Source organism: Salmo trutta, chromosome 27 (genome assembly GCF_901001165.1).
Source record: "Salmo trutta chromosome 27, fSalTru1.1, whole genome shotgun sequence".
In the NCBI taxonomy this organism is placed as follows: Eukaryota; Metazoa; Chordata; class Actinopteri; order Salmoniformes; family Salmonidae; genus Salmo; species Salmo trutta.
The window spans coordinates 3304000-3376088 of NC_042983.1; the positions used below are offsets into that span (position 1 = coordinate 3304000).

Consider the following 72089-nt stretch of genomic DNA (forward strand, 5'->3'; position numbering starts at 1 on the left):
TATGTCAGGTTGAAATAAATGGTCACATTGAATAAGCATGCCCTTAATCCAAGAAGTCCCCTTGAAATGAATGCAGTCAAATCCCATGACACAGTAGATGACAAAAAAAGTATTCTGTTGTCCCATTCCATAGTAGAACCTTTGCTTTTCCTCTGTCAATGAAATAAAGGCATGACATGTACACTAGAGGGCAACAACAACTGACTATTATTTCCTGGCAGATTGGCGGGTAAAATGTAGCCTACTTCCAAATTCTAGCCACAGACAATTATGTTTCCAAGAAAAATAAACCCTTCTAGATTGGAATGCTAAAGCAAAACCATCTCTCTCTATATTTCCCAGGCTAGAGCTTAGAACTTGATGTTCAACCCTTAACATTCAGCAGTTCGATGTGTGCAAGCCATGATGTGTCAAATGGTAGAGCAGTCCTCATTTTAACAGAGTTTAACAGAGTTTCCTCCCCTTGGCTGTGGCTGTAAATCCACAGCCCAAATTGAAAAGAACAGGCCCCCTCCGACACGGAAAATAGTTATAGTTTTACTTTAATTTATCTTTATTTGTGTTATAAACCCAGCCATGTTTCTCACAATGTAAGTTTGCTGGCCAAGATTGAGCAGCAGAACAATCCAAATACAATTAATTTTAAACAGCAGGAGAAGGAAAGAGAGAGAAAGGAGAAGATGGGGGTTGGGTATTCTTGGCATGCCTCTGTGAGAGTACTGTATATGTGTGGATGCATACCATATGTTTTCTCCCTGCATGTGTGTGTAGGCCTCCTTCTATGTTGGAGAGTATGTCAGAACGAGAGGTTACAACCATCCATCTGCTGACAATGAGAGGGACTAATGATGGTGTAGAGCTGTAGTGAGATAGGTCACATGGTGAACACTGATTCCTGTGAAAAGACAGGAAAATAAATGCAGTAAAAATAGGAAGGAACTCAGTCATACCCAACATAAATAGCCACATTCATGAACACAAAGGCAAACGAACCTCCATGCATCTCATATCTTGATCCCCGTTCCACAAACTTAAACTCCAGTGTCAAGCCTATACAAATTCACACCCCATGCTGCTATATACACTGCTCAACAAAATAAAGGGAACACTTAAACAACACAATGTAACTCCAAGTCAATCACACTTCTGTGAAATCAAACTGTCCACTTAGGAAGCAACACTGATTGACAATAAATTTCACATGCTGTTGTGCAAATGGAATAGACAACAGGTGGAAATTATAGGCAATTAGCAAGACACCCCCAATAAAGGAGTGGTTCTGCAGGTGGACCACAGACCACTTCTCGCTTCCTGGCTGATGTTTTGGTCACTTTTGAATGCTGGCGGTGCTTTCACTCTAGTGGTAGCATGAGAAGGAGTCTACAACCCACACAAGTGGCTCAGGTAGTGCAGCTCATCCAGAATGGCACATCAATGCGAGCTGTGGCAAGAAGGTTTGCTGTGTCTGTCAGCGTAGTGTCCAGAGCATGGAGGTGCTACCAGGAGACAGGCCAGTACATCAGGAGATGTGGAGGAGGCCGTAGGAGGGCAACAACCCAACAGCAGGACCGCTACCTCCACCTTTGTGCAAGGAGGAGCAGGAGGAGCACTGCCAGAGCCCTGCAAAATGACCTCCAGCAGGCCACAAATGTGCATGTGTCTGCTCAAACGGTCAGAAACAGACTCCATGAGGGTGGTATGAGGGCCCGACGTCCACAGGTGGGGGTTGTGCTTACAGCCCAACACCGTGCAGGACGTTTGGCATTTGCCAGAGAACACCAAGATTGGCAAATTCGCCACTGGCGCCCTGTGCTCTTCACAGATGAAAGCAGGTTCACACTGAGCACATGTGACAGACGTGACAGAGTCTGGAGACGCCGTGGAGAACGTTCTGCTGCCTGCAACATCCTCCAGCATGACCGGTTTGGCGGTGGGTCAGTCATGGTGTGGGGTGGCATTTCTTTGGGGGGCCGCACAGCCCTCCATGTGCTCGCCAGAGGTAGCCTGACTGCCATTAGGTACCGAGATGAGATCCTCAGACCCCTTGTGAGACCATATGCTGGTGCGGTTGGCCCTGGGTTCCTCCTAATGCAAGACAATGCTAGACCTCATGTCTCAAGGCATTGATGCTATGGACTGGCCCGCCCGTTCCCCAGACCTGAATCCAATTGAGCACATCTGGGACATCATGTCTCGCTCCATCCACCAACGCCACGTTGCACCACAGACTGTCCAGGAGTTGGCGGATGCTTTAGTCCAGGTTTGGAAGGAGATCCCTCAGGAGACCATCCGCCACCTCATCAGGAGCATGCCCAGGCGTTGTAGGGAGGTCATACAGGCACGTGGAGGCCACACACACTACTGAGCCTCCTTTTGACTTGTTTTAAGGACATTACATCAAAGTTGGATCAGCCTGTAGTGTGGTTTTCCACTTTAATTTTGAGTGTGACTCCAAATCCAGACCTCCATGGGTTGATAAATTGGATTTCCATTGATTATTTTTGTGTGATTTTGTTGTCAGCACATTCAACTATGTAAAGAAAAAAGTATTTAATAATAAGATTATTTCATTCATTCAGATCTAGGATGTGTTATTTTAGTGAACCCTTTATTTTTTGAGCAGTATATTTTAAAAAAATCACTGTCGGTATTGTCAAATCATCTTAGTCTATTCTTCCATCATCCATTGTACCTATCGGACATTAGACTAGGACAGCGTTTCCCAAACTCGGTCCTCGGGACCCCAAGGGTTGCACATTTTGGTTTTTGACTTAACACTACACAGCTGATTCAAATTATCAAAGCTTGATGATTACTTGATTATTTGAATCAGCTGTGTAGTGCTAGGGCAAAAAACTAAACGTCCACCCCTTGGGGTCCTGAGGACCGAGTTTGAGAAACCCTGGAGTAGGAGTTTCTACAGACCATGTCACCAGGTAGGAAAAACTCGGGGCCCTAGTGAAAACCAACTCCTTGTAGGATCTGTATGACATCAGGTCTACATACAGTATAGCAACAGGCCTATTTCCACACAGAATTGTTTTATTTTTTTATTTCACCTTTATTTAAGTAAGCCAGCTGAGAACAAGTTCTCATTTACAAATGCGACCTGGCCAAGATAAAGCAAAGCAGTGTGACACAGACAACAACACAGAGTTACACATGGAATAAACAAACGTACAGTCAGTAACACAATAGAAAAGTCTATATACAGTGTTTGCAAATGAAGTAAGATTAGGGAGGTAAGGCAATAAATAGGCCGTAGTGGCGAAATAATTACAATTTAGCAAATAAACACAGGAGTGATAGATGTGCAGAAGATGAAAGTGCAAGTAGAGATACGGGGTGCAAAAGAGCAAAAAATATATATTAATAAAATAAATAACAATATGGGGATGAGGTAGTTGGATGGGCTATTTACAGATGGGCTATGTACAGGTGCAATGATCTGTACGCTGCTCTGATAGCTGATGCTTAAAGTTAATGAGGTAGATATGAGTCTCCAGCTTTAGTGATTTTTGCAATTCGTTCCAGTCATTGGCAGCAGAGAACTGGAAGGAAAGGCGACCAATAGAGGAATTGGTTTTGGGGGTGACCAGTGAAATATACCTGCTGCAGCGTGTGCTACGGGTGGGTGCTACTATGGTGACCAGTGAGCTGAGATAAGGCGGGGCTTTACTTAGCAAAGACTTATAGATGGCCTGGAGCCAGTGGGTTTGGCGACGAATATGAAGCGAGGGCCAGCCAACGAGAGCATACAGGTCGCAGTGGTGGGTAGTATATGGGGCTTTGGTGACGAAATGGATGGCACTGTGATAGACTGCATCCAATTTGCTGAGTAGAGTGTTGGAGGCTATTTTGTAAATGACATTGCCGAAGTCAAGGATCGGTAGGAAAGTCAGTTTTACGAGGGTATGTTTGGCAGCATGAGTGAAGGATGCTTTGTTGTGAAATAGGAAGCTGATTCTAGAATTAATTTTGAATTTAGATGCTTAATATGAGTCTGGAAGTAGAGTTTACAGTCTAACCAGACACCTAGGTATTTGTAGTTGTCCACATATTCTAAGTCAGAACCGTCCAGAGTAGTGATGCTAGGTGGGGGGCAGGTGCAGGCAGCGATCGGTTGAAGAGCATGCATTTAGTTTTACTTGCATTTAAGAGCAGTTGGAGGCTACGGAAGGAGAGTTGTATGGCATTGAAGCTCGTCTGGAGGTTAGTTAACACAGTGTCAAAAGAGGTGCCAGAAGTATACAGAATGGTGTCGTCTGCATAGAGGTGGATCAGAGAATCACCAGCCGCAAGAGCGACATCATTGATGTCTACAGAAAATAGTCGGCCCGAGATTTGAGCCCTGTGGCACCCCATAGAGACACCCAGAGGTCCGGACAACAGGCCCTCTGATTTCACACACTGAACTCTATCTGAGAAGTAGTTGGTGAACCAGGCGAGGCAGTCATTTGAGAAACCAAGGTTGTTGAGTCTGCCGATAAGAATGTGGTGATTGACAGAGTCGAAAGCCTTGGCCAGGTCAATGAATACAGCTGCACAGTATTGTCTTTTGTCGATGGCGGTTATGATATCTTTTAGGACCTTGAGCGTGGCTAAGGTGCACCCATGACCAGCTCGGAAACCAGATTGCATAGCAAAGAAGGTACGGTGGGATTCGAAATGGTCGGTGATCTGTTTGTTAACTTGGCTTTCAAAGACTTTAGAAAGGCAGGATAGAATAAATATAGGTCTGTAACAGTTTGGCTCTAGAGTGTCTCCCCCTTTGAAGAGGGGGATGACTGCGGCAGCTTTCCAATCTTTGGGGATCTCAGACGGTACGAAAGAGAGGTTGAACAGGCTAGTAATAGGGGTTGCAACAATTGCGGCGGATAATTTTAGAAAGAAAGGGTTCAGATTGTCTAGTCCAGCTAATTTGTAGGGTTCCAGATTTTGAAGCTCTTTCAGAACATCAGCTATCTGGATTTGGCTGAAGGAGAAATGGGGGAGGCTTGGGCAAGTTGATGTGGGGGGTGCAGAGCTGTTGACCGGGTAGGGGTAGCCAGGTGGAAAGCATGGCCAGACGTAGAAAATTCTCGATTATCATAGATTTATCGGTGGTGACAGTATTTCCTAGCCTCAGTGCAGTGAGCAGCTGGAAGGAGGTGCTCTTATTCTCCATGGACTTTACAGTGTCCCAGAACTTTTTGGAGTTTGTGCTACAGGATGCAAATTTCTGTTAGCCTTTGCTTTTCTAACTGCCTGTGTATATTGTTTCCTAACTTCCCTGAAAAGTTGCATATCGCGGGGGCTGTTCAATGCTAATGCAGTACGCCACAGGATGTTTTTGTGCTGGTCAAGGGCAGTCAGGTCTGGAGTGAACCAAGGGCTATATCTGTTCCTGGTTCAATTTTTTTTTGAAATGTGCATGCTTATTTAAGATGGTGAGGAAAGCACTTTTAAAGAATAACCAGGCATCCTCTACTGACGGAATGAGGTCAATATCTTTCCAGGATAGCCGGGCCAGGTCGGTTAGAAATACCTGCTCGCTCAAGTGTTTTAGGGAGCGTTTGACTGTGATGAGGGGTGTCGTTTGACCACGGACCCATCACGGACGCAGGCAATGAGGCAGTGATCGCTGAGATCCTGGTTGAAGACAGCAGAGGTGTATTTAGAGGGCAGGTTTCCACACAGAATCTGGAGCAAGATCAAACAATCATCTAAAAAAGCTCTTCCCTCCTTCCTATCCTTTCCATCGTGAGTGTACTAGACTCCCAGCATGCCGTCCCGAACATGCATAATGAGGGGAACCAATCGGAAGCCCCTCTCTCTTCCCCAACTGATCTGCAGGCCCCTGTCTGTGTGTGTGTGTGTCTATCCGTCCTGTCTCCTGTCTCCTGTCTCTTAGTTTCCTCACACTCAGCAGTCGTCAGGGCTTGTTATAGAGACATACACTTCCTCTATCCTCTCTCTCCACTAATGTGGTGCTGCGGCGGGAAGCTTCACTAACAGTAACAGGGGTCTGGCTGTGTGTTTGATCCTGTCTGGGCCCTCAGGGCTGCAGAGGGGAATTAAGGCCTTCCTCCCTGACTTTCTCTGTCTGCTGGAAACACTGCTGCCTGTAAAATAGGGTTGGTAACTGTCGGCATGGTAACAGGGTTGCACACTAGAGTTGCAATAATTTGGGGGCCCAGAGTTATTCCTGGTCAAGTAACATGGTCAGGGAAAACTTCTGGCCCTACAGCCTATACCCTCTGCTGACACATAAGACATGTACATCTAATACATGATGATAAGTTGCTGCTGGAATACGTCCATTTTGAGCATTTGGCAATGTGGCACAAACCAGAGGATGGACATCCTGCAATAATGATAATATCCCAGCTTTAAATCTTTGTTTTCAATTCAGCCATGTGCTAGACTGCATACAACCCCATAGAATCTAGTCACTAATCTCCACACCTAAATAAAAGCTTTATGACCCTCAACGGAGAAAACAGTTATTTTTTCTATTGTGGTGGTGTGAGGTGGGGGGGGGCTCAATGTTTACATATTTAGATTTGAGGATAACTAGCGAGTTAGGGAGGCGGCGTGAGTTGACATCATGCCGGATGTGGGAGTTTTGCAATGATCGATGTCCAGCCGCTGACCACATCAGAGAGGCTACGGGGCAAACAGACTACCACTGCTGCTCCCCTCTCTAATCTCAGCCTGCTAATGGAAAACACATGGCCACAGTGTGTGTGTGTGGCTAGGAGGGGGTAATGGCTTCAGTGTGAGCCTGGGACACACACACACACACACACACAAAGCAGTGACGCGCACTCCCTGTGTTCCATTTAGCGTTAGAGAGTCAGACGGCCATTATCAACCCCTGGAGTCTCAGGCAGAAAGCTGGGTGGGCAGAACGGAAAGCCGTATCATCTCAGCAAATTAAGCCAGGATAAAGAGGGTGTGAATAACCATGACTTGGCTGGAAAAAAGGAGAGAGCAAGACAGCGATAAGGCAAGCTAGTTAGGCAAGGGGGAAAGCCAGAGAGGGAAAAATCCATGGTGGCAACATACGTTTTAGTAATTCTTGGCACTGAAAATAGTCAAAAGAATGCCTGCATCTCATACAATGTACTCAATGTGTGCAACCGCTTGAAGCTTGAGTGTATTTATCAGTATGCTTTTGATTACATTGACTGTAGGACCATTGGTTCAGTGCATAAAAATATACGCTCTGTTGCTCTGAATCATTTCCCTCTCCAGTTTTTGGATAGAAGAGAGCTGAATCTTATGACCATTTTCCATCCCAATCTCTGGAGCATAGTGAGGTTCTCTACTCCAGGTTGGAGAGGAAGTTAAAAAGCTCTGGGTCTGACTTTGGAATATGTGAAAACTGAAACCTGGAGACACACTGCCTCCTCTCTATAGATAGTGGATGGGGGTGTGGAAAGAAAGAGGGAAAGAAAGAGGGCGAGAGAGAATGAGGGAGACAGTGAGAGACAGAGAGAAAAGGAAGAGAGAAAGAGAGAGGGGAAGGGGAAGGAGAGAGAGAACGTTTGACTGACCTGTTTTCTATTAGAACCAGAGCTCCTTAATACATTCTCAGCAGAATTATGCTGACAAAGGGGGAAAAAATAGTTTAGGCTATTTAAAGTCCCAGACAACTGTTTGCATACCCCTCTCTTTCCACCAAAAAACAATCTGGATTGAGACGGATTGTAGATGGATTCATTATCTCCCAAATTATTCCCATTCATCAGTAATGCCATGTTTACGACAAGACAAGATGATAACTAATGAATCATACAACTATAATTACTAGCTAAGTGTCTGCATTACAGAAGAAGTGTGGTTGAATGCTAATAAGGTCATTGTCCACAAGGAAATATAATTAGCATAATACAAAAATACCCGTAGAAATCTGTCAGTTTAAGCTAGAGATTTCTGGGGGGGTTTTGCACTGGATGCATCTCAATTTACCGCATCCTCTTATGTAACCGCATCTGTGGTGAAAGGTGACAGAGCTAGAGCAATGTTTGTCAGACCATGAGACATCCTGGAAATCTGTAGCCTCCAGACGGTTTGGCCTACAAACTCCTGGAAAAAGACTCACAAATACGATGGTGTTCACCGTTTTGCTCTACGACCCCCACAAGTGTCTTAGGACTCGTCTGAAGTCGGTACAGCTGATCTGCCAACTTCTGTCTGTAGTGTCTGAAACAGTTTGGGCTACACATTAATACACACAAATGACCCCTCTGTGTTTTTGTCTAGGAGGCCCACAGGCCTCACAAGACGCATCTGAAGGTCCACCGGTACAAGTTGAAAAAATGTATGGAAGCAGATATGGAGACTGTTTAGTAACAAAACTAAGGGGTTAAATAACAAATGTTTCCTGATCTTTCTTATATCTCTCAGATATAGGATAGACACTTCAGAACAAACTTCCTTTAGATGTAGTGAATCCCATGTAGTGAATCTGTTATTCTATGCAGTTGTGTCACGGATCCCTCCGGAACTTTCATTACGCACACCTGTCCCCTATTCCCACTGATTAGTACTTGACTAAGTTTGCCCTTTGGAACAATAATCGACAGCCCAAAGGAAACCAATGTCCATTGGTGCCTGTGAGTACCTGTGCTGTGTGTTTTGGGCTTTCGTGCCCTTGTGGATTGTGCAGATGATTACGGGTCTCGTCCCGTGCGTTAATCATTGTGCGCGTGTGTATTTATTCGAGGTACTCTTCGCTCTTTTGTTTGGGTTTCAACCCTGTGTTTTGTGTATGTGTTTGGTTGGTCTTCGTCCCCGTGCCTTTACACGGCACGGCGTAATTTGGGCTGAATAAAAACCCTATTACGCATTCCTGCGCCTGTCTCCTGAATCATTCATACCAACGTGACAATTTTTATGGTCTAATAGCAGTAAGGCTAAATAAAACGTGTCATCAAATAATATATCTCTCTTTTTTTAAACTTCAATGGGTCTTAAAAGTCAACATCAAATATCAAAGTGATCCTTGTTATGACCTTCTTAAAACAATTCCATATAGCTTAGTAGTACCCCATCCCCCCGCCCTCCCCCTCCCCCGGCTTAGACAGGGCTTCGACTCTTATAGGTTAATACTGTGCTGAGATAATTGTTTCATTGCAAATCACAACTTTGTTAGCCTACGCTATAAAGGCCTTGTTGTTTTAGTAGAGCAGATCTTTTGATTTAGTTATAATTTGCAGAAAAATGTATTATTCTGATGTTTCAATATCTGCTGACGCTTCAAACCCACATGTTAAGCATAATTACATTACATACTTATTTTAAATATGCTAGACCCCTTATTCGTTTATTACTTACCCATAATCCCTTTTTGTCTTTCTATGACAGATATATCATAATACTGACCCGAACTTTACTAAAGATAAGTGTTGCCGAATGTCTATTTGAGATGTCATGCAATGTGGTTGTCTTCAACCAACATAGTATGTCAGAATATCCCATTTGAGTGTGGTGCCATTGTGAGGGAGTTTTGAGTTTTGGGCTATATTATACTATTATAATGACAGTTTTAAATCACAGAGCGAGTAGATGTCACTGGAATGGAAATATATAAACACACATGGGATCCCAGCGTTATTTCCTTATGGTGAAACACTGACCTCAGCATGCTGTGGTTAGTGTGTGTGCGTGTGCGTGCGTGCGTGCGTGCGTGTGTGTGTGTGTGGTTTAGGGCGAGGGGAAACGCCAGCGCTCCATTTCCAGTAAAAGTCATTTCATAGTTACTGAAGCTCCACATGCTGAGCATTACATTAAATTACATTCAATGTGACAAAGCACTAAAATTAAACAATGTCTCTTGCTGTAAGACAATATGTTACAATATGTTGACATGAACATCAGACAGTAGATAAGATGCTTTGAATGATATGTGTATAGTTTTAAGTCAGGAATTACTATGAAAACGTATGTTGACTTGAGTGAACCTGTACTTCCCTCTCAATGCTGAAATACTCTGCTTAGTCCAATATATAATTTTACAAGTAGTGCATGTCATCCAGTGAGTCTCGCTCTAATATCCCTAACGTATGGGAGAATATAAAAACATTTTCTCCATGCATTCTAGCCACAGAAACATTTATATTTTATATATATTTTTTATCCCATTTCCTTTTCTGCTTTGCATTGCAGAAAATATTTGTATTTTTTCCCTCACTCATAGATTTCTTTCTTTCAATTTTTTTTTTTGCAGCTAGGGCTGAAATGGATGCCAGATGTGGATGCAGTCTGTTCCTGTTACCGTGGTAACACAGGGTTCTGAAAAGACCTTCTAGGTTCTAGGGCTGTTAGCTTGGCTGACTCACTGTTGCTGTTTCTATAGACCTGGCACACTACACCGCCGTCATATGTGCCAAGGTCCAAGTTCTGTTTAGACTGTCAGTCAACTTGTCATTGCACTTCCCACCCACTCTATTCCCCCCTAACAGTTTGACTGTCAAACCTGGAAGTTATCCTGTATGGTTTGTTTGTTTTTCTAATACTGTAGTTTACAAGTTGCATGAGAAGCTTTGAGCATCTAAATAACGAGTAAACACATATTTTCATATTTCTCTAACCAATGTTTCACTTTGGATGGAATCATAACCATCAAAAACCACAACATTTGTATACAGTACAGGAATACTTCAGAGCTCAGGCCAAAGGCATTGTTTAAATTCAACTAAAGTTGATATTTGAATTGGCCAAATCACAAGAAAAGAGATATACACTATCTGCAAACTTTCTCTTTGAAAATACTAGTACAAAAACGTTGTGTTTGAAAGTTAGATTGCGCCTGTAATTCGCAAAAGACTCTGATTACACGCAGATATGCCTTCTCATTCATTCCGGTCTTATAGGGCATGTCGAGGGAGAGCAACTGTGTGACAGATATTGCGATGCTGGGCTGAGAACCTCCACCATCTGTAAGTTCCACGACAGTAAGTTCTACTCTGACAATAAGTTTGATAACATTCAATAAGTTATATTACATTCTAACATTCAGTAAGTTCTATACAATTCTACTCTGCCAGTTCTACAGCCAAACACTGAATACAGTAGTCGAGAGTTCTTTGGAATGTGGTGAATTAGTATTAGGACCTGCCCTAGCCTTTTGGGGGCCCTAGGCGAGATTTAATTGGGGGTCCTCCCACCTCACAGGCAAAACATTTTAGTGGCCCCCTCTTGATGGTGGAGACTGGGCTCTAAAGTCCGACCAATTTGGTTGCATATGCAAATAAATATTTTGCTGTGCGACCAGGAGTTGTAGGCGATGTTGCCTATGTCACTTATGCCCAGGTTAGTATCACGAACTGAATTTGGCAGTTAGTGGAGGGAGGTCTATTTTAGAAAGGTCTTTACATTAAAAACACAACGTAGAAACGTCATGTGTCAATCAAGACACATTTAACTGCTTTCTCTGGGCTGTCTGGGATATGATTGGCTCAGACCTTCTCTTTGTGGTCACAGTGTGGTCTGAAGCTGCGGTCGACCTCTGTGTCATGTCTTGACCGTGCCCTAGTTTGCAGTCTAGCTGTGCATAGGGGGCGCTTTGTTTAGTCTATGCGACACACACACACACACACTCAAAGAAATACACACACACTCAAAGAAATAAACACACACACACACACTCGCAGAAAGACACACATACACACGCATGCTCGCACACACATGCAGTTAAAAAAACATGGAAGTGGAGTACCATGTCAGCAGTGCAGGCCCAAGTCAATGACCCGGTCTTCTGGATTCAATTACCTGACCACATGATCCATCCATACACTCCTTCACAGCCTTCTGCCTTGCTCCTGGCTATATACCCTTCTATCCCCCAAAAGAGTACAAATATGCAGCGCATGATGCATTAACTTTGGGGTCCTTAGCACAGAGTTCCCACTGTTTTCCCCCATGAAAGGAGCTCTTGTCTCCCTCAGGAGGAGCCCAGCAGTGGGTCCTCTGGCTCTTCTGCCTCTTTGATGATTGAGTGTGACTGTGAAAAAGTCTCTGTATCCTCTTTGTCTCCAGGAGAGAGGCAGCCAGGAGTCACCGGAAACTGTAAAATATCAATTATTGCTAAGAGGATGGATGGTTTTAGGCTACGAATGGTGGAAGGGAGCTATATGTCTGGTTCTGAAATCAATACTCTAGGGCCACTGTGTGATGTTTGTGTGATGGTAATGATAATATTTTAGCACGCAAAAGGTTGATTAATGTGAGAGGTGAGAATGTCCATATAGCTACATGTATCGCTTTTATTTCAAAGAAGTAAATAAAAAAAAATAAAAAAAATAAACAACAGTAAACAACTGAAAATCAGATCAGACAAACAAACAAATATACCATATCGCTGATAATGTTTCTGCAGCGTTATGAGGCCCTGCTTACAAATATGTACTGTAGCCTGTGAAAGCAGGCAGAGGCCAGTCAGTCAGATATAAAAAGATGTGTTTTCTGCTTGCTTAAATTGGCACTTTATAATCACACAGCTCATATGGTTTTAGTACTTAATAACAGTGGTAACACAATAATGCACATCCTGTATAATCCTTTGAAGTTTTGATATTTCCTATGGACAAAATGATAGCAATTGGGAAAGTCGATAAGATAAAGAGAGTAGGCTATAGATTCCTGTGTAGCTATTAATGCCAGATAAGTTTCACTCTGCTTCATGCAGTTAAGTGTTAAACAAACAATAACATTGACAGAAGCCAAAGGCAACTTTACAAAGTACATACTCATACTGTGGCTGCAGAGAACCTGACACAAACAATCAAATGTAACATGAAAGCCAGTTCATTGACACAAACAAAAATAAGTAGCAAAATAATTCATATAAGCGCAGCTTACACACATATACAATTATACTGATACAAAAACACCTTCACGTGTAGAAAAAGAACACTGGTAAAGAGTAGGCTGGCTGTACCATAAAAAAATGAAAACATCAAAGGCACCAAAACAATCATAAGCATTATCAAATAGCTCTGAAAACTGTGGAATTTTCAGTAAGTCTGAATCCACAGTCTGAACCACTGCCACTTTTGTACTACCTTATATTATGCAGATTGATTAATTGTTTTTTAATGAAGTGTTGTATTTATATTCCATACTCTTTTCTACGATCCTCCTCTTGTAATGTGGTAATCCTCATATGTATAAAACCAGTAAAACTTAATACAATATGAAATGTTGATTAAACAATACATCCCTTTCGGGGTAAGTGTTACCCTTGAGTCAATAAGGCCTCTTTAACCAATTAGCTTTAATTAGCTAGCATTATTCAGCTAATTAGCCACACTGGAATTCAAGTTAAGAAAAAGTAAACCTTCTAATGTAATATGACTAGATTGTCTGTCATGTAGGTGGATGATTAATATACTGGTAAAGAATGATTGAAGTATCAAAATGTAAGTATAATATTTAATCTGTTACGTTCCCTGTGGATGTGGAATTCAAACATGACTTCAACCTTTATAAACAACATTATGATGAGAAATACCAGATAAGCCAATGCCTCTCACAGACTGTTTCTAGTGGCCAAAGACCTAGTGGCAATACATCTGTCTCTATGTGCTTCTTAGAAAACATGGCTGCAGAAACAATGCACAGAAGCATTTGGTATAAGGAACATTGCCTACCCACATTTATTAGTGCGTAAGAATCAGGCTGAAAACTATTGAGTGGGAAATAATCTAAGACTAAGACATGTACACTAGCTGTTCAATAGGCCCGACGAAAGAACATAACCTTAGCTTTTTTTAGCTGCTTTTACAGCATATCCAGGTAATATAGTGCGTGCCATCAGAATACAGGGCTATTGCTCTGATGGGAGGGGAATGACAACAAGTGCTTCCTTAAAAGTTTGCATTGATTACTCATTTCATTGTCAATAAACTGTGACTGACAAAACTGTGGAACAAACGTACTGTACTTCAGCTAAAACATTAGATTGTGGACAACATAGCAACAAAAAAAGATACAAATAACTCAATCTCCTTTATGGAGTGTTCCTTATTGAAACTGGCTAATTTAAATCAAACAGACAAATACTATATTTGTATTCTCAGTACCTTGTTTCAACTTGAGACCTCACTTTGCATAGATTACATTTCTATTGTTGTATCACATACAATGTTGAGGAAAAACATTTTAAATTACAAATATTGTCGGAAATTCCTATATAAATATAGTGGTGGGCATTGGAGAGATATAGTATGGAAGAAAATAGAAGATGATTGTTTGCCGCTGTCAGAACTCTCCCACTGCCACAGTTATGTCCGGCTTTGAAGTGGAAAACTGATACATTGCAGGTATATGAGTTCAATATAATACAAACACACTCCCACACCAATGAGAAGAACCACAGTTTAAACAAAGTTCTACTTACTCTCCACTGGTCCTGGACACACAACACACACACACAATAAATTCCTTTCATGAAAAACCACCAAGTCCTTTGCATGTCTCCTTTGGAAGAAAAGTAATTAATTCCCCATTGTCATGTGTGTGAGTAACAATAAAAAAACCCTGGTCAATAGGTCTTGGAGTAAAAAATTGTCTATTTGATTATCTGCGGTGGCATAATTGCTGTCTTTGTTGGTGTCTTAGTTTCCAGAGCAGTATCCAATGTCCCTTCCTTGCCTCTCTTTCTGGGAGGCTTTTTGATGGGGGTCTTCTTTGGCGTGACGTCCACTGCTCCACCACCACCCTCTCCCACCCTGGAGCCGTTCAAGTCCTGCTTCTCCGGGCTCTTGGGGGCGACCTCGGGGGTGGCTGGGTCCGTTGTGGGGACCCCCACACCCACCATCTTCTGGAGGCTGGTGGTGGTGGGCAGCAGAGGCTTGTTGGAGCCCTGGTGGCCTGGGGTGGCCGGAGTGGTCCGCTTGGCCTTCTGCGGAGGAGTGGGCTTCTCCCGGTCTCCTCGGTCCCGGAAGGCTGGGGTGGGCAGGCCGTTGGTCTTTACCAGGCCGGTGCCCTCATTCCGGTTGATGCTCTGCGTCTTCTCTTTGAGCTGGGCTGCCAGGAGTGTGGCAGCCTCGGAGTTCATGTGTGGGTGGATCACTTTGGGGCTCTTGGGCGGCTCCTTGGGGTTCTCCAAAGCGGCTGCCTTCTCGGCCGCCTTCTTGTCAGAGTTGGAGTTGTGGAAGTTACCGATCTTCTTGAGAGCGTTCTGCACCACTCCATTTATGTGCTCCATGTGGTTAATATCCTCCCTGGACCTTCCCAGCCGGTGGGCCTTGTGTTTGATGGGGGAACCATTGACCTCCGTCCCCTTCCCCTCCTGGTTCTTCTTCTCCTTGGAAGTCTCCTTCAGCCTCTGCCTCTCTTCGCTCTTGGCTGAGCTGTCGCTGGAGCTCCTGGTCGTCCTCTCCTTGGGCACTGTCAGCCCCTTACCCCCCTGGTTCAGCTGCTCCACCTGGGGTGTGGTACCCCCGGTGTTCCCATGGATCCACGACACCTTCGGTTTGGTGGAGGGGTCTGGCGGGCGTGGTTTGGTGGTGGTCTTCCATCCCGGGGATGGTGGCTTGCCATTACCTTTGACCTCTATTGTAACTGTGCTGCCACCCCCATCCTCTTCGTCCTTGGAGTTCTTGGAGAGGCGTGCAATGCGAGCATAGAGGGCCCCGATGGCCGACTCAGAGCCGCTGGTGGAGCCCTCGCTGTCGGAGGACTTGAGCAGGGTTGCTTCGCTCCCGTCCCCAGCCTGAGGCTTGTTGGTGGTGGTGCTGGTAGCGCTGGTGTCTTTCAGAGAGGTGTACTCCCCTGCATCGTCCTCACTGGGCACAGCTGCTGCGGATGGCTTCTCAGCTGCTGGCTTCTCCTTACTCTCATTCAGTGACTCTATGGGACAGTAAGATATATAATTGATGAGAGTCAGGTTTAGTTTGGATGGTAATGTTGATCATACGTAGGTGGTCAGAATATGAAGTTTATTTCCAAAACACTATATCCACACGTTTTACTTTTTTTTATTTAATGAGAAATTATCGCTTATGAGTACCTTCATGTGTGTGTAAAATATTACTGTTCTCAGATTTTGTATTCAAGACCAGTGGTGTAGTGGCAGGTATACGCCGTATACCCACTTATTTTTCAGTGGGCATTGCCTATACTCACTTCTTAATTCCCACTGATAGGTATCAAAGTAGTGTAGCAGAGGTATAAGCAGTATCAATTAATAGGGCTGATAGAACAGATTGGAATGTTTTGCTTCAAATGTTGATAAACTATTATTTGTTCACATTTTAGGCGCAGCATTGTACACATGGCAGTGTGTGAATGTTCCAAAATGCAATTTGCGGGAAAACACCGTTCTGAAGTACGCACTGCACATGCAAGCGGTTTCATGGCCAGAGAGTGAAATACAGAGATGGAAATATCCGTTAGAAAGAGGTGGAATTTAAAGATGCAACAACTATCATGGGTTGCTAATATGATTAGGATAATGTCTTTGGCTGCTAGATAATGAAAGAAAGTTGAAAGAAAACCATTATAAAAAGAATTGCCTCCACATTTCTATGGTGGGATTTTGTCTTTAGGCTACTTTGAATCAAGGTAAGACATGCCTCATAATATTAAGTAAAACGTCCGGGTTTCAAACAATTAAGGAACAGGAAACATATAGTGATGCTAATGATAGGCCTAACTGTCTTCTGGTAGATGGAAAGGCTTTCTTAAAAACCTTCTCTATTAAATGTTAACTAGCTACAAAGTAGCGCATGCCTATATGTCAGAATGATATCATGATGATTATTTGCATCAATCCAGTGGCCATTTCTTTTGCAAACTCCATATCATGTGCTACAGAAACACAGCTAATCAAACAATAGTGCTAGGTACCTGCATACTTGAATTACAGGGTAGCTACCATCAAAAATCACAATTTATTCGATTTTTACCAGACCTCAAAAGTGGTTTCCTGATGTGCATTGTTATGGACTTTTTAGTTGTTTTTCTGAAGAAAAACAAAGTGTGACTTTGAGAAAGAAAGCCAGAAAAAATGGGGGAGAATCTGAAACCTGTGAATTTCTGACTCTGTTTATCTGTTTCAATAGTATTAGCCTACTGAACAGTACTGCTTGGGTTGGCCTGATTGTGAAAGACCAATATGGGATTTATCATTTTAGTTCATTCAGAGTGTATGTCACTGTTTCTAATATAATGTTTCACACAGGGTGCAATTTGGAAAAATGTAGGCAAAATTATAGGAAACACACTTCTCCAGGCACCACTACACCACTGTTCAAGACGCTATATATATCCATTGTTTAGCAGGAATGGTATGTTCATATCCTGTATATTTGACTGAGATATGTGGTTGTCTCACCTAGCTATCTTTAGATGAATGCACTTACTGTAAGTCGCTCTAGACAAGAGCATCTGCGAAATGACTAAAATGTCAAAAGTAAATGTTTTACATACAGATCTCATATGACTCTACTGAATACATTTGACTGTGTAAAACCTAGCAGTACTAATTATTTCTCTGAAAGTGAGGTGGAAATACAGCATTTTGCAAAAAACATGGTTATTTGTCTCTCTGAAATGAATCCATCAAGTAATAGATTTTAAACAAATACATCTGTTATTGCCATTATTAGATAGTGAAAAAACACTTTCATAATTTCTTTAAACCTCTTGACGCATGTTAAGGACAGGGGGCGCTATTGCGAATTTTGAAAAAAAATACGTGCCCATTTTAAACGGCCTCCTACTCAAACTCAGAAGCTAGGATATGCATATAATTAGTAGATTTGGATAGAAAACACTAAAGTTTCTAAAACTGTTTGAATGGTGTCTGTGAGTATAACAGAACTCATATGGCAGTCAAAACCCTGAGACAAATCCAAACAGGAAGTGGAAATCAGATTTGTGGAATCACTTTCAAGCCTTTGGCTATGAAACACACCGTGAGTTAGGATTCATTTAGCACTTCCTAAGGCTTCCACTAGATGTCAACAGTCTTTACAAAGTGGTTTGAGTCTTCTCCTGTAAAAACTGACCGAACGAGAGGCCTGGAAAGTGTGTCATAGAGGGAGGGCCATTACTACTATGACACGCGTGCCCGTGGGTACTCTTTCGTTCCGAAATGTTTAGTAAGACAATGCAATCGTCCGCCTTGAATATTATTGAAGTTCTGATTGAAAAAGGCCCTAAAGATTTATGTTATACAACGTTTGACATGTTTGAACGAACGTAAATAAAAAAAATTGCACATTCGTGACGACAAGTCCCGCGCGCTTCGTACATTATGAGTAGCCTTCGGAACGCGCTAACAAGAAGGAGCTATTGGGACAAAAATTATTAACTTTTTCGAACAAAACTACATTTGTTGTGGACCTGGCAATTCTGGAAGTGCCTTCTGATGAAGATAATCAAAGGTAAGGGAATATTTACAATAGTATATTTGATTTTAGATGGTTCCAAGATGGCGCTAACCTGTATCGCCTAGCCTATTTTTCTGAGCATAGCACCTCGTTTATTGCAAAGTGTGATTTCCCAGTAAAGTTATTTTTAAATCTGGCAATGCGGTTGTATTCACGAGATGTTAATCTATAATTCTTTGAATGACAATATTATATTTTACCAATGTTTTCGAATAGTAATTTTGTAAATTGTAGCGCTGATTCACCGGAAGCATTTGAGGGAAAATATTTTCTGAACATCACGCGCCGATGTAAAATGCTGTTTTTATATATAAATATGAACTTTATCGAACAAAAGAATGCATGTATTGTGTAACATGATGTCCTAGGAGTGTCATCTGATGAAGATTGTCAAAGGTTAGTGCTTCATTTAGCTGTGTTTTGGTTATTTGTGATGCATGTGGTTGGTCGGAAAATGGCGGTGTGGCTATTGTGTCGATGTACTCTCCTAACATAATGTAATGTTTTGCTTTCGCTGTAAAGCCTTTTTGAAATCGGACAACGTGGTTCGATTCAGGAGAAGTGTATCTATAAAATGGTGTAAAATAGTCCTATGTTTGAGAAACAGAATTTATTAGATTTGGTTATGAATATGGCGCTCTGATTTTTCGCTGGATGTTGATCCCGGTTACGGAAAGTATTTAAACCCCCTTGACTTTTTCCACATTTTGTTAGGTTACAGTGTTATTCTAAAATGTATAAAATATTTTTTCCCCCTCATCAATCTACACACAATACCCCATGATGGCAAAGCAAAAACAGGTTGTTAGAAGGTAGGTAAACCTTCGCCCCAGTCTGAGGTCCTGAGTGCTCTGGAGCAGGTTTTCATCAAGGATCTCTCTGTACTTTGCTCCGTTCATCTTTGCCTTGATCCTGACTAGTCTCCCAGTCCCTGCCGCTGAAAACATCCCCCCAGCATGATGCTGACACCAGCATGCTTCACCATAGGGATGGTGCCAAGTTTCCTCCAGACGTGATGCTTGGCATTCAGGCCAAAGAGTTCAATCTTGGTTTCATCAGACCAGAGAATCTTGTTTCTCATGGTCTGAGAGTTTTTTACTGAGGAGTGGCTTCCGTCTGGCCACTCTACCATAAAAGCCTGATTGGTGGAGTGCTGCAGAGACGGTTGTCCTTCTGGAAGGTTGTCCCATCTCCACAGAGGAACTCTTGATGTCTTTAAGAGAGACCATCGGGTTCTTGGTCACCTCCCATACAAAAGGCCCTTCTCCCCCGATTGCTCAGTTTGTCCGGGTGGCTAACTGTAGGAAGAGTGTTGGTGGTTCCAACCTTCTTCCATTTAAGAATGATGGAGGCCATTGTGTTCTTGGGACCCCATACAGACAGGTGTGTGCCTTTCCAAATCATGTTCAATCAATTGCATTTACCACAGGTGGACTCCAATCAAGTTGTAGAAATATCTCAAGGATGAGCTCAATTTCAAGTCTCATAGCAAAGGGTCTGAAAGTATTTGCAAAAAAATCTAAAAACCTGTTTTTGCTTTGTCATTATGGTGCAATGTCTGTCGGTTTCCGATTATTTTTATTTATTTAATCCATTTTTAGAACCAGGCTGTAACGTAACACAATGTGGAAAAAGTCAAGGGGTCTGAATACTTTCCGAAGTCACTGTATAGCGGTGTTTAATTAAAATCTTCATATACAGTATTAGTGCATCATCAGGGATAAAGGATGCTTTTGTGAGGCATGTTTACATTATTTAGAATGAGTGTACATCATATTTATCTTCTTGAATAATATCAAGACATTTTGAGGCCTCCAAAAACAATAAACTCACGGGGGTGTCTAAACTAAATAATATATAAACTGATAGCCATAATGCTTTCCACCAAACTACAAGGAGAGATTCATGAATTGGATGGCTTTACCATTATATTTCCTGTTTATTGTTTCACATCAACACAAGGGACTGGACTCGATGGCACATGGTAAGGATAACTAACTATCATATCTCTCTAATTAACTTTGCAAAAGTGTGTGACTCAGTGCTCAGTCATCCTAGTACGTATTTTTCCTTTACACTTTGTGACAAACAAATCCCACTCCATGTGTGTGTATGTTCAAACATTTGTGTGTGTTCGTGTGTATGTGCATGCATCCGTACGTGCCTGGATGTGTTTATTTGTGGAGTAGCTGTGGCTAATCACAGTGTTTATTGTTCTTTCCTGATGACTCACCTTCATGGGGCACACATTGTTTAGACAGGTCCGTCGTCGTTTGTGTCCGTCCGTGTATCTCTCTCTCTGTGTGTGTGTGTAATGACTCACCTTCATGGGGTACACAGTATACGGGGCCATCATCGCTGGGTTCCTCCTCGAAGGAATCGAAGGACTCCTGGGAGGACCAGGAGGAGGGGCAGGGCTGCTCAGCTACAGAGGGGGGCTCGATGAAGCTGCAGTTGAATGTGTTCTCCGGGTCGTGGTGGGCTACTGGGGGACAGGGAGAGAAAACAAACACAGAGAAGCAGGGGTCAGAGAGAAGTAGATTGACAGGACTACCTTACAAGAACAACAGATCGAGAGAGATGTTGTGGAGTGTGTTGATGTTGTCAGGCACGGTACAGTCTGGCTTGAGTTATCTAGAATGTTTCAATAGTGTTTCATGTTGATTTACATTTTTTTGTGACAATCTGCATGCTTCTACATTCCTTGAACAAACTGCTGCAAACTGAGAAATAAGTTCGAGTTTTCCTTTAGTTATCATTCCAATAGACAGAGAATTCTCCATTTCCTAAATGTAGGTACTTTCCCTCCCTCCCTCCCTCCCTCCCTCCCTCCCTCCCTCCCTCCCTCCCTCCCTCCCTCCCTCCCTCCCTCCCTCCCTCCCTCCCTCCTCTTTAGATGTTGATGTATTCTGCTGACCCTTCAGTCTGGGGACAGCTGTGTTCGTGTGGGATGTCTGTGGTTCCTCTTCTCCTTTCCCCAACTGGCCCGAGGACTGACTGTGTGTGTGTGTGTGTGTGTGTGTGTGTGTGTGTGTGTGTGTGTGTGTGTGTGTGTGTGTGTGTGTGTGTGTATGTGACTGGGCGTTAACTGGACACTAACCACATCAGATACCTCAATTTACACCCTCCCCCCTCTACTGGAGGACACATGAGCCCATCCGTTTGTTCTCCGCTAACGCTAAGCTAAAACTAAACCCTCTCTTGGCTGGAAGTTCCCCTCCAACTCTCTATGTATTTGACATGATTTATTTGACCATTTTAAACACAATTCAGCCACACAAGTGGATTTACTGCATTTAAAATCATTGAGGATAAATCAAAAAAGTTTTACAACGTATTTCCATTGTGGTCCTTATTGTGTTATGAGTTTATAGTATGAACGTTGTGGCATGGATGTCATCTCCCAAATTGTAAAACAACTGACCTCTGCTAACACCAACACAACCAGGTGTGGTACAGCTACAGCTAAATGAGTACCAGGAGATGTGTAAATGAAAAAGCAGCATTCTTTTATTATTCTCACAGCACTTGTTAACTAAGCCTTGGGGTTTGGGGTGGGAGGGGGGGGGGTGTACTAAGCTAACATATGGAATTGTTTTAAGATGTCATACCATGGCTCATTTAGCTTTTAGATTTTAGAATTTTAGGACCCCTGTAGGTATGAGATTTTCTTGGCAATACAGACAGTCTAAAAATGTATCATTAGGAATTGGATTTTGAAGTGTCTGTCCTATATTTAGGAGATATACGAAAGCTCTGGATTTTTATATATATATTTTTACACATATATATCCCCCCAGTTAAAACAAAACAAATTGTTTTAACCAGTATGGGGTTACCTTCAGTCCTGTGAGTCCTGTAACACTTGTGGGGGTCGTAGAACAAAAGGGTCTCATCTTTCCATAGAGTGGTGATATTAGTCTGTACGGTTTGGATGCTACAGACAGAATATGGCACATCGGCGGTACCAACTTCAGACAAGTCCTATGTGGATGTCATAGAGCAAAATGGACCACACCATCTTGTTCGTGAGAGTCTCATCTTTTCCATATTAGTTTGTAAGCTAAACCTTTCAGACACTACATACTGTACATTTTCGTGAGAAGACTGGTCTCCAGGTCTGACAAACAGTGACATAGGTGGATAGCGGTTAACCTCAGAGGTTGAACAGATGGATTTTGATGGGAATCTTTTCATTTTGTTAATTAGATTGACGCAAGGGGACTTTCTATTTTGGTGGGAATTTCCACTGAAAATGGTGGGTACTATGAGGATATCCTGCATACTGCAGAGTCAAGCAGAAAGTGACTATTTTCTGAAATTGTTCCAGGCATTATATCTGGTGACATCCCAATATTGTTCAGATATTGTTGAAATTCTACATAATACCGCCATGGGGATGGGATTAAATGGAGGAAATTGACTTGATGTAGATTCGTTGGATTGTAGCAATGGCAGCCGTTAGAAACAATATAATATAAACAGTGCCCATCCAAATATTTATCCACAGACACATAAAAGAAAGGCCATGACAATTCTTTCATAGCAGCTTTTCTTCCAGCTGAAAATTATTTTGTTCAAATTCAATAAAGTAGATACATAAATAAATGGCAGACTTTCTGTTTGGAAGGTATGCACTTCAAGACTATTGTAACAGCCCTGCTATGCTAGAGTATAATGACCAGACGACTCCAATGCCATGGAGGTACAATAGCAGAATGTCCCAGTTGACTTAACCATTGTCTGTGCTAGACTATATTACTCAGGACTGATGCAGTGTCCAATATGTATAGCATAGGGCCTACTGTAAGTAACCTCAATTGACCGACTAACCAACTGGCTGTTTATTCCATACATTCTCTTTCATGATACAGTGAACAACTGCTGTGCTTGAATGTTCACACCAGACTAAAAGTCTGGAGCCGGATGGATTCTTCAGGGAGAGACGGGACAACAGCGAAAGCCCAAAGCTCAGCCTACAGAGTCCATTAGACAACTGTGCATTTCTGATGAACCCCAGCTGTACAGGCCTATCATAGCTGCCTGTGAGGCCAGCTACACTGGAGCAGGTGGTCCCGCTCCACATCACTTTTCACAGGGAAGCATTCGGACATGCAACTGCGTCCCAAATGGCACCCTATCCCCTATATTATAGTGTACTACTTTTGACCAGAGCCCAAAAGTAGTGCACTATACAGTATAGTGAATAGGGTACCATTTGTGACACACACGGAGGACTACGGAATGGAATTGGGGGAAGGCAGCCAGCCGAGCGTGAGATAGCTAACTATAGTATAGGGTGTGGAATAAATATGCTTAGAATGGAATGACAAACTATAAGCAGTGTGGAGGTTTTAGAAGAGGAGGGGGGATGGGAGAACGTTTATGTATGAAGGAGCAGAGGAGCTATATGAGCTATGCAAAAGACAGAGCAAATGTTTTCTTCCTCCCCCTCCTCCTCTTCCTCCTCTCCTCCTATTCCTCCTCCCTCTGTTTCTCTTTACATTTGTCTTGGATTGGGTGAGCGTTTGGGTAAAGACACCATAAATATTTTCTTCCTCCCTCCTTCTCCTCCTCTTCATCTTCCTCTTCCTCCTATTCCTCCTCCCTCTGTTTCTCTTTACGTTTGTCTTGGAATGGGTGAGTGTTTGTGTAAAGACAGCATAAAGGTTTTCTTCCTCCCTCCTATTCCTCCCCTTTTTCATCTTTCCTTTTGTCTTGCCACATCTGTTGTAGTGTGTTGACCACAGTGTGGGTAAATCATAGGTCTGACACGGGCTGGGGTAAATTTGGCCACTTCCTGTTTCGAGTCCAGTGGGCCTCCTGTGGAATGTTGAAGGGACTGAAGGCGCCCCAGGGAGGGTAGAGTTTCAAAACGCTGGCAGGCAGGCCACGCTTCTGTGGGCAGGCAATGAGGAAAGCAAAGCAGAGCAGAGCGTCCTGGCTCTCGAGATGGAGGGAGAGAGAGAGAGAAGCTGACCAGTTTATCTCTCCTTATGAACAAGAGAGTCTATAACACTGGGAGAAGGACTCCAAAGTATATTCTTAAATTCAGTCAGTCATTTTATAGCTGTGTGTTGTCATGTATTGTTGAATGTGAGGGAGGAAAACTTAGAGAGAATTGGTTTTGGTTTGAACCAAAAACTCTATTCTACTCTCTTCAAATTCCCAAAGTGGTAGTTTGTTCTCCTTGATTTGCTTGATCGCAACCCAGACATGGCACGATATGCTTTGTGCACAAAATAATGAAAGGGCTTGTTTGTTTGAAAGGTCATACGCATAGACTTTTAACAAAATGCCATTTCTGTTGCCTCTGGCGGATTGTTTATAAGTTTCAGTAAACTTTGAGGGTGTTTGTGCAAAATGATCTTAATGTCCCATGACACTGGATGACAAAGACAATACTGTTCCAGTGTGTGTCTCTACGCAGGCACAATGAAGACAGCTGCGAGCTGAAATAATCAGCTAAAGAAGTGGAGAAGAACATGCTACTCGTTGTGAAAGAGGAGAGAAACAAGGTCACCGCTTTTTAACTCCTTCCCCATCACTGATCTTAATTGGTAAAGGTAACTACAATATATCCCACAAATAGGGCATTTCTTAATTCCAAAATTTAGTCAGAGCACTGTCAGAGCTATTCCATCCATGCATTCAGAACCAGTCTAGATAGCCATGATTCAATTTAACTCCTACATAGCAGAGCCAAAGCAGAACGGCACAGAATGTGGCCGTGTTTGAAATTTCTAGAGATTCCAGAAGGCATCTGGGTAGACAAAGGAGCGTTCTTCAGTATGTAGGCAATGTGTAATGTCCTTTAAGCTGACTTGAGATGGGTCCTGACAGACAATCCTATCCCAGACCACGAGACCTTGCTCCACTTCCTTCTCTCCCTCCCTCCACACAGACAGACAGGAGCTACTCTCCCTCCTCTCCCATCCACGTTGACACAAACAGAGTAGCCTTTGATAAAGTATCACTCAACACCACTCAGACATCCCGAGCACCACACTGACCCATTCTCTCTTAATAACACTGCCTTCAGCCCAGCAGAGTAGGAACTCAACTCACTTTCTTAGGAAGTAGGGAAGGAGGGAAATGAGTAAAGAAAAGAGAGAAAAAAAAGAGAAGGGCCTGTTTAGGGTTGTAATAATATGAACACATGGTATTTAAGGGTGCCAAGAATAATAAGCCCTGCAACCAGTGCATTCCTCTCAGATGAAACCCCATACCCATTTGGCAGCCGCAGTACACTTTTCAACCCTATTCATTGTCTGAAAACCACTCCACAGAGAGTCGCAGAGAGAAGTATCACAGAGCAAAGGTAAAATGAAAATGCTCTCTCCCTCTTGCTGAAGAGTTAAAGAGGCTTGCAATGATTATGACACAGAAACTATGGGATCATCCAGAGACACATGGAGCATATACACAAACAAACTAGAGAGTATCGTATTGAAGAAAGTGGCTGTAGCTGCATCCCGAATGACACCTTCTATTCCCTATATAGTAAACTACTTTTAACTAGGGCCCATAGGGCTCTGGTCAAAAGAAGTGCATTATATAGTGAATAGGATGCCATTTAGGATGCAGGCTCTGCCTTGGCATGGTTGAGGCGGTAGACTATGGGGAGGAGGGATTGGGGCTTACCGACTACTTTGGGCAGCTTCTGTCGTCTCAGTGGGATCTGGGGGAGTTTGGTGCTGATTCGGCTGAATCTTCCACACAGGATCCGCTTGGCTTTTTTGCTGTTGGTAGAGTTGTCTTGGTCAGGACTGAGGGAAAGAGGGAGGGGTGACTCCATGGAAAACATACTAAATTACGAAACACCGCAAACTGATTCAAATGTGGGTAATGTTCATCTGTATTGACACGCTTGCAGTACAAGCAACATTTCATGGGCCACATGAAGAAAAAAAGACCACACACAATATCATACTGACCCATTTTTGATTTGGCTACAAACGATATGCTATGCAGGGCCTGCCGTTCTTCCTTACCATGTGAACTAACCAGGAAAGACTTTAGGCCCTTATTGTAACTTATAACAAGGACCCAGATATAAGACAAAAGGGCAAAAATCTATTTTAAAGGATAGAGCCATCTACATGAGCTACTAGCAAGGAAGGCAAATGGCCCACTCTTCCCTTCCAACCCATCCCATCCCTCGCCCTACACCAGGCCCGTGTCTGTCACTCACTTGTGGTCATCTTTATTTCGGCAGAGGCAGCAGCAGCAAAGCAGCGAGAGGAGGACAATGAGCAGAAAAGAGACCAGGGTTCCTGCCGCGATCACGCCCATCCGCTGGTTGGGCTCTGAAACAGCAGACAGACACAAGCAGGGATTTTTGGGTGTGCCACACTGGTGCAGACTGCCAGTGCCAACCAGAGCCATTTGTATAATATATCTGGTGCCAACTAATGTTACTCTCTGTCAGAACTCCCTGAACTCCTAGAACCAGAACTCTGGAGCTGAAATTCAATCTGTCCTGCACTGTGTTGACCCTCCACACAGTAGAAACACTGTAGGCCAATCGTTAAAGTGGGCATTGAAGAGATAGAGATATCCAAATGATCAACAATGTGGAACAGACAAATTGACTTCCATCTATTAAATCGCCACCCGCATTATCTATCTCCTGATGTGGATTCTACTTCTGAAATATCTGTCAAACCCCATCTTTTCACTTTTCTCTCACTCCTCTACTACACTCCCTATACCGCCATAATTCATTGATGATTTATTAGCACCCCTCCCTTTCTAAGCTGGATACACTTAAACAGAACAGCAGTCCATCTGTTGCATAAGCATCTCTCAGGGTGTGACTGAAATGGCACACTATTCCCTACATAGAGCACTATACTGTTAACCAGAGCCTTATGGGCCCTAATCAAAAGCAGTGCACTGCATATGGAATAGGATGCCATTTCAGACGCACCTTTAATTTCCACAGTATACATGCACTGTGCAGCCAGATGACGCCATCAGTGAGATAACCTATAAGTTAGCAGATAGATAAATACTGCTGGCCCCTGGCCCTCTACGCCCCTCTTCTGTCAGAGGCTGTGGATGAATGGAAGTGTGGCCTGGGTGTGGCGTGTAAGGCCTCTTGTGTTCACAGCTGGAAAAAGGAAGGGACTAGCCTGGCAGAGCCCAAAGGCCTGACCTGTGACATCATCACTGCTTCCCAACATGTCCATTTGGTAACCCTGTTTCCTCAAGCTGCTCTCCTCCCTCCATCCCTTCTCTTTTCTTCCTCCAGCTCTCTCTTCCTCTTTTCTCTCTCTCCAGCGGGACAGGAACAGGGCCAACAAACACAAAGTAAAAAAAGGACACCAGGCAGTCTGGAAACACCGTTAGGCTCAACTACTACATTGACCTGAATCGACATGTGTGCTAGTGCTCATTGTCTCCCCCATAGGGCTCTGGTCAAAAGTAGTACATTATATAGGGAATAGGGTGCCATTTAGGATGAACTTGTCTCCGTCACCGCTATCAACTGGCTATTTAGACAAACAGTTCAAGCAAGGGGTTTGGGACCTTCATGTGCAGTGCACCCATTTGATATGTTCCCTATGGTTTCATGCAGGGGTGTGTTTTCTTTATGTTGTGCCTTTCTTTCCAAAATATAAAAATGTCTTTATCACTAGAAGCACCAGGGTTTGACACCGCAAGTACTCTGCTAAGAATGCCTTTTTACATCTACATTTTAGGTCTTGCAGCGTGGCTGACTTCAAAAACAGTGACCTAACATTCACCCAGATCTGTAGAAGTGAATGAGGTAATAAAGAGAGTGGTTCCCTTACATAGGTTGCAGAGTGTATATGTGTCTCTGTCTCTCTCTCTGTGTGTGTGTGTGTGTGTGTGTGTGTGTGTGTGTGTGTGTGTGTGTGTGTGTGTGTGTGTGTGTGTGTGTGTGTGTGTGTGTGTGTGTGTGCGTGCACATGTATGTGTGACTAAGGAAAGAGAATGGGTTGGTTTCCTTACGTAGGTTGCAGGCCCCAGACATTGGGTTGCAGTCCTTGTCGTGACAGGAGCAGGTCTGGGCACAGTTCACTCCATACTGACCCATCTGACACGTCATATTGCAGCTAGAAGAAAGAGAAGACACTAATAACTTAGTTACTGTGTCCATGTGAGACACATACAATTAAATAGACAGTGCCACAGGGATTCAAAGACAGTAAAAAAAAAAACGGATAATGACAATATAATACTGACTACTTCCCTGTACTGACTGAATAAGCAATGAGTACAGCCAGGAGTTTTTCCTGAATATATGACCTGAGCAGGGTTCTAGAGATATGCTAGAGGTCTAGGGGTCTAAAGTGTTTCCTGATCTAGTCAAGTAGACAGGAAACTCTAGCGTGAAGCACGGATGAGTGGAAAAAACAGTAGAGAGAAAACATGACATGTTGGACACTCTCTCTGGCAGTGAAGCATGAGAGGAGGAAGGGGAGGACCATCCCTCTAGGTGTATTTGATAAAAATAAGAATAGTGAAACATTTAAAAAGTTATTATTTTTAGATAAAACTATAATAAATATATTCACGTCACCAAATAATTTATTAAAGCACATTGTTTTGCAATGAAGGTCTACAGTAGCCTTAGCAACACTCTGTAGAGTGGCAAAATGGTGTCGCCGAAGGACCGCAAGTTTCCATCCTCCTCTGGGTACATTGACTTCAATACAAAACATAGGAGGCTTGTGGTTCTCACCCCCTTCCATAGACTTACACAGTAATTATGACAACTTCCGGAGGATGTCCTCCAACCTATCAGAGCTCTTGCAGCATGAATTGACATGCTGTCCACCCAATCAAAGGATCAGAGAATGAATCTAATACTGAAAGCATAAGCTACTGCTAGCTAGCACTGCAGTGCATAAAATGTGGTGAGTAGTTGACTCAAAGAGAGAGGAAGACAATCGTTGAACAGTTTTTTACAAATTAATTTCTTCATAAATGAAGGAGTAGCAAGAGAGGGAGTGAAGGAGCTAGCTATATTTAGTATTTATTTCACTTTCACTTACTTAGCTAGTAAAATGAGCTTGCTAGTTTAGCCTACTCAAACACCTGGCTCAAAAAGAGAGGGATGCTATGTTACCTATCTGTTTATGGCTATGCAACACTGGAACTCTTCCAAGTCAAGGTAAGCTTTTGGTTTTATTAATTTATTGCCACCGGGGCCTGCCGGTGTAACTGGTAAACTGCTTGCTAACTGTACACTGTACTGCATGATTGTAGCGGGTTTACTAATGCATTTTTTGTGCACTGAAGTTTGTGGACTTCAATGCACAACACATTAGCTTTCCAAGCCAAACCGTCATATCATAACCGCTAACAACTACACAGCCTACATCGTTGTCACCAGCCTACATCGTTGACTTGACGGTAGCTAATAATGGTGACAGCAATGTAGACTGTGTGTAGCGGTTAGCGGTTATGATATGAAGGTTTGGCTTGGAAAGTTTTTTTGCCTAGTCACAGACAGCTAATGTGTTTTGCACTGAAGTCCACAAGCGAAGGGAAAATGTGAGTGGTGGAGAGGGCGTAAATGCGAGAAGGAATAATCCAAAGCTCAAATCGATCATCCTGTTTTATGTGGCTGCTATGAAAGTGAACTGTGTTTGCGTGTGATCAGGGGTGTATTCATTTCACCGATTCTGTTGAAAAACGTTTCTTAAATGAAAACAAACAGAATTAAACGGGAATAAACATACTGGAATTTGTCCAATTGAAATTCTTGTTTGCAAGTGTTTGACTAATGATTACACCCTTGATCAGCTAGATGCAGTCAAGACTGTGCAAGGCGGTATTGAATGTGTCAATGTCTGTCACCTTGCTTACTCAAATTTCTCTCGACCTTTGCACCTACATTGTAAACTATCATTCATAGGCTAGGTTGTAGCAACCTCATGATGGGTATAGGGAAAATGTTAGTATCATGTATTAGCCTAAACCTATCGATGTTACATTACGCTGGGTGAAAGGAATATGAATGACAGTCATCCAATATGCTGTAATAGAAATAAGGCCATGCTCATATTTTTTTTAAATTGTCCTTCCTCATCTTAAATGGCACTGACCGCCACTGATCTCTGGGTATTGTAGCCGTGAACGGAAGCGTAAACATTAAGATGTTTTGGTGAGAGGTCTGACTTACTAGGTCCCGTAAAATCCCAGGTCACACAGGCACTCTCCGGTTGCAATGTGACAGACACCGTTAAAATAGTATCATGTAGTAGCCTAAACCTGTCAATGTTACAATGAGCTGAGTGAATGGAGTATGAATGACAGTCATCCAAGATGCTGCAATAGAAATAAGGCCATGTTCATAAAAAAAAAAAATTGTCCTCCCTCATCTTAAATGGCACCGACTGCCACTGCTCTCTGGGTATTGTAGCCATGAAGGGAAGCGTAAACATTAAGATGTTTTGGTGAAAGGTCTAACTCACTAGGTCCCGTAAAATCCCGGCTCACACAGGCACTCTCCGGTAGCAATGTGACAAACGCCGTTAAAACAGTGGCTGCAGTCATTCTCACAGTTATCCCCATAAGTCCCGTTGGGACAGCGCACCTCACACCTACCGACCAGGGAGACAAAACAGGAATGAATGTTGTTTATTATGGTCATTGTCACATCAGCTGTGAGTCATGTCTCAGAACTATTAGCATAACATGAAAGCCTGTGCCAGTACAAGTTCAGGTATTTGAAATAGTAATTATAATGCAGTATCTATGTAAATTACATTTTGACATGCTGAAGAGTAGACAACAATTGACATTTTCTGTAGCTTTGTATTCAAGTGTATATTAGCATAACTGTAAGTCTTTGTTTGAACTTATGTTTTCAAGTGTTGTACTAGAGCAGGGCTGTTCAATGTCGGTCCTGGAGGGGCCAAAACACTCCTAGTTTTCATCCTCTCCTTCGAATCTGGGACTGATTCAGACCTGGGACACCAGGTGAGTGCAATAAACTACCAGGTAGAAGCAAAAAAAAGTGTTTATGTGTGTGTACGTGCGTTTGTGTTTCCATTCCAAGTGAGTGTTCTCTCACCTGTCCCCGATCCAGCCGGGGTTGCAGTGGGAGCACTTTCCGTCGATGCGGTTGCAGAAGTGGCCATCTTTACACGGGGGACACACATCCAGGCAGTTCTCTCCGAAGAAGCCTGGCAGGCACATCTGGTCACACTTGGTCCCGTTCCAGCCCCTCTCACAGGTCACACACCTCCCCTCTGTTATCTTACAGGGCTGCTGGCCTTTACAGTGGCCACACCTGGAGTCAGGACATGAAGGGAGAGAGAGCATCAAGATGGTGGTTGAAACATTTGCCTTGGAAATGGCTCCATATTAACATAATATTCCCTATGGTGCACTACTTTTGGCCTGGCCTATTGACAGAAAGACTATTTGGTAACATTTTTATAGCGAATCTTTGTGTTGGTATCTACACAATTTAGCGGTCCCTGTATATACATTTCCAGGAGCCTGTAGAGATTTTACACCTCCATACTGCCTTTTCTTATAACATCTATGACATAGAGGTCAGAGAAGTGTGGGAAAGTGGCTATGTAGCAGCTCATGTTATACATGAGTTCTGTAGACTTTGAGCAAGGTAAATCACTTAACCTGAATGGCTTCAGCATATTGGATGATTATTATGAGGAACAGTGAATACCAATTCCACAGTACACTTTTACCGATCATGTTTAAAGTAACTGTCCAGTGAAAATCTCACTTTTAAAAGTTAATATTCTGTTAATTCATACCCAAATAATGCTGTTGACTCTTCCTGGGCTCCCGAGTGGCACAGCGGTCTAAGGCACTGCATCTCGGTATTAGAGGTGTCACTACAGACACTGGTTAAAATCCAGGCTGTATCACAACTGGCTGTTATCGGGAGTCCCATAGGGTGGCACACAATTGGCCCAGCATTGCCGGTGTAGGCTGTCATTGTAAATAAGAATTTGTTCTTAACTGACTTGCCTAGATAAATAAAGGTTAAATAAAACATTTTTTTAAATACTATACTCGCATGAATAATTTTTATGACCGGTATACGCCCACACCATTCTGTTGTTGGGGTACAACCACACCATTCCAACACAGAAAAGCAGATTTTTTAAATACTTAATAATCAACATTTCACTCATATTGTAATTATTTATAGGTCATATTTTCTAGAAATCTGTAAACACTGGACAAGTATTTTAAGATATGTTATGGGTTATCAGCTGGAGCGTATGTGAAATCATATTTCCAATCAAAACTCCAAAACCACAATATAATACGTATCAGAAAAAAAACATTAACATTAAGATCCTCGGAATAAAATTAAGAGAAAGCCCTGTTAATAAGAATCCACAGCTTTTCAGTTTCCCATCTGCTACACTATCATGAAAAATGTCTTATGTTCGGTTATAATGACACAGAGTAATGTTCTCCAGTGGTTCCTCACCTGTTCCTGCAGTTCTGTCCGTAGAACCCTGCGGGACACGGTTCCCTGCAGAACTTCCCCCGGTACCCCGGTGTGCAGGTACATGAGCCATCTGCCTGGTTGCACTTCCCATGGATACACTGACAATACCTCTCGCACCGGGGGCCCCACAGTCTCTCCCGGCACTGGCAACGACCCGTAAACTGCTCGCATGGAGAGTTATTACAGTTACACTGGATGGCACAATTCCTCCCCGACCAGCCTGGACTACAGTTACACCTTCCTGTGTTCTGGTCACACACAGAGTTGAGACTGCAGTAGCAGTTGTTTGCACACTGAGGGCCCCAGAAGCCATATTGGCAAGTGCATGTGCCTGTGTCCTGGTCACACTTGCCCTTCTGGCAGAGGCAGGGCTTCTCGCAGTTGGGCCCCCAGCGGTTAGGGTTGCACGTGCACTTGCCCGTCACATCATCACACTGGCCGTTCGGAAAGCATTGGCACTTGCCCTTGCAGTCTGGGCCCCAGAACTGGGTGGGGCACTCTGAGAAAGGAGGGATGAAGTAATATCAGGATATTATGGTGAGAACATCATAAGCATTACACAAACACTTCTTTGATGCCTTATATCTAGGCGAATATGTCGTTTCTGATGTTTTAGGACAGGACGTGTGAGATGTGTCCGAAAAATAAGGTGCTTACTTGTATCACAACTGGCTCCGAAGTATCCATGGCGACAGCGGCATTCATTGGGCCTAACGCATACCTCATTTTCCTTACAGGTGAAGTTACCTTCACAGAGAGCTAGGGGGAGGATGTACTGAATCACTACATGTCCACATATTAAACATTGAGGGCTGGTTTCACCAAACCGAGAACCTCCATTGAAATCATTTTTTTGTCCAGGACTAAGCTTAATCACTGTCCAGGAAACAGGCCCTAAGTGATATAAACATGTACAGTTGAAGTCAGAAATGTACATACACCTTAGCCAAATAAATTTAAACTCAGTTTTTCACAATTCCTGACATTTAATCCTAGCAAAAATTCCCTTTCTTAGGTCAGTTATGATCACCACTTAATTTTAAGAATGTGAAATGTCAGAATAATAGTAGAGAATGATTTATTTCAGCTTTTATTTATTTCATCACATTCCCAGTGGGTCAGAAGTTTACATTCACTCAATTAGTCTTTAAATTGTTTAACTTGGGTCAAATGTTTCGGGAAGCCTTCTACAAGCTTCCACAATAAGTTGGGTTAATTTTGGCCCATTCCTCCTGATAGAGCTGGTGTAACTTGAGTCAGGTTTGTAGGCCTCCTTGCTTGCACACGCCTTTTCAGTTCTGCCCACACATTTTCTATAGGATTGAGGTCAGGGCTTTGTGATGGCCACTCCAATACATTTACTTTGTTGTCCTTAAAATATGCTTGGGGTCATTGTCCTTGGAAGACACATTTTTGACCACGCTTTAACTTCCTGACTGATGTCTTGAGATGTTGATTCAATATATCCACATAATTTTCCTCCCTCATGATGGCATCTATTTTGTGAAGTGCACCAGTCCCTCCTACAACAAAGCACCCCCATAACATGATGCTGCCACCCCCGTGCTTCAAGGTTGGGATGGTATTCTTCGGCTTGCAAGCCTCCCCCTTTTTCCTCCAAACATAACAATGGTCATTATGGCCAAACAGTTCTATTTTTGTTTCATCAGACCAGAGGACATTTCTCCAAAAAGTACAATCTTTGTCCCCATGTGCAGTTGCAAACCGTAGTCTGACTTTTTTGTGGCGGTTTTGGAGCAGTGGCTTCTTCCTTGCTGAGCGGCCTTTCCGGTTATGTCGATATAGGACTTGTTTTACTGTGGATATAGATACTTTTGTAACTGTTTCCTCAAGCATCTTCACAAGATTGATTTGCACTTTTTGCACCAAAGTACAGAATGCATCTCCTTCCTGAGCGGTATGACGGCTGCATAGTCCCATGGTGTTTATACTTGCGTACTATTGTTTGTACAGATGAAAGTGGTACCTTCAGGCGTTTGGAAATTGCTTCCAAGGATGAACCAGACTTGTGGAGGTCTACAATTGTTTTTCTGAGGTCTTGGCTGATTTATTTTGATTTTCCCATGATGTCAAGCAAAGAGGCACTGAGTTTGAAGGTAGGCCTTGGCATACATCCACAGGTACACCTCCAATTGACTCAAATGATGTCAATTAGCCTATCAGAATCTTCTAAAGCCATGACATCATTTTCAGGAATTTTCCAAGCTGTTTAAGGGCACAGTCAACTTAGTGTATATAAACTTCTGACTCACTGGAATTGTGATACAGTGAATTATAAGTGAAATAATCTGTCTGTAAACAGTTGTTGGAAAAAGTACTTGTGTCATGCACAAAGTAGATGTCCTAACCGACTTGCCAAAACTATAGTTTGTTAACAAGAAATTTGTGGAGTGGTTGAAGAACAAGTTTTAATGACTCCAACCTAAGTGTATGTAAACTTCCGACTTCAACTGTACATATGAAAATACTGTGCTATGACGTTGATATGCTGTATACATACGTGTCAAACATTCCTCTCCTATCTGCCCCCACCCGCTGCAGCACACAAAGCCTGGTGACCTGACAGAGAGGAGAAGAAATACGAGCGTGTCAGATAGGAAGAAAATAAGCAAGGCAACTTAAACAGACACTGGAATATAACAACATGCCACCACCCTGCACAACCACTACTATCCTTTCATCTCCTCAGTCCTCACACTTGTCCTTCATGTGGCAAACGCTGAAAATTCTAAACGTCTGCGCAGCATTTGTTCTGACTTTCTCCATATGCTTTCCATGTGCAAAGAAATGGGTAAATATGAATAACACACTTCTCACATAAACATCCTTCTTTCCAAAGCCCCTTCAACTCGACCTCTCCTGCCCGGCCTGTCAGCAGTCAAAACAATAGTAGCCTCTGAAGTGCTAACCCATGGAGACTATAGAAGAGCAACTCTAGCAATAGCTAGCTAGCTACAACCACAGTTCAAAAACAATGTTTTCTTTCAAATACTTTAATGTGTGATTGAACCTACCAGGCGTACCTGATGGGTGATGTTTTGCACTTTTGGGACTATCCCATTGATCAGTGTGTCAGTCAGTCTCAATCAAGCACAGCTTTGGTATCAGAAAGAACACAAATACTGTTTAAAGATGACCCCACGTCTAGCCAGGAAGGAGTGAGGAGTGAGTTTAGAGAGGCAGTCTTTGGCGGTCTAGTTTGAAGCAAAGCTAGATCCCCTCCACTCTGCTCTCTTCTCCTCTCCACACTGCTCTGTCAAGAAAGGACAGATGCTTCTCTTCTTCCTCCCACACCACTGACCTCCCAGAGGCCCCCGCCACACTTTTACTTCCTCTAAAGTGTTGGGGGCGGAATTCTGCCTTCAGTCAGGGCTTGCGCGCACGCGCGCACGCACACACACATGCACACAGACACACACATGCACTGTTTTTCCCCTCTAAAACCTGGCATTTGTTAAAAACACTATCTCAGCCTCTCTATTTTGTCTTAGACCTGGGTCTGTCACACAGAGGGAGAGTCTAAGGGATACTGGTCTTATTTAGGCCTACTATTCTGGAATGGGTCTAAAGACGCAAGAATGAGCTAATACATGGATAAAAAGCTGTGTTGGTTCATTTATACCTCACAAGAAGCTGTTTGTAAGGTATTAATCAAATCTCCTTTTAGTGAAGCATTTCCAATGTGGTCAGTGGTGTCTGCGATTTTAGATGACCCCATCTGACCTTTGACATACAGCTCAATCCATCACAGCTCTGGAAAAGAACACATTATGTTCATTGTGTAACAAATGTGACGTTTTGAGATAAAGCAGGACTCACATTGGTCTCTCATTATCAAAGCAGGACCCACATTTGTCTTTTGTTACTCAAAATAGCCTAAACTTTATCGGCCACAGGATTGTTACATTTGGCACTTTGAACAGAGTTCTAGTACTCAACACTTCATTCAACAACATAATATTTGTTTCTCAACACTGAAAAAATCAGATAGCAACTTTTCTCATTTTGTATGGTTTTTTTTCTTCTTCTCACTTTCCCATGGTACTTTATGATGCATTGAATACTGACAAACAATGATGTGTGAACCAACGTTGTTAATGTTGTCAATGGCCCCCTTACAGTCAGCGAGTTGATTTAGTAACACGTGGACACAGATAGGAAGTGCTAAGCAGCAATGATAAATGAACAACTACTTCCCTCAATTCTTCCTGTGAGCAGTGAACCCAGTAAAGAGATTAAACAAAATGCACAAATGAAAGAAAATGATAGGGGTGGTGCACTGCAAAAAAGAAATCATGCAAGCCAGTAAAAACACTAAGAATAGGATTGTGGTAGAGACTTTAAATTGAGAGTGGGGCCAACAGTAAACGTGTGTGATTGCATTGAAGATAAAGGATTGAGAATAGTTCACAGTAAGCACTAACTCTCCTCGGAGATGCTAAATGTTAAAGTAATGACCTTCAAACCAACTATAGACATTTGGGCAACAACTTTGACAACAAAGGAACATGTTTTCCCCGTGAGACACTGTAAATGCTCACCATTGTCTATTGAGTCACATTCTATTACATTCTAACACGAAAGGTAAGGATAGGCGCAGGTAGGGCCCAGGGGTCTACTTGTAATGTCATTTAAATGTGTATAATACCAGACCACAGAAGGGCTATGACCTCTGTTATGGAATGCCAAAATGTCAACAGATTTCACACACTCTGGTCCTACACCAACCCTCCTTTGACATGTGGTTTTCAGTCTGCATAGTAAAGGTGCTTTACTGGTGAATAAGAAATGTAGGCTTAAGCTAACTTGATGCACCCCCTGTCTATAAGTTCAGTCTACAACTTAACCTTTGTTTCTGGTAGCTGCAGCCATACAATTTTGTGTGGTTATTTTCAGCCATATAGCTGATGCCACGACTTCAGGCCAGTGACACTAAATATATAGGGCCTGAAAGCGCCCCCTATGTGAAATAATAGAACATTACCCACGGTTCCAGATGTAGGTAGCATCTGGATGGCTGCTCCTCAGATGGACTCCTCCTTGTGTAAGGAGAGTGCATATGAAAAGAACTATGACCAACTAGCCTACACAATATCGAAAATGAACTATTTTAGGTAGTGGAGGGCAAGAGAAACCAGTAATCCCGAGTCTAAAACACATTTTTGCAATGTGAATAGTCAATACTCAAAGTACAATAGTTCAGAATTTGACCTGAATAATCAACAAGTAGCCTAGTAACTAGTTGCATCGCATGGAGAACGACAGAGGCAGGCTACTCCTTTTTTATCGACAGAAGCCCGTTATTCTGCGTCCGCAGTGCAGCTATACTTACCCTGGTAATTTGCATACATTCCTGCCTTTGGGATTGAGTTCTTGGCTAAAACTCAAAGAAAAAAATGAAGAAACCACCACAACAACTTCAATAATGATCTTCAATTCCATTTTACAAGAAACAGCATCCTTCTAGATGCCTCTTTCTCTCCGCATTCCTCCTCTCCAGAAAACGACAATTGCTCCTATTCTTCTGCTCTCCAGGGTTGCGTTTATAATCCACGGCGGTAAAAAAAAAAGTTTTGTTATTGTGGGAACTTCAGAAGCTTTATTCAAGTATTCGAGAAATGATCCAGGTTCCAGTTGGGGAGAAAAGGCTTACCACTGCGCCATCTACGCCATCGACGTACCCAAGAGTTGAAAGAATGTGTAGCGACACCAAACCACACAGAGCACAGTTCCAAAGAAGTTATAAAACCCAAACTTGAACACGCAATTCGATCTCCTCGAACTATTACTTTCCTTCATTGCTGATTCGTAATATTAAACCATTCATTATCCCATACATTTTCAGAAGAATAAGGAAGAAGGAAAGAGGCATCAGGAAAGTAGCGGAATCCAACGGGCATCCTCCTTCGACAATAAAAGCACCCGCTTATTGCCACCAACCATAACTTGACCACAAATATTCTGTTTTATGCCCAGTGCTATGGAATAGGTAAAAACGAAATCTTTCGACTGGTCGAGGCAAAGATTCCCTTTTCTTTTTTTAAATCAAAGATTAATAACGTTTTGTCGCCTTCTCTTTCTATTGCGCTCTCATGAGTGGCGGGGGGCAGGCACTTTCTGATTTGTTACTCTATCCTTGCCTGCAGTTACTTACACAGAGTTAAGTGAGCATACTTTTCGTGCGCCACAGTTGATTTCTTTTCAGAGAAAAGAGGCGATAAGCAACACACAAAAGTGGGTGTGCCACATCTGATATAGGCCTAGGTCTCGTTCTTCCCTCAAAATATAAAATATAATACATAGGCCTACTACTACTACCAATAATTATAATAATAATAATAATAATAATAATAATAAGGTGAGTATTGGTAAAGTGGGACACTTTCTGAAACCCCCCCAAAATGATGCAATTCTAAATAGGTTAAGAATTCTATTACACTATATATATATATATATATATATATATATATATATATATATATATATATATTAAACACAGAATGGATGATTGTCTTGAGACCAATATCGACACTGGCAAATTGGTACACCTTGATTGGCAGAGCAAGACACTTAATTCTTTAATATAAAAATAGAGAAATTAGAGAGTAATACAAATAATGTTTTTATAAGAATAAGAGTAATTATATCAAGTATCAAATGTATTTATTGACATCTTTGTAATATGAACGTTAGTCCCAGTCAATAGCCCCAATTATATATTTTATGCCAACTTCATTGTATTGAAATTTGACAGAAAGACTACCGATTAGGCTATACTTTTGCACGGCAATGGCTCCCCCGTCTGTTTCATTAAATGAACTGGCAAAATAACCACAGAGAGGACTGTGGGTTATTAGTAGATGGCCATAGTTTTTCAATACAATAGTAGTAATATTCTTTCCTGATATTGAATGTGCAACATTAGGCTTACACAAAAAAAAATCACTATTCCATAAGATTTCATGACAGCGGACAGATTGATGGTCTTGCGCGCCCAAGTCCACCTTAAAGTCTTGGCCAATGAGGTCTCAATAAAGATGTGTCGAAATTAAACTATTACGTCAAAATCAATATGCATGCGTCAGGGTTTTTCCACCAACCGGTACTTTAGAATTAAACTACTATAAATATACATGAAAGGAGTAGATACGAATACGTGTGGCAGATAAATGCGAAACTAATTTTAAACAGCCCATGCCGCCCTCACCTGCTTAGTTAGTTCCGCTGAGACCAACGCAGCACCTCAAAACTCATGTCTTATGTCAAAACTGTACCTGCCCTTACTCGGGCAGGCGTGGATATAAACGTCAGAAGACTGAATACCCTTTCTAACCGAAGAGCACAGTCCACTGTCGCCTCAACTCAGGCAGACCAGGATGTCACCAACAGAGAATCTTACTCGTCAAGGAAAAGCAGAAATGCTTCCTCCTCTCCAAAGATCTCTATTGACTTTGAGCTGACACAGGAAGCATACAAGAGTAAAGATAATTTAGAACTGCTCAGAAGTTTGGTGGTTTTCAAACTGTGCTCTTATGACCTTTTGGTTGATAAGAATAAGGAGGTATGGTATAATATCTGTGTGCTGAATCTGCATTAAATTCGTATTTGTTTTGTTGTTGACAAGCTCAAGTTGGTGAGACACATAAACTGTATTAGAGAAACTTTACTGCATGTGATCTCTGTCTCGCAACATCCTGCTGAAAATGATTATGCTGACTCATAATAGAAGACAACACAGAAAGCCCAAATGACTTTCTAAATGCAGGAGAATCTGCATTTTATAGAATATATAAGAAACAGAATATAATGGAATTATTTTTTTCCTGAGGGAACTCTTATTTGAAGTGGTATAAGAAAGCATAAACATAATTGTTTAACATTCAGTTAACCTAAAGGGTGTGCATACAGGTGCAGGCAGCAAGGAATCTATTACCTCTCTTCCAGTAAATCTGTCGTCTACCTAGCATGCTGTGTGCCTATCACTAGATAACGTTACCACCAAGCGGTCTATTTAGAGTGTGGAATTACTCCCTCTTATAGAACATAACTGTGCCTGACTTGCCTGGCCCCCTTCCCACTGTTTGCTGTCACCTTGAGGTTCTCACCTCAGTGAAATTTCCAAAAACTGCAAAAGACGGTGTTCATGGCAAATGCTATAACAATGTTATGTAGCATTTATAAAGGCTTTATTACCATTATTACCACACAATTATTGTCTTGATTCAATCCGTAGCACTGAAGATCCACAGTAATGGCGTGATTGAAATTTAAAGGAAATGTTTACTTGTTTGCGGGGACGGCATTCACTGTAAACGCTTTCATTTAAATCGCGCTATACCGCAGATCCTCAGCGCTATAGCTTGAATCAAGCTCTAAATGCATTTCCATTTTTTTCTTAGCTGATGGATATCAGTAAGTTCCTACTGGGGAAGAAGGCATTTGAGCAGTTTATGAAGTTGACATTCTATGGTCAGTTTGTGGCGGGAGAGGACCACAAGTCCATCAAGTCTCTGATTCAAAAGAACAGGGCCTTCGGAGTAGGCTCTGTCCTGGACTACAGTGTAGAGGAGGACCTCACACAGGAGGATGCAGTGACTAAAGAGATGGAGTAAGTAAATTGCTTATTACCCTAAAAATGTTGTTCCTAACCTATATAAAATGCTGTTCCACAACTTCATCAGAAGGAATATGAGTGGTTGTTTGATGAATGCGTTTCCTGTCATCAGTTAGGTTTCGATAAGGATTAGGGAACATAGAACGTACTGCAGTTCTGTGTTGTTCACTTCTGAAAGCACACAAGCATTGTTTTAAGCAAACAAAGTTCTATTTTTCACACATACAGATTTAGTTCCCCAAACTAATGTAATTTCCATATTTTGTATAAAGTCAAAGGCATCCCAATCTAACCAGAGTGAATGACCACAAGTATGATTTTCCCCTTGTTTGTAGCCAGGGACACACTATAATTTGATATCCCTCTTAGGATGTAAACACTAGTCTGTCCAGACCCCATTGGTCGGTTTGGTCAAGGCCCTCCTCGGTGGATTGGCTGGCCTCTCGGAACTCACTCTTCAGGAATTCTGTCACATGAGTTGATCCCAGCTCTGATATAAGCCTGTATGACAGGCCAGGAAAAACTTACACAACTGTTCTCTCTGAGGAGAGCTATAGTTTTGATGTGTGAGATAATGGCACTATGTACTCACACTGTGAGTTAGTTATGCTAAGGACATTTGTTTTTCTTCTTAGCTTAGTTTCCTGGACCCTCTTTGAAGGACAACTTTAACTTTGAGGTTATATACCTACAAATAAATAAGACATTTGGTTGGCATTTAGTCCAGTGAGAAAGATAAATAAAGCCGCTTAAATTGAAATTGAATTGAGGACGCTCTCTCTCTCTCCCAATACACATAGTCACTTTATTGCTCTGCTTAATTTTCTCCTTTGTCTTTACTTTGTCTGCCATCAAAAGACATGGCCATCAAAGTCTCAGTCAGGTCTCTCTGTTGGTAAAAAAACAGACCTGCAAGGCATACGCTAGAGAAAGGTAGCTAGTCTACTTTGATGCAAGACGACTGCTATAGTAACGTTCGTGCTTGACGTGCACTCCTATGACCATCCAAAGAGAATCGCACTGATCAGCTAGAGTAGGACACAAACGACAGGAACACTTGGCCTTCAAGGAGAATAAAATAGAAAAGTATAGAGGTTTTACAAACTCATACATGTACACACAAATATGCAAACCAACAACCAAACCATCACTCAGACATTTACAGTTCCATCCCAAACATGTAAAACGTCTGGCACTTACAGTCCAGACATGCCATCATACCATTCAACCTCTTTCTGTTTAAACGCACTGACAGTGACGTCCAAAAACCCACCAAACCTAGCACCAATAACCACCAAAATACCCAATATAGTGTCCTGTGACGTCAGCCCTTGTGTCCTGTGATCTGTGATGGTGTAGTGTGTCTGAGTGCCCTTTTAGGAAGGTCAAAACATTGGCAGGGAGAAAGCTCAGCTTCAGTCAATCTGGGGCCACCTGTGGGTAGATGTGTGCTATATACACTGGCTTGTGCCTCAAGGGCAATATGGTTCATAGAATGGTATTTATTTCTAGAAGTGGAACGGGGCTTGATGTGTGGTCACCAAGGAATTGAATGTGTGTGGAGAGAGAGAGAGAGAGATCTCTTATAATACTTTGTGTCCATAACAAATTAATCAATTCTCCTCTCTTTTCTTTTCTCATTGTCAGCTCATGTGTGTCTGCTACAGAGAAAGAAGGCATGAGTAAGTCCGTCCTTGCCTTTTTTTGCTCTCATTTGAGCCCAAACTATATGATGCAACTGGTTGCAATAGGGAGGGATGCTGATGTGTTTGCTTCCCCCTGCAGGCATGGACCACAGAGAAAAGCAGTACAAGGCTCACCAACAGTTTGGGGACCGCCGAGGGGGAGTGACCGGCGCCAGGACATACTTCTACTCTGATGAGGCCAAATGTGACCAACACATGGAGACCTTCCTAAAGTGTATCAAAGCATCTGGTACACCTGTGGATATAAACAATACGAAAAGGCTGGGTGGTTGGGATGGAGTTTTTTTATTCAGTGACTAATAGTAATTACCATGTACCAATTTTTTGTTTCTTGGCGTCGTAACACTCACTAATGGAGACTCATGAACGCAAGACCGTAATTATTACTCAGCAACATATCCCTCTATGTAACCTTACTATTTAGACAACATTATGCAAAATGCATCAGCTTCCTATTCCCATGAATTTATATATTGCTGTTTTTGATTGATATTAGTGTGGCTTACACTGAGCATTTGTGACCTATCAACCTTCATTCAGGTGGGAGCTCAGTGGATGGCTTCTCTGCCATCAAGATGACTGCACTGGGACGACCTCAGTTCCTGGTAGTTAAGGGGAAACTCACCTCATTCAATATCAATGTGTAGCGCACACTTAGCTGATAGTTGACTCTCTGGTAAAGTGCTATAATGCTTGTGTTTTGCTCTCTACCGCTATAGCTCCAGTTCTCGGAGGTGCTGGTGAAATGGAGGCGTTTCTTCAGCTTCCTGGCGGCACAGCAGGGGAGAGATGGCATGGAGGCTCTGGAGCAGAGGCTAGAGCTGCAGCCACTACAGGTATACAGAACACACAGGGTTGGGGAGTAACGGTTCCGTTACCAGCAAAAATATTGTAATCAGATTACAGATACTTTTGAAAAACTAGATGATTACTTATAGGATTACTTTTCAATTCAGAAAGAAAGTTCTCAATGACTGTAACGAGTGCGCTGAGAGTCGGGAAGCAAGTGTTTTTAATAAATAAACAAAAAAATAAATACGAAACACAAACAACTCACCGACATGAACCCGTTAATAACACCTGAGGAAAGAACCAAGGGGAGTGACAGATATAGGGAAGATAATCAAGGAGGTGATAGAGTCCAGGTGAGTGTCATGGGGCGCTGGTGCGCTCGACGATGGTGACAGGTGTGCGGGATAATCAGCAGCCTGATGCCCTAGAGGACGGAGAGGGGTATACGTGACAGTATCCCCTCCCTGGCGCGCGGATCCAGCCGCAGGATGCCGACAAAGGAGACGAACCCGGGGATCAGGAGCGGACCGGTCACCCCTGCTGAAGCGCGGGAACCTGTCACGTAGGCTGAGGCACGGGAACCTGTCGAGCTGGCTGGGGCGCGAGAACCTGTCAGACCAGCTGAGGCAGGGGAGCCTGGCGATCCGGCTGAGGCATGAGAGCCTGACGAGCTGGCGGAGGCAGGGGAGCCTGGCGATCTGGCTGAGGCATGACAGCCTGTAGCGGCTCCCGGACCCGACGTCATTTACACTGACAAAAAAAACAACACTCTCTGATACTTCCCTTAGTGAGGTGTTATTCTGTAATGATGGGGCGGTGAGTCGGGAAGCAGGTGTAGGTGAAACGTTTTAATAAAACAAAACCAAGAACACGACACTAACATAAGGCAGTACGCCGAGACACAAGAACAGAGTCAATAACACCTGAGGAAAGAACCAAGGGGAGTGACAGATATAGGGAAGATAATCAAGGAGGTGATGGAGTTCAGGTGAGTGTCATGAGGCGCTGGTGCGCTTGACGATGGTGACAGGTGTGCGGGATAGTCAGCAGCCTGATGACCTAGAGGCTTGAGAGGGAGTATACGTGACAATGACATTCAAATCAGAATTGAAAAAAGGCGCAAGTTTAAATTTGTTCGGCGTGAGTGAGTCTGACCACAAGTCAGAGACCACTGTGTATAACGACACAAGGCGAAACCCAGATGCAGACACAGGAGGCAGATGGTTTGAGCTCTGATATTTATTATAGTCCAAGGATAGACAAAAGGCAGGTCGGGGACAGGAAAGAGTTAATAGCCAGGGCAGAGTCCAAAACGGTACAGGGCAGCAGGCAGGCTCGAGGTCAGGGGCAGGCAGAGTGGTTAGGCAGGCGGGCTCAGAGTCAGGACAGGCAAGGGTCAAAACCAGGAGGACGAGAAAAAGAGAGACTGGGGAAAAACAGTAGCTGAGAGAAAAACGCTGGTTGACTTGGCAAACAAGATGAACTGGTGCAGACAGACAGAAAACACATGTAAAAATACCCAAGGGATAATGGGGAAGATGGGCGACACCTGGAAGGGGGTGGAGACAAGCACAAGGACAGGTGAAACAGATCAGGGTGTGACACTATGATGACACACCAAATGTGTTTGATGGATCGCAGGAAAATAGGAATAGGTTTTGTAGTCCAAGCTATGTCTTCCAATGGTGCGACTGCTGTCGGCATCAAAAGATTATCCAACTTGAATAAACGCTTGGAGTTAAGGACAACAGCAGTGGTGGATATCACTTATTATTTATATCTACATAGCACATTGATGTGAATCACACTGCTGCTCTCTCATTTAGCTATTTGTATTTATTACAGATCCCCATTAGCTGCTGCCAAGGCAGCATCTACTCTTCCTGGGGTCTAGCAAACTTAAGGCAATTGTATATAATTTAAAACATGCCATTATATTTCACAACACATTAAGTGTGTGCCCTCAGGCCACTACTCTACTATCACATATCTAAAACACAAAATCCATGTGTATGTGTGTAGTGTGTATGTTACCGTGTGTATGTGTGTGTCTGTGCGCCTTACAGATTGTGGTTGTTGGGGATCGCAGTTCACCAATGTATATGTGTATTTTAACCCAATAATGGTAGAATTTATGAAGTTTAAGCTGCTTATCAATCATTGTTTTTGTGACCAGTGGACAGTCAGTGAAGAATGAAACAGCTTTAGTGCGGTTCCCAGCCTATCGAATAAAAGTTTGAGGGAGTTCCTCCTTTCTAAACTCCCTGTGGTATTGTGTTCAATATTGTCAAAAACGAGTTTAATTTAAGTGGGGCTTTTATTGCTCAATCTAAACCATGCTGAAAAAAAAAAAAACAATTCCATAGGCCTAACAGACACATTCTCAAACTCGCACACTTTTGATAGAATTATCCCAAACAGCTGCAAATTATCGGCAAATCAAAGTGTCACCAACAAAAATTGAAGCAATAGGCCTATAGCAAATGCAGCATATGGTATTCATTTGTCACATGCAAATTGCACTTTTCAGTAGTGCTCAAAGCATGCCATTCCATGAGCGCAGCATTTCTTTTTCAACTTGAAGCAATGACCCCAATCAGTCCTCCATGACAACAAAACATAAACAACAGAGTAGGTTATTAAGTACTTAGTGTTTGGGTTAAGGTCAGGTAAAACATATTGGCTAATCTATATTTCCAAGTCTTGAAGATCAAGGGGTATTAATTAATTGGAATGACAGGACATCTGACAGACTTTGTTTTTTAATGTAAATATATGGCCTACTTGTATTATTATCTGTAGTAGAAAGCAATGGGTTAGAAGAAGCCTACATAACCAACACATAAAGTAAAATGCAACATCCATTTATGGCCAGCTATGTAAACTCTCAAATGTATTTACCCTGCAATAAATGTCATTCAATTGGTCATATTCATTTTTGTCTTCTTCTAATGCCTCTTAAGCGGAAAGCAAGCTAAAAGTAACTGAAAGTAAACAGATTATGTTACTGAGTTTGGGTAATCCAAAAGTTACTATTCTGATTACAATTTTTGGAAGGTAACTAGTAACCGTAACGGATTATATTTAGAAAGTAATCTACCCAACCCCGAGAACACAGTTGCTGTTCTTTAGGTTTTATAATGACTGTTTAGGTGATCACCCCTTGTTTGACCTATTTGATCCATTGAGATAACAATGTCGTACTATATATATATGGTCAAAAATGCCTATTTGTCCATACAGGAGTTTATGACCACGCTGGGAGCCACAGGTGACTTCTATGGCTGGTTCACTGGAGAGAAACAAGGATCAGGGTAAAAATAATACCACTAGTTAGAGAAACTGTATTATGTCATAAAGCAGTAGAATAATTGCCCTTGCATACTTTGTTGAAAAAGCCCCTTACAACAACTATATTTGACTTACTAAAAGCGGTCTCTCTGTGCCCCTGCAGAACCATTGACAGGCTGGACTGGAACAGCCTAATCGACGACAGAATAAAGATATCAGATCTGCTGGTTGTCCCAAATTTAGAGGTAAGCAAGGCACGGCAATGGCAATGAAAGTACTCTAGAAGATAAGCACCATTTGGATTTGTTTCAAACTTAAGTGGTTCCGTAAACACCTCCAAACCCCGTCAATTGTTTGAGTAAATACGTTGATAAGATTGACCATTCAGTTTAGAGTTGATCCCAGAATGGTGAATGAATGTTTGAAAGGAGTTACACCTCCTGTGACTCACTGGGCCTGAAATGGTTTGAATTGGCACGCCATTCCCTATGTAAGCATTAACACATGACAGCTGTGCAATTCCAAGGAATAACCACACACCTCAGCGGTGTCAGAAGGCTTGAGGCCGTGTGTTAATACTTACTTATCTTAGCTTAGACAAAGCCAGTCTGTTGAAGGTAAAGGCCCTCAGGTCTCTGTGTGTGTGAGCTGTCTCCAGTGTTAGCTCAGACAGTGTGATTCATTGAGCCTCAGGTAGGCTTGTCCTTTCTTTGTTTGTCCAGACTGGTCAGCTGGAGCCCCTGCTCAATAAATTCACAGAGGAGGAGGAGAAACAGATGAAGAGGATGCTCCAGAGGCTGGATGTACTTGCCAATGTAAACACAGGGAGGTCAAAATGCTATATGAAACCATGCCATGTTTATGTTATTTTCAGCAATGTTATGCTATGTCACGTTACATCACGCCAGGTCATCTTATCTCATAATTAGCTACCAGTTCAGTTTCCTTGGTTTATTGAGAAAAGCTCTGAGCTCATGTGTGGATTGAAGTGGAATTTACCTGTCCTGGCTGTCTGTGTTGCAGCATGCAGAGGAGCACAGTGTTCGTCTGATGGTTGATGCAGAGCAGACCTACTTCCAGCCCGCCATCAGCACACTGACTGTGGAGATGCAGAGGATCTACAATAGAGGGAAACCTGTCATCTTCAACACCTACCAGTGCTACCTCAAGGTTAGAGACCCATTACGTTGCTATCCTTCCAAGTCTTGTTTGTTACATCACAAGGAAGTTGAAGCCTGGGAGCTGAGGCTACCAGAGACCCTGTCACTGAGTTTCTATGCTCATACTGTATGTAGTCATGTCTTACCAGCAGCTCTCTGAAACACATAATTTGAAGGTTTGCTTATAAACAGCTTATACGCCATTATTATACAGATGACCGGTGTCCCTAATATCCCTCCTTTACTTCCTCCCTCTCGCTTTCTCTTCCATTGTAGGAGGCCTATGATATCGTGACCATGGATGTTGAGTTGTCGAGGCGTGAGGGATGGTTTTTTGGGGCCAAGCTAGTGCGTGGGGCTTATATGTACCAGGAGAGGAGCAGAGCGGAGGAGATCGGATACGAGGACCCCATCAACCCTGACTATGAGACCACTAACATAATGTACCACAAGTAAGGGATGGATGTGCTTATTTAGTTACTCAATGTGCTTAAATACATACTGTACTTAATACATTCTTCAATTCGTATTGAATAGCAATTGTTTTTAAGAACCTGTTAAAATGCTGAATGACCTATAAACTAAACTCTCTGACTTGACCAAAAGTAGAGCACTATGGGGAATTTTTCAGTCACAGCTGTGTAACATCGTTTCACACAGAGAGCATTTTGGTTAGCATTTTGTTATTTTAGTCATTCAGCAGCCACTCTTATCCAGAGCGACTTACAGGAGCATCTATGGTTAAGTGCCTTGCTCAGGGGCACATCGACCAATTTTTCACCTAGTTGGCTCAGTGATTCAAACTACAACCTTTCAGTTACTGGCCCAACGCTCTTAACCACTAGGCTACCTGTCGTTTACTTAACATGTCTGTCATGTCTGTACTCTGTAAGGTGTCTAGACTACATCCTGGATGAGATTGGACTGAACAGAAATGCCAATGTCATGGTTGCTTCTCACAATGAGGACACAGTGAAGCACACCCTCAGGAGGCAAGTCTCATTACTGCACTGCATGGCCTTAGCTTGACACAGACACACTGAGGATGGCTCTCTGCCTAGTTTTCCTGCTCAAACTCTTAACACACATGGTTATTGCATTTCTATAGTGCTTTTCTCATGTTTAAAGCACATACTATGTACAGTCGTGGCCAAAAGTTTTGAGAATGACACAAATATTAATTTTCACAGTCTGCTGCCTCAGTTTGTATGATGGCAATTTGCATATACTCCAGAATGTTATGAAGAGTGATCAGATGAATTGCAAAGTCCCTCTTTGCCATGCAAATTAACTGAATCCCCCCAAAAACATGTCCACTGCATTTCAGCCCTGCCACAAAAGGACCAGCTGACATCATGTCATGGATTCTCTCGTTATCACAGGTGTGAGTGTTGACGAGGACAAGGCTGGAGATCACTCTGTCATGTTGATTGAGTTCAAATAACAGACTGGAAGCTTCAAAAGGAGGGTGGTGCTTGGAATCATTGTTCTTCCTCTGTCAATCATGGTTACCTGCAAGGAAACACGTGCCGTCATCATTGCTTTGCACAAAAAGGCCTTCACAGGCAAGGATATTGCTGCAAGTAAGATTGCACCTAAATTAACAATTTATCAGATCATCAAGAACTTCAAGGAGAGCGGTTCAATTGTTGTGAAGAAGGCTTCAGGGCGCCCAAGAAAGTCCAGCAAGTGCCAGGACGTCTCCTAAAGTTGATTCAGCTGCGGGATCGGGGCACCACCAGTACAGAGCTTGCTCAGGAATGGCAGCAGGCAGGTGTGATAGCATCTGCACACACAGTGAGGCGAAGACTGTTAGAGGATGGCCTGGTGTCAAGAAGGGCAGCAAAGAAGCCACTTCTCTCCAGGAAAAACATCAGGGACAGACTGATATTCTGCAAAAGGTACAGGGATTGGACTGCTGAGGACTGGGGTAAAGTCATTTTCTCTGATGAATCCCCTTTCCGATGGTTTGGGGCATCCGGAAAAAAGCTTGTCCGGAGAAGACAAGGTGAGCGCTACCATCAGTCCTGTGTCATGCCGACAGTAAAGCATCATGAGACCATTCATGTTTGGGGTTGCTTCTCAGCCAAGGGAGTGGGCTCACTCACAATTTTGCCTAAGAACACAGCCATTAATAAAGAATGGTACCAACACATCCTCCGAGAGCAACTTCTCCCAACCATCCAGGAACAGTTTGGTGACGAACAATGCCTTTTCCAGCATGATGGAGCAACTTGCCATAAGGAAAAAGTGATAACTAAGTGGCTCGGGGAACAAAACATCGATATTTTGGGTCCATGGCCAGGAAACTCAGACCTGAATCCCATTGAGAACTTGTGGTCAATCCGCAAGAGGTGGGTGGACAAACGAAACCCCACAAATTCTGACAAACTCCAAGCACTGATTATGCAAGAATGGGCTGCCATCAGTCAGGATGTGGCCCAGAAGTTAATTGACAGCATGCCAGGGCAGATTGCAGAGGTCTTGAAAAAGAAGGGTCAACACTGCAAATATTGACTCTTTGCATCAACTTCATGTAATTGTCAATAAAAGCCTTTGACACTTATGAAATGCTTGTAATTATACTTCAGTATTCCATAGTAACATCTGACAAAAATATCTAAAGACACTGAAGCAGCAAACTTTGTGGAAATTAATATTTGTGTCATTCCCAAAACTTTTGGCCACGACTGTACAGTTGAAGTCGGACGTTTACATACACCTTAGCCAAATACATTTAAACTCAGTTTTTCACATTTCCTGACATTTAATCCTAGTAGAAATTCCCTGTCTTAGGTCAGTTAGGATCACCACTTTATTTTAAGAATGTGAAATGTCAGAATAATAGTTGAGAGAATGATTTATTTCAGATTTTATTTCTTTCATCACATACCCAGCGGGTCAGAAGTTTACATACACTCAATTAGTATTTGGTAGCATTGCCTTTAAATTGTTTATCTTGGGTCAAACGTTTCGGGTAGCCTTCGGCTTGCAAGCCTCCCCCTTTTTCCTCCAAACATAGGGATGGTCATTATGGCCAAACAGGTATATTTTTCTTTCATCAGACCAGAGGACGTTTCTCCAAAAAGTACGATCTTTGTACCCATGTGCAAACCGTAGTCTGGCTTTTTTATGGCTGTTTTGGAGCAGTGGCTTCTTCCTTGCTGAGCGGCCTTTCTGTTTATGTCGATATAGGAATTGTTTTACTGTGGATATAGATACTTTTGTACCTGTTTCCTCCAGCATCTTCACAAGGTCCTTTGCTGTTGTTCTGGGATTGATTTGCACTTTTCGCAAGTACGTTCATCTCTAGGAGACAGAAGGTGTCTCCTTCCTGTGCAATATGACAGCTGCGTAGTCCCATGGTATTTATACTTGCGTACTATTGTTTGTACAGATGAAAGTGGTACCTTCAGGCGTTTGGAAATTGCTCCCAAGGATGAACCAGACTTGTGGAGGTCTACAATATTTTTTCTGAGGTCTTGGCTGATTTCATTTGATTTTCCCATGATGGCAAGCAAAGAGGCACTGGGTTTGTAGGTAGGCCTTCCACAAATACATCCACAGGTACACCTCCAATTGACTCAAATTATGTCAATTAGCCTATCAGAAGCTTCTAAAGCCATGATATCATTTTATGGAATTTTCCAAGCAGTTTAAAGGCACAGTCAACTTAGTGTATGTAAACTTCTGACCCACTGGAATTGTGAATTATAAGTGAAATAATCTGTCTGTAAACAATTGTTGGAAAAATGACCTGTGTCATGCATATAGTAGATATCCTAACCGACTTGCCAAAACTATAGTTTGTTAACAATACATTTGTGGAGTGGTTGATGACTCCAACCTAAGTGTATGTAAACTTCCGACTTCAACTGTGTGTGGAAAGCTAACGTGTCCCTTTCACCATTAGTGCTAGCTAGAGCTGTTTGCACACACAGTAACAAAATGTGTCCAAAAGAAGTCTCTATGCCCGGGTACCTCATCTCTTAGCTTCATGGACTGTGTCTACGTCACTGTCATATACCATACAAATATAACTATTATATTTTTCCTTTTCCTCTTGTTTACACAGGATGAATGAGTTGGGCCTGACTCCCACGGAGAACAAGGTGTACTTTGGACAGCTGCTGGGCATGTGCGACCAAATCAGCTTCCCATTGGGTGAGACTGACTGACTGATTGGTTAATTGATTGATTGGTTAGCTTCCCAATAGTCCAAGTTTGCACTTCCCATGCCTACAGGACAGATTATTGGAATGCAGGGACAGACAGAGCTCTCTGACCTCACAGAGCACTGTTGATTTGATGGCCTATTGGCCCTGTTTAGATTCCATAGGATTAGTATCGGTATTTCCCAATAGCAGTCAGTTATTTGTGTTGACACATGGAAACTCATGACCCTGCAATGTGCACATATGGAGTTCTGGGACTTGCACTGACACATTATTGACAAATTGGCTATGACTGTTGTTGGCTCACAGCACTAGCTGTCACGTCCTGACCAGCAGAGGGCGTAATTGTGTTAGTCTTGGTCAGGATGTGGCAGGGGGTTTGTGTTTGTTAAATGTTGTGTGGGTGATTGGACTCCCAATTGAAGGCAGGTGTGTTGAGTTGCATTTGATTGGGAGTCCTATATAGGAGTGTGTGTTTTTCTTTGGGGTTGTGGGTAGTTGTTTTTGCACTGCGTTTGATAGCCTGCAAAACTGTTGCTGTCTTGTTTATTGTTTTTCTGGTGGATGCTTTACTCTTTTGAATTAAAATATGAGTATCCACATACCCGCTGCGCCTTGGTCTTCTCTCCAGTACGACATTTTCTGTGACAGAACTACCCACCACAAAAGGACCAAGCAGCGGAAGAGGAGGAAGCCACAGGAGAACAGGGTGGATGAATGGACATGGGAGGACGTCCTGGACGGCAAGGGAGTCTACACTTGGGAAGAGATCCTGGCCGGAAGGGATCGCCTCCCATGGGAACAGGTGGAGGCACTCAGGAGAGTGGAGGCAGCTGGACAGAGGAACCAACGCGAACGTTAGGCTGGAACACGGCTGGCGAGGAAGCCGAAGAGGCACCCCCAATAATTTTTTTGGGGGGCACACGGGTAGTTTGGCCAGGCCAAGGAAGAGCCGTAAGCCAGCTACCCGTGATTACAGGGAGGTGCGTATGAGGTGGAGGGCGCCATGTTACGCTGAGGTACGCACCATCTCGCCTATACGGACGCACAGGCCAGTCCGCCCTACCAGCGCCCCGCATGTGCCAGGGTGAGGGGAGCATCGAGCCGGAAGGGGTGATGCCAACCCTGCGCTCAAGACCGCCAGTGCCCCTCGACGGTCCGGTGTTTCCCGCTATACGCACTAGCATGGAGGTGCGTGTCTCCAGGCTGGCATGTCCAGTACCAGTCCCACGCATCAGGCGTCTAGTGCGTCAGCCCAGCCTCGCCAGTCAAGAGTCACCTGAGCTGCCCGCCAGTCAAGAGTCACCTGAGCTGCCCGCCAGTCAAGAGTCACCTGAGCTGCCCGCCAGTCAAGAGTCACCTGAGCAGCCCGCCAGTCAAGAGTCGCCTGAGCCGCCCGCCAGTCAAGAGTCGCCTGAGCCGCCCGCCAGTCAAGAGTCGCCTGAGCCGCCCGCCAGTCAAGAGTCGCCTGAGCCGCCCGCCAGTCAAGAGTCGCCTGAGCCGCCCGCCAGTCAAGAGTCGCCAGAGCCGCCCGCCAGTCAAGAGCCGCCAGAGCCGCCCGCCAGTCAGGAGCCGCCAGAGCGGCCCGACTGCCCGGAGCCGCCAGAGCGGCCCTACTGCCCTCCGGTCCAGCCCGAGTGGCCCGAGTGGCCCGACTGCCCTCCGGTCCAGCCCGAGTGGCCCGACTGCCCTCCGGTCCAGCCCGAGTGGCCCGACTGCCCTCCGGTCCAGCCCGAGTGGCCCGACTGCCCTCCGGTCCAGCCCGAGTGGCCCGACTGCCCTCCGGTCCAGCCCGAGTGGCCCGACTGCCCTCCGGCCCAGCCCGAGTGGTCCGCCTGCCCTCCGGCCCAGCCCGAGTGGTCCGCCTGTCCTCCGGCCCAGCCCGAGTGGCCCGCCTGTCCTCCGGCCCAGCCCGAGTGGCCCGCCTGTCCTCCGGCCCAGCCCGAGTGGCCCGCCTGTCCTCCGGCCCAGCCCGAGTGGCCCGCCTGTCCTCCGGGCCCAGCCCGAGTGGCCCGCCTGTCCTCCGGGCCCAGCCCGAGTGGCCCGCCTGTCCTCCGGGCCCAGCCCGAGTGGCCCGCCTGTCCTCCGGTCCAGCCCGAGTGGCCCGCATGTCCTCCGGTCCAGCCCGAGTGGCCCGCATGTCCTCCGGCCCAGCCCGAGTGGCCCGCCTGTCCTCCGGGCCCAGCCCGAGTGGCCCGCCTGTCCTCCGGGCCCAGCCCGAGTGGCCCGCCTGTCCTCCGGGCCCAGCCCCAGTGGCCCGCATGTCCTCCGGGCCCAGCCCCAGTGGCCCGCATGTCCTCCGGTCCAGCCCGAGTGGCCCGCATGTCCTCCGGCCCAGCCCGAGTGGCCCGCCTGTCCTCTGGCCCAGCCCGAGTGGCCCGCATGTCTTCCGGCCCAGCCAGAGTGGTCCGTCTGCCAGGGTCAGCCCGAGTGGCCCGTCTGCCTGGCGCAGCTATCGGCGCCACCGAAGTGGGCGACGCCGAAGGTGGAGCGAGGTCCACGTCCTGCACCTGAGCCACCTCCAGGATAGGTGGGTTGGGGAGGGAGGGTGTAGCACAGTGCCGTCGGTGACGGCAGCCACCCTCCCTTATTGTTTAGGGGTTATTGTTTATTGGTTTTGTTGGGGTAATGGGGATTTTTTGTGTTTTCTTTTTTTTTAGGGGCATTCCGGGGTCTGCACCTTGAGGGGGGGGTACTGTCACGTCCTGATCAGCAGAGGGCGTAATTGTGTTAGTCTTGGTCAGGATGTGGCAGGGCGTTTGTGTTTGTTAGATGTTGTGTGGGTGATTGGACTCCCAATTGAAGGCAGGTGTGTTGAGTTGCCTTTGATTGGGAGTCCTATATAGGAGTGTGCGTTTTTCTTTGGGGTTGTGGGTAGTTGTATTTGCACTGCGTTTAATAGCCTGCAAAACTGTTGCTGTCTTGTTTATTGTTTTTCCGGTGGATGCTTTACTCTTTTGAATTAAAATATGAGTATCCACATACCCGCTGCGCCTTGGTCCATTCTTGACGACGGTTGTGACACTAGCTTGTCAATCACAGACATTGTATTGAACTAAATCAGGGATGGTCAACTGAGGTGCTTGGGAGCCACAGGATGTGAAGGCTTTTGCTCTAGCCTAGCGAAGATACTACTGGTTCAACTTTGTGTGGTCTAACATTTAAGTGCACAATTAGTTGAATAAATTCCCAACTCACTAATTCCATTACACTAGCCAAGTATAATATTTTTTGGGTTTGTACTGAAAAGTTGCCCCAATATATGTCATTCTCTTCCCCTCTGTCTCTCTCCCCCAGGCCAGGCAGGTTTCCCTGTCTATAAATATGTTCCATACGGGCCGGTGAATGAGGTGATACCGTACCTATCCCGTCGTGCCCAGGAGAACAGGGGATTCATGAAGGGTTCCCAGAGGGAGAGGGAGCTGCTGTGGAAGGAGCTAAAACGCAGGCTGGCCTCGGGACAGGTCTTCTACAGACCCTCGCCTGAACTGGGACTATGAAATCACAGCTAGCTAGCTGTCTGTGCTGCTTACTCTCTTTCTAGTTCTCTCTTTCTGTCTCCTATCTCTCTTTGTCATGTTCTCTGTTTTATTCTTATCGATTAGCCCTCTCTCTGTTAATCTCTTCCCCTTCCCCATATCCATCTTTCTCCCTCTCTCTTTCCCCCACTTCCCTTTCTTCCTCCCTCTTAATTCTCTCTGTGAGCATTCCTCTTGGTGCCCTCAGCATCCTCAAAGCGCTGCATACATCATATGGGCATCTTTACTACTCTAACAGGACTCCCTAAAATGTCAGGCTGGCCCAGTCCACCCGTCACTCGCCGCTTTTTATAGCTCTATTTATCCTTTATCCTGGAGAAGGACGACAGTAATAAAAACATAGCAGGCTTGATTTAAATGGCAGTAAAAGATCCATCAATATCCCTTTTACTTTATAATGCTTCTTGAGAATACAAAAACCTCTGAGGAGTATTTCTGTAGATTTCCTACATAATGTTTTAAAGATAGTATCGTATAGTGTTCTTTGGAAATGTATACTGTACATAAATCTAGGGTGAAAATGTATACTGTACATAAATCTAGGGTGAGAATGTATACATGTCTACACACACTAGTGCCTCTAGTACTGTATTAAATATTGCTCTCATAGACATAGCTTGTTTAGTTTGAATCAATAAGAGTTTTTTGGAACTAAATTGTGTAAAGGGTCTGGAGGGTTGGTTCTCCGGTAGCCTAGTTTCTTTTGTGTTCATATCCAGGGATGCAACTACAGTATTGTATACGATTCTGGACATCAAATAACTGATACTGAGTGTGCTATTTATTTGTCCATTTGGCATGTAAATTAATGACATTTTAAATATGTTGGATTTTACACTCCAACCTTGTCTCTTGTAAATATAGTTAAGCTATCTGTGAAAAGTCGTTCATTTTGTTTATTCAAAATGTGTTTCACGAAGTGAGTTTATAATCAAAATGGCTGACAAGAAGAATGTATGAAAAAATGCACAAGGCCTCAACAAGTCTTGTACAAGTTGAAAGTAAATTGAGAAAATCACAAAGTTATCGTCCTCTTTTGATAGCCCAGCTTTTAAGTTAGACTCCCAGTATGGGTAATTTTGTGTGATAATTGTAGGCTAATGCCTGTTTCATTACTGACAGTCTATTAATATCTCAGTCAGAAACGAATCATGCTTCCCAATAATTATCACCCTGCGACTCTGCAGATGTTCATTAAATTGCCTGTGATATTGTTCTTTCACACTGAATAGGGGAGGGAGAGGATGTGTTATTAATTGTAGGCAAATTGGTCAGAAGAACTCTTTGTGTTACAGAAGCAAGAAAAATGCATTGTCTAATGTGCTCAAAGTGCTCAATTCAATCTGTATTGTTATAGCTCAAATTAAATTTAAAGGCAGTGTTCCCATGTTCGCGGAGACTGCATTCACAGTAAATGCTGCAAATGTCGGCTCATTCAGAAATTGCCTTTCAATGTCTTCCGCAAAACTTTTTTTTAAACTGTTCTTTTTGACTTTCAGGAAATGTTTTTTTTTCTCTAGTAAGGAAACAATGGAACTCCAGATCCACTGACAGTACCTTCTAAACTGAGCTGTTCCTAATTTACTTTATGTAATGAATGTCGACGTTTCTTATGCAAGAGGTTGACTGGAATCACTTTACATGTGGGCAGCAGGTAGGGTGGCATGTAGCCTAGTGGTTAAGAGCATTGGACCAGTAACTGAAAGGTTGCTGGCTGGAATCCCAAAGATGACTTTGAAAAAATCTGTTAATGTGCTCCTGAGCAAGGCACTTAGTCACTTTAGATAAGAGTGTGTGCTAAATGACAAAAATATTAAGTGCAGTGTTGTTTCATGAGAGCCCCTGTGGTGGTGGAATGGTTTAGACTTTTTGTATGTTTTGCTTGGGCATTGACTAGAGCAGCGAAGTCAGGTATAGTTTCTGAAGTCGCTATGCGCAGGATTGCTGAGAGGTGAGAGTCAGTAAGAGATGATCTTGTTTGTGGTTAGGATTTAAAAGGGTGTGGGACCTGAAGTCGGAGATTGCTGAGTTTTTGCAAATGAAAGGAAAATTAACTCAGCAAAAAATAAATGTCCCTTTTTCAGGACCCTGTCTTTCAAAGATAATTCTTAAAAATCGAAATAACTTCACAGATCTTCATTGTAAAGGGTTTAAACACTGTTTCCCATGCTTGTTCAATGAACCATAAACAATTAATGAACATGCACCTGTGGAATGGTTGTTAAGACACTAACAGCTTACAGACGGTAGGCAATTAAGGTCACAGTTATGAAAACTTAGGACACTAAAGAGGCTTTTCTACTGACTCTGAAAAACACCAAAAGAAAGATGCCCAGGGTCCCTGCTCATCTGTGTGAACGTGCCTTAGGCATGCTGCAAGGATGCATGAGGACTGCAGATGTTGCCAGGGCAATAAATCGCAATGTCCGTACTGTGAGATGCCTAAGACAGCACTACAGGGAGACAGGACGGACAGCTGATCGTCCTCGCAGTGGCAGATCACGTGTAACAACACCTGCACAGGATCGGTACATCTGAACATCACACCTGCGGGACAGGTACAGGATGGCAACAACAACTGCCCGAGTTACACCAGGAACGCACAATCCCTCCATCAGTGCTCAGACTGTCCGCAATAGGCTGAGAGAAGCTGGACTGAGTGCTTGTAGGCCTGTTGTAAGGCAGGTCCTCACCAGACATCACCGGCAACAATGTCGCCTATGGGCACAAACCCACCGTTGTTGGACCAGACAGGACTGGCAAAAAGTGCTCTTCACTGACGAGTCGCGGTTTTGTCTCACCAGGGGTGATGGATGGATTCACGTTTACTGTCGAAGGAATGAGCATTACACCGATACCTGTACTCTGGAGCGGGATCGATTTGGAGGTGGAGGGTTCGTCATGGTCTGGTGCAGTATGTCACAGCATCATCGGACTGAGCTTGTTATCATTGCAGGCAATCTCAACGCTGTGCATTACAGGAAAGACATCATCCTCCCTCATGTGGTACCCTTCCTGCTCATCCTAACATGGCCCTCCAGCATGACAATGCCACCAGCCATACTGCTCATTCTGTGCGTGATTTCCTGCAAGACAGGAATGTCAGTGTTCTGCCATGCCCAGCGAAGAACCCGGATTTCAATCCCATTGAGCACGTCTGGGACCTGTTGGATCGGAGGGTGAGGGCTAGGGCCATTCCCCCCAGAAATGTCCGGGAACTAGCAGGTGCCTTGGTGGAAGAGTGGGGTAACATCTCACAGCAAGAACTGGCAAATCTGGTGCAGTCCATGAGGAGGAGATGCACTGCAGTACTTAATGCAGCTGGTGACCACACCAGATACTGACTGTTACTTTTGATTTTGACCCCCCCCCCCCCCTTTGTTCAGGGACACATTATTCCATTTCTGTTAGTCACATGTCTGTGGAACTTGTTCAGTGTATGTCTCAGTTGTTGAATTTCGTTATGTTCATACAAATATTTACACATGTTAAGTTTGCTGAAAATAAATGCAGTTGATAGTGAGAGGACGTTTCTTTTTTTGCTGAGTTTGTGGATTTCCGTCAACTGCAAGATAAAGAATGGTTGGCTGATTTTGCCTTCACCGTGGACATCATGGCCCTCATGAATGAACTGAATTCCAAACGACAAGGGAAGGGCCTTTTTGCACATTAGATGTACAGCCTTGTCAAAGCCTTCAAGGGAAAATTACTCCTCCTGACTTGTAGATAACCTGTAGCCAGTGGGTTTGGCAATGAGTATGAAGCGAGGGCCAACCAATGAGAATGTACAGGTCGCAGTGGTGGGTAGTGTCTGGGGCTTTGGTGACAAAACGGATGGCACTGTGATAGACTGCATCCAGTTTGTTGAGTAGATTGTTGGAGGCTATTTCATATATGACATCGCCGAAGTCGAGGATCGGTAGGATGGTCAGTTTTACGAGGGTATGTTTGGCAGCATGAGTGAAGGATGCTTTGTTGCGATATAGGAAGCCGATTCTAGATTTAATTTTGGATTGGAGATGCTTAATGTGAGTCTGGAAGGAGAGTTTACAGTCTAACCAGACACCTAGGTATTTGTAGTTGTCCACGTATTCTAAGTCAGAGCCGTCCAGACTAGTGATGCTGGATGGGCGGGCAGGTGCGGGCAGTGATCGATTGAATAGCATGCATTTAGTTTTACTTGCATTTAAGAGCAGTTGGAGGCCACGGAAGGAGAGTTGTATGTCATTGAAGCTTGTCTGGAGGTTAGTTAACACAGTGTCAAAAGAGGTGCCAGAAGTATACAGAATGGTGTCGTCTGCGTAGAGGTGGATCAGAGAATCACCAGCAGCAAGAGCAACATCATTGATGTATACAGAGAAGAGAGTCGGCCCGAGAATTGAACCCTGTGGCACCCCCATAGAGACAGCCAGAGGTCCGGACAACAGGCCCTCCGATTTGACACACTGAAATGAAGTAGTTGGTAAACCAGGCGAGGCAATCATTTGAGAAACCAAGGCTGTCGAGTCTGCCAATAAGAATGTGGTGATTGACAGAGTCGAAAGCCTTGGCCAGGTCAATGAATACGGCTGCACAGTAATGTCTCTTATCGATGGCGGTTATGATGTCGTTTAGGACCTTGAGCGTGGCTGAGGTGCACTCATGACCAGCTCTGAAACCAGATTGCATATCGGAGAAGGTACGGTGGGATTTGAAATGTCGGTAATCTGTTTGTTAACTTGGCTTTCGAAGACCTTAGAAAGACAGGGTAGGATAGATATAGGTCTGTAGCAGGTTGGGTCTAGAGTGTCACCCCCTTTGAAGAGGGGGATGACCGCGGCAGCTTTCCAATCTTTGGGAATCTCAGGTGATATGAAAGAGAGGTTGAACAGGCTAGTAATAGGGGTTGCAACAATTTCGGCAGATAGTTTTAGAAAGAGAGGGTCCAGATTGTCTAGCCTGGCTGATTTGTAAGGGTCCAGATTTTGCAGCTCTTTCAGAACATCAGCTATCTGGATTTGGGTGAAGGAGAAATGGTGGGGGCTTTGGCGGGTTGCTGTGGAGGGTGCCGGGCAGTTGACAGGGGTAGGGGTATTCAGGGGGAAAGCATGGCCAGCCGTAGAGAAATGCTTGTTGAAATTCTCAATTATAGTGGATTTATCGGTGGTAACAGAGCAGTGGGCAGCTGGGAGTAGGTGCTCTTATTCTCCATGGACTTTACAGTGTCCCAAAACTTTGAGTTTGTACTACAGGATGCAAATTTCTGTTTGAAAAAGCTAGCCTTAGCTTTCCTAACTGCCTGTGTATATTTGTTCCTAACTTCCCTGAAAAGTTGCATATCACGGGGGCTTTTCGATGCTAATGTAGAACACGAGAGGATGTTTTTGTGCTGGTCAAGGGCAGACAGGTCTGGAGTGAACCAAGGACTATATCTATTACTAGTTCAACATTTTTTGAAGGGGGCATGCTTATTTAAGATGGTGAGGAAGGCACTTTTAAAGAATAACAATAATAATAAATGCAAAAGCTACAACTGACAAACTTTCATGGGGATGTTTTTATTATGCTAATTCGATTTCTGCGGGGATGCGGAAATCAACCTTAGGGGTTAAAGACGAAACGGAAGGAAATTGATACCAAAAATTGAAATGATAATGTGTATTGTTGATATTACTTCAGAATGTGCTGAATGGTTGAACAGAAAAACATGCCTTATAAATAACTGTTTTTAAATTAGTCCTTTGTGTTAGTCTCTGGCAGTCTGTTTCCCCCACAAAAATATCCACAATCTGACATGGTACTCTCCTAATGGAAGACACAAGAACCAGATTGACCACCTGATGATCAACGGCAAGTGGAGAAGTTCGCTGAGGGACGTCAAGGTGCGAATGGGGGCAGATGTCGCCAGTGACCACCATCTTGTGACTGCCAACATCAAACTAAAGCTGAAAGGTTCAGGACCACCAACAAAAGGAACAACAAGATTTGAGATTGGCATGCTGAGGGACCAAACCGTCAACAAAACCTTCATAATGCAATTTCGCAACAAGTATCAAGCCCTTTCAAACAACACAGAATAAGGTGAGGAGGAGACTGAGGAGTATATATATATATATATATATATATATATATATATATATATATATAGGAAGTGGGATAAAATGGTTAAAGCTAATAAACCTATGGAGATTTAGCTGTCATATGAACCATAAAAGCTTTGAATTGATAAAAATACTCCGTAAACTATCAAATAAATATATCATAAACAGAATCCCCATTGTCGATTTATAGTTTTCCCAAATAGATGTAATTTTTTTGTTACACGTCTATACTTTCAGTGACAAACATATTTAAAATCTTATCTATCTATATAGATATACTGCAGTGGTGTGTGAGACAGCAGGGGTTCAAATTGTAGAACCCAGTTCCTACATTTGAATATAAAAAGGGATTTTATCAATCAAAACTATGCTACATTTTATCTCTGGGACCCCCAGGATGACAAATCAGAGCAAAATTACTGAATGAAAGTACATTATTTACCTTCAGTGGTGAATTTATGTATCAAACCAGTTGCAGTGATTAAAGTTTTTTGTTGTTGTGCTCTCTCCTCAAACAATAGCATGTTATTTTTTCATTGTACTAGCTACTGTAAATTGGACAGTGCAGTTAGATTAACAAGAATGTAAGCTTTCTGCCCATATAAGACTTGTCTATATCTTGGAAAGTTTGCTGTTACTTATGTCATTCTACTCACATTAGCGCACGTTAGCAACAACTGTTCCGGTATAGGGACACCGATCCTGTAGATCCTTAAGAGGTAAACCTCTACGTGATCAGTGTGCCCCCCAAGGAAATGTGTTAATAAACCAATTAGGCACATTTGGGTAGTCTTTATACAACATTTTGAACAGAAATGCAAGGGTTCATTGGATCCATCTAAAACTTTGCACCAACAATGCTTCCATCTAGTGGCCAAATTTTTTTTGCCTGGGCTGGAATAATGCATTATGGCCTTTCTCTTGCATTCCACAGATGGTATTTTTTTTATGTTTCTCTATGTATTATCTTTTACCAGATCTAACATAGGAATATGTCTTCTTATCACAATCACACCATGAGTAGTTAATCATAAAACATACAATGCCTGCCTGCGCGATGTACTTTATGCCTGCCTGCGCGATGTACTGAGAACCCAGCTGGCTGTATGGATGGGGACAGCAGAGTTATGATTCCGTGAAACAGAGTACGCTACAGTCCCTGATGTCTTTCTGGAAGAAGATCCTCGCCCTGAGCTAGTCTACTTTATTGTCCAGAGACTGAACATTAGTGAATAATATACTCGGAAGTGGTGGATGGTGTGCATGCCTCCTGAGTCAGACTAGAAGTCCACTTCGAATATATCTTGTTCGCCGACAGCGTCTTGGAGCAGCCTCTGGGATAAGTTCATATGCCTTGGGGGGGGGGGGGGGGGGGGGGGGTACGAACAAAGGATCCAATTTGAAAGTCGTATTTCTGGGCGGAATGCTGGTGAGATACCACCACTGATATCCAAAAGTTATTTCTGGCTGTATGTAACACAAAAAAATATTCTGGGCTAATAACGTAAGAAATAACACACAAAGAAATACTGCAAAGTTGCTTAGTAGCTAGAAGCAGAGCTGCCATGTCTGTCAGCGCCATCTTGCCTCAAGTAAAAAATAAATCAATACATGCAACAACTTGTTCAACTACAAATCTTTTAATATTTATCGAGGCTACAGGACAGCTCTTTTCATATTTTTTTTCTGCAACATTTTTATTAGCCTATGTAATTGTAAAATATGTACCTTGTAGCAGTCAAGGGCATGAAATCAGCAGAAGGCAAAGCAGGTTGATGTGCTCAGAGCGTAGATTTATTTACAGGTCATGGTGAGCCAACGTTGAAAGTGGCATACATTATACAAGTAGATTTACCAAACATATGGGCAATAGCCAGAAATAAATTGCCTCTATATCTGAGAAACCAAAATGAATCTGTCTAAAAGGAGCTATAACAGGTAGGCCTAAATGATAAGGCCTTGGCTTACAGGACCATACAATTACCCAATATGCAACTACAACCAATAAACTGGTTCCACAATGTAAAAGGTAATGTCTACATCCATTGTTATATTTGTACATTAGTCTTAAAAATCAGACAATGATATTCCAACACCATGCATACATGGAACAATCATTTTCTCTCATTCAATGTTCTGACTGCAAAGCGTGGAGCGCAGGCCATGTAGCCTAAAGCACGCGCTCCTATTACGCACAACAAAAATGACAGGAACAGGACACGCGGAGCTGACATAACCTGGGAAATATGAACAAAGAAAATCATACATTTAATTAAATAAACAATTGCTACCTCAGGAGTCTTCCAAATGTTCATGTGCACTATAAACATTCTGCACATTGTTGCTATAAAATTAAAATGTATTGAAGGCCAATGTATCGTAAACATTACACAAGTTGGAAATCGCAAACTCAACAATGAGTGGTTTGGAAGGAATCAGTTGCTAACGGCAAGTGTTGCAAAGCAATCAATCACTAGCCTGCTATTCAGTGTAGTGCGTGGTCCAAGTCTGGGTTTAACGGCCCCTTTACCAAGTTTAAAATAATAAACATGCAACACCACGGGCCAGAACAGTTTGAATACATTGGCCATGCTTTCAATCCTGCATGATTTCTGCCATGTTTAAAACAACTGCAAACTCGGAAATCTCCGACTTCAGTGAGTTCAAGACAACTGGGAAAAAAAATAGCTCCAACTGGGACAATAATCTTTGAATGGTCATCCAACAGGTCTGACCTGTAGATCATTGACGTCATGATTTGACATTGTCCGTCCCCCCCGGCTTTCCAGTTGTCTTGAAAGCACCATAAATCCAGAGAATGCTGATTTGTTTTGTAATCAAAATCTGGCAAACTGCTCGCCCGACCTGTGTGGATTGAGAGTTTGCTTGTCCAATTAGAGTTCCGAGTGTATGTTTCACTAGCCAATCTGTTGCATTTTTTTTACAAAGGCGATTATGCGGCTACATGTAGATTAATCCATGTAGACTGTGCCACAAAATGAGTGACATACCCAGGTCAGATCATTTTAAGTCAGTCTCAAGTCAAAGTCCTGAGTCTTGAGGCTCAAAGTCAAAGCTATTTTATACGAAGTCAAGTCTCAAGTCAAATGTGTTTGTATGGGCTAACAGCAGTAAAGCAAAAACATTTTTTTTATACTTCAATGGGTCTTAAAAATCTAAAGCAAATAACAAAAGGATCCTTGGCATGACCCTCTTAAAACAATTCCTTATCAAATTTGGTCGCAAACACATATTTAGCACAAGTTATTGGAGGTGTAGCGAAATGCTTGTGTTCCTAGCTCTAACAGTGCAGTAATATCTAACAATACACACAAATCTAAAAGTACAAGAATGGAATTAAGAAATACAGAATATAATATTCGGATGAACAATGTCAGAGTCCAGTGTGTTTGTGTATATATATATATATAACATTGAGTATATCTGTAGAATACGTAGGACAGCATAATATATACAGTACCAATCAAGTTTGGACACAACTACTCATTCAAGGGTTTCTCTTCATTTGTACATCTATAAACATTGTAGAATAATAGTGAAGACATAAAAACTATGAAATCATGTCGTAACCCCCCAAAAAGTGTTAAATAAATCAAAATATATAACATTTTAGATTCTTCAAAATAGCAACCCTTTGCCTTGACAGCTTTGCAAGCTCTTGGCATTCTATCAACCAGCTTCTTGAAGTAGTCACCTGGAATGCATTTCAATTAAAAGTTAATTTGTGGAATTTCTTTCCTTCTTAATGTGTTTGAGCCAATCAGTTGTGTTGTGACAAGGTAGGGGTGCTATACAGAAGATAGCTCTATTTGGTAAAAGACCAAGTCCATATTATGGCAAGAACAGCTCCAACAAGCAGTCCATCATTACTTTAAGACATGAAGGTCAGTCAATACGGAACATTAAGAACTTTGAAAGTTTAAGTGCAGTTGCAAAAACCATCAAGCATTATGATGAAACTGGCTGTCATGAGGACTGCCACAGGAAGACCCAGAGTTACCGCTGCTGCAGAGGATAAATTCATTAGCATTAACCCCACCTCAGATTGCAGTCCAAATAAGTGCTTCACAGAGTTCAAGTAACAGACACATCTCAACATCAACTGTTCAGAGGAGACTGCGTGGAGGCCTTCATGGTCGAATTGCTACAAAGAAACCACTGCTAAAGGTCAACAATAATAAGAAGAGACTTGCTAGTCCAAGAAACACGACCGGTGGAAATCTGTCCCATGGTCTGATCAGTCCAAATTTGAGATTTTATTTGTGAGACATGTTGTAGGTGAACGGATGATCTTCGCATGTGTAGTTCCCAACGTAAAGCATGGAGGAGGAGGTGTGATGGTGCTTTGCTGGTGAAACTGTCAGTGATTCATTTAGAATTCAAGGCACACTTAACCAGCATGGCTACCACAGCATTCTACAGTGATACACCATCCATCTGGTTTCCGCTTTGTGGGGCTATCATTTGTTTTTCAACAGAACAATGAATCAACAGACCTCTAGGCTGTGTAAGGGCTATTTGACAAAGAAGGAGAGTGTTGGAGTGCTGTATGACCTGGCCTCCACAAGCATCCAACCTCAACCCAATTGAGATGTTTTGGGATGAGTTGGACCGCAGAGTGAAGGAAAAGCAGCCAACAAGTGCTCAGCATATGTGGGAACTCCTTCAAGACTGTTGGGAAAGCATTCCAGGTGAAACTGGTTGAGAGAATGCAAAGAGTGTGCAAAGCTGTCATCAAGGCAAATGCTGGCTGTTTGTTTAACACTTTTTTGGTTACTACATGATTCCATGTATTATTTCATAGATTTGATGTCTTCACTATTATTCTACAACATAGAAAATATTAAAAATAAAGAAACCTACTCATTCAAGGGGTTATCCAAACTTTTGACTGGTACACACACACACACACACACACACACACACACACACACACACACACACACACACACACACACACCTTGTCTAGAATACAGTATACACATATGAAGGGGGTTAAACAGTATGTAGTAGAACCCCCCCGGCTTAGACAGGGCTTAGACTCATGGGTTAAAACCATGCTATTTAAAACCACACAAAACTTACCAACCAAACAAAAGGGGCACAGCAAGTGGTGCAGCCCAGGAGGCAGGCATCAATTTACTCCTGTTATCAATTAAAACTCAAAATTCATTTTCCATGTGCATTCACCAAACGTAGCCATATGCTGTCGGCGCACCCGGCTCCACCAGGTCTCCAGACTGCATTCACTTCTTGTGGGCAGCCACATAAAACACAATACATGAGGACTGAAATACACAATATACAAGTCATATGATTAGGTCAATTGTCCAATGAAAATGCTTGCTGAATTAACAGGGGGGATTAGTCACACTTGTGGAGTGTGATAATCCCGTAACACTTTGTAGTTAACAGTGATCAACAATATCAGAGCGTGTATGTTTCATCAGTGTCACTTTACTCACTGAATGGCTCTGGGTAATCTGTAATGCTCCATTGATCTGAACACTCTTCAGAGAGCGAGAGAGAAGAGAGACAGAGTAAGAGAGAATGAGGAAGAAAAGATAGGGGAATAGAGAGATGAGAGGGGGCGAGAGAGAGACTCAACCCTGACCAGCTCCCCTTGGTTGGCGGCTCTGATGTCAGCCAATGAGTAAACAAATGAGATGTAAACGCAACAGATGGGACTGGCGCTAACTAATCTCATTGGTCTGTTGAGAGAGAGGCATTCAAAGACAGAGTGAAAGAGAGAGCGAAAGAGAGAGACAGGGAGAGAGAGAGAGAGAGAGAGAGAGAGAGAGAGAGAGAGAGAGAGAGAGAGAGAGAGAGTGTATTTGGCATCTCATCGCTGCTGTGGTTCTCTCATCCATACCATTTTACTATGAACGATGAGTCATTCCGATTGTCATAGGCTACAGATCTCCTGGGTGTGTGTAAATGTTTTAGGTATCAGCATGTCTGATATCAGTAGCTTTGGCAGACAGGAGGGTCACACGTCTCAGGAAGAATTAATTGGCTTTTCTTCCACCACAGCTTGTTGTCGGACTGGCTGTTTCTCTAATTTAGTTTCCGTTCAGTTTCCAAGGAGGTGAGAGACTGTCCTGATAGAAATTACTAATCCAATGGTTGTGTCTCAAATGGCACCCTATTCCCTATATAGTGCTTTGGTCATACACTTTATAGGGAAAAGGGTGCCATTAGGACTCAAACAATGGCCATGAAAGCCAAGCTCTCTCTCTTCCTCTCCTGAAAGTCACTAAAACAGAAGAAGAATTAATCTTGATTGGATTTCTTTCAAACTTCCCCTTTTTTCCTTCTCCACCACCAACACTAGCTTTTGTTCTAGTCAATGAATGGTGCCCATGTATTATGCAACTAGTTCTCACAGTCTCATGTCAGAATTAGACATCCATCCATGCTTCTTAAGTATGACATTTCAAAGTAGTAAGTGTTTAAGGTTAAGTTTAGGCATCAATTCAGAATTTAAAAATAGGGTTAAGTTTGGCATTAACTCCGAATGGTTAAGGTAAGGGTTAAGGTTTTTTGATAGACTTAAAACAAAAATCTGAAAAAACAACACCCTAGCAAAACCGAAACCTTCTTGAAGGTAACAGAGCTCACACGTTCTCAACTGGCAGCTTCATTAAATAGTACCCGCAAAATACCAGTCTCAAAGTCAACAGTGAAGAGGCAACCCCGGGGTGCTGGCCTTCTAAGCAAAGTTCCTCTGTCCAGTGTATGTGTTCTTTTGCCCATCTTAATCTTTTTATTGGCCAGTCTGAGATATGTTTTTTCTTTGCAACTAGGTCTAGAAGGACAGCATCCCGGAGTCGCCTCTTCACTGTTGACATTGAGACTGGTGTTTTTCGGGTACTATTTAATGAAGCTGCCAATTGAGGACTTGTGAGGCGTCTGTTTCTCAAACTAGACACTCTAATGTACTTGTCCTCTTGCTCAGTTGTGCACCGGGGCCTCCCACTCCTCCTTCTATTCTGGTTAGAGACAGTTTTCTCTGTTCTGTGAAGGGAGTAGTACACAGCGTTGTACGAGATCTTCAGTTTCTTGGCAATTTCTTGCATGGAATAGCCTTAATTTCTCAGAACAAGAATAGACTGACGAGTTTCAGAAGATAGTTCTTTGTTTGTAGCCATTTTGAACCTGTAATCAAACCCACAAATGCTGAAGCTCCAGATACTCAACTACTCTAAAGAAGGCCAGTTTTATTGTTTCTTTAATCACGACAACAGTTTTAAGCTGTGCTAACATAATTGCAAAAGGGTTTTCTAATGATCAATTAGCCTTTTAAAATGATGAACTTGGATTAGCTAACACAACGTGCCATTGGAACACAGGAGTGATGGTTGTTGATGATGGGCCTCTGTATGCCTATGTAGATATTCCATAAGAAATCTGCCGTTTCCAGCTACAATAGTCATTTACGACATTAACAATGTCTACACTGTATTTCTGATCAACTTGATGTTATTTTAACGGACAAAATATGTGTTTTTCTTTCAAAAACAAGGACATTTCTAAGTGACCCCAAACGTTAGAACGGTAGTGTACTTATGAGATGAGTAATGCAAGATATGTAAACATTATTAAAGTGGCATTATTAAAGTGACTAGTGATCCATTTATTAAAGTGGCCAATGATTTAAAGTCTGTATGTAGGCAGTAGCCTCTCTGTGTTAGTGATGGCTGTTTAACAGTCTTATGGCCTTGAGATAGAAGCTGTTATTCAGTCTTTCGGTCCCAGCTTTGATGCACCTGTACTGATCTCACTTTCTGGAAGGTAGCGGGGTGAACAGGCAGTGGCTTGGGTGGTTGTTGTCCTTGATGATCCCTTTGGCCTTCCTGTGACATCGGGTGCTGTAGGTGTCCTGGAGGGCAGGTAGTTTGCCCCAAGGATTGCGTTGTGCAGAACCGCACCACTCTCTGGAGAGCCTTGTGGTTGTGGGTGGTGCAGTTGCCGTACCAGGCGGTGATACAGCCCAACAAGATGCTCTCAATTGTGCATCTGTAAAAGTGTGTGAGGGTTTTAGGTGACAAGCCAAATTTCTTCAGCCTCCTGAGGTTGAAGATGCACTGTTGCGCTTTCTTCACCACACTGTCTGTGTGGTGGACCACTTCAGTTTGTCGGTGATATGTACACTGAGGAACTCAAAACTTTCCACCTGGCCTCCCGAGTGGTGCAGTGCTCTAAGGCACTGCTATTGCAGTGCTAGCTGTGCCACTAGAGATCCTGGTTCAAGTCCAGGCTCTGTCGCAGCCAGCCCAGTTGGCCCAGCATCATCTGTGTTAGGGGAGGTTTTGGCTGGCAGGGATGTACTTGTCCCATCACGCTCTAGCGACTCCTGTGGTGGGCTGGGCGCAATGCATGCTGTCACGGTCGCCAGGTGTACGGTGTTTCCTCTGACACATTGGTACGGCTGGCTTCTGGGCTAAGTGGGCAATCTGTCAAGAAGCAGTGCGGCTCGGCTAGGTTGTGTTTCAGAGGACGCGTTGCTCTCAACCTTCGCCTCTTCCGAGTCTGTGTGGGAGTTGCAGTGATGTGACAATACTTTAACTATCAATTTGGATTCCATGAAATTGGGGGAGAGAAAGGGGAATATATATGTATATATATTTCCACCTTCTCCACTGCTGTCCTGTTGATGTGGATAGGGGGTGTTCCCTCTGCTGTTTTCTGAAGTCCATGATCATCTCCTTTGTTTTGTTGACGTTGAGTGAGAGGTTGTTTTTCTGACACCACACTCTGAGTGCCCTCACCTCCACCCTGTAGGCTGTCTCGTCATTGTTGGTAATCAAGCCCACTACTGCTGTGTCGTCTGCAATGCAAACTTGATGATTGAGTTGGAGGCAGCATGGGTGAACAGGGAGTGCAGGGGGCGGGCTGAGCACTCACCCTTGTGGGGCCCCAGTGTTGAGGTTCAGCAAAGTAGAGATGTTGTTTCCTACCTTCACCACCTGGGGGAGGCCCGTCAGAAAGTCCAGGACCCAATTGCACAGGGTGGGGTTGAGACCCAGGGCCTCAAGCTTAATGATGAGCTTGGACAGTACTATGGTGTTGAATGTTAAGCTGTAATCAATGAACACCATTCTTACATAGGTATTCCTCTTGTCCAGTGTGCAGTGTGATGGCGATTGCATCATCTGTGGACCTATTTGGGGCGGTATGCAAATTGAAGTGGGTCTAGGGTGGCAGATAGGAGGAGGTAGTCATTTAGTTCAGTTATCTTTGCCCTCTTGGGTACAGGAACAATGGTGGCTATCTTGAAGCATGTGGGGATAGCAGACTGGGATAGGGAGAGATTTAATTTGTCCGTAAACACACCAGCGAGCTGGTCTGCGCATGCTCTGAGGACGCGGCTAGGGATGTCGTCTGGGCCGGCAGCCTTGTGAGGGTTAACACATTTAAATGTCTTACTCACGTCGGCTACAGAAAAGGACAGGGAGGGCCCACAGACCTTGGTAGCGGGCCGCGTTGGTGGCACTGTATTATCCTCAAAGCAGGCAAAGAAGGTGTTTGTTTGTCTGGAAGCAAGACGGTGTCCGTGACGTGGCTGGTTTTCTTTTTGTAGTCCGTGATTGCCTGTAGACCCTGCCACATATGTCTTGTGTCTGAGCCGTTGAATTGCGACTCCACTTTGTCCCTATACCGACATTTCACTTGTTTGATTGCCTTGCGGAGAGAATAACTACACTGTTTGTATTCGGCCATATTCCCAGTCATCTTTCCATGGTTAAATGTGGTGGTTCACGCATTCAGTTTTGCGCGAATGCCACCATCTAGCCACGGTTTCTGGTTAAGGTAGGTTTTAAT

The 72089-nt window shown here is 43.4% G+C and overlaps 2 protein-coding genes across 4 annotated transcripts; one reads left to right on the forward strand and one right to left on the reverse strand.

Annotated features, from left to right (window-relative positions):
- Positions 1–12234: 12234 nt before the first annotated feature.
- On the reverse strand, positions 12235–39110 carry scarf2 (scavenger receptor class F, member 2). Of its 3 annotated transcripts, none has more exons than XM_029716342.1 (11): positions 38219–39110; positions 35387–35445; positions 33523–33624; positions 32845–33364; positions 31444–31662; positions 30842–30970; positions 28371–28474; positions 26584–26698; positions 26034–26131; positions 20713–20874; positions 12235–15843 (listed from the first exon to the last, which is right to left on the reverse strand). In XM_029716342.1, exons 1-11 carry the CDS (start codon positions 38326–38328, stop codon positions 14561–14563), a joined length of 2901 nt encoding a protein of 966 aa, XP_029572202.1. In that variant the 5' UTR covers positions 38329–39110; the 3' UTR covers positions 12235–14560. The 3 variants fall into 3 exon arrangements, with proteins under 3 accessions (XP_029572202.1, XP_029572201.1, XP_029572200.1); XM_029716341.1 differs by having other exon boundaries at positions 20713–20871; positions 26034–26158; XM_029716340.1 differs by having other exon boundaries at positions 26034–26158.
- A 906-nt stretch (positions 39111–40016) lies between these two features.
- prodhb (proline dehydrogenase (oxidase) 1b) lies at positions 40017–57578 on the forward strand. The gene is made up of 14 exons (XM_029716343.1): positions 40017–40447; positions 41286–41494; positions 43148–43182; positions 43286–43435; positions 43747–43811; positions 43926–44042; positions 47242–47312; positions 47453–47534; positions 48012–48104; positions 48313–48459; positions 48726–48901; positions 49343–49441; positions 52525–52613; positions 55922–57578. Exons 1-14 carry the CDS (start codon positions 40139–40141, stop codon positions 56122–56124), a joined length of 1845 nt encoding a protein of 614 aa, XP_029572203.1. The 5' UTR covers positions 40017–40138; the 3' UTR covers positions 56125–57578.
- The last annotated feature ends 14511 nt before the right edge of the window (positions 57579–72089 follow it).

Bases quoted from the DNA above. Each gene is read 5' to 3' on its own strand.
- scarf2 (XM_029716340.1), bottom strand. From the start codon at position 38,328: ATGGAATTGAAGATCATTATTGAAGTTGTTGTGGTGGTTTCTTCATTT. The intron at 31,663-32,844 runs GTGAGGAACCAC...TCCTGACTCCAG, and splicing joins GGACAGAACTGCAGGAACAG to GTGTGGCCACTGTAAAGGCC. The intron at 15,844-20,712 runs GTGAGTCATTAC...ACTGTCCCATAG, and splicing joins ATACTGTGTACCCCATGAAG to AGTCACTGAATGAGAGTAAG.
- prodhb (XM_029716343.1), top strand. From the start codon at position 40,139: ATGTCTTATGTCAAAACTGTACCTGCCCTTACTCGGGCAGGCGTGGAT. The intron at 43,812-43,925 runs GTAGTTAAGGGG...CTACCGCTATAG, and splicing joins TGGGACGACCTCAGTTCCTG to CTCCAGTTCTCGGAGGTGCT. The intron at 48,902-49,342 runs GTAAGGGATGGA...GTACTCTGTAAG, and splicing joins ACTAACATAATGTACCACAA to GTGTCTAGACTACATCCTGG.